A 72,089-nucleotide genomic window follows, 5' to 3' on the forward strand; every position below is an offset into this window, starting at 1 on the left:
ACATATTTGGAGATGTCATCAATAGTTTTTGAATCAAGATGAATCACAAGCGGTTTACTTACAGAGACAGGCACAGCTCAGAGACCCCTATTCGCAACAGGGCGACCAAGACCTGCCTCATAAGCAACCACATCCGCATAAGAAATGGTAGAACCCCCCACAACAACCCATGATGTACCCAAAGTCCCACCAAGGGAAACAGCAGCAATAGGGATCCTCCCATGAGCAGCATCCGAGTAAGAAACCACAACAGCAGGACACACCTAGATGGGAGTAACTAGAGTAGCATGAGCAGGAGATGCAGTAGGGATCCAAGCTGTAGCAGGAGGATGGAAAGCCTCCACAATAGCAGCGGCAGAATGATGAGCAGAAGAAGTAGTTTGAACAGTCGCTCAAGCAAGAGCAGGAGTGGGAGTGGGAGCCATCTCTCAATTTTCCAAAAAAATCATAATTGTTATTGGTTAAAACAAAAGAATTTAATCACTATCTATGACAAATACTAATAAGATGCTCACTTAAATAAATATTGATATCTTAGTGTACAAAAGAACAAAAACTTAGATCTCTCCTTTATTACAACGTTTAAATATTACAAATAACCTTTTTTTAAATATGAGATCATTGGTTTAAAATAATGTTTTTAGTTTCTTTCACAATTTTTTTTGAAGCGAGCATTAATATTTCATATCATGGTTTTTAAGAATTAATTAATAATTAATAAGTATTTTTTAATAGTGTAACATATTTTAGAGTAGTTATTTTATTATATAATGTAAATGATCAAATTCTAAATATAAAATTAGAAATAAATGTATAATATTTTTAAATAATAAAAATTAAATCATATATAATATAATTATAGTATAAACTATATTGTTTAATAGAATTAGATTAAATTATATTTATTTTATTAATAGAATTATATATCGATTTTATGAATTCATAATAAAAAGTAATAATCAAATAGTTAATTGTAGGATTTTTTTGATATTAAATTAAATTTATTGAAGAATATTTATTTTTTAACATTTTTTTATAATGTTTTTTTAAAATGGCTTATTATTTATAAAGAATATATAATTCAATTTTATATAAACAATTTTTAGATTTATATAATCTTATGATTTTTTATTTAAATTATTTATCAATTCCAAAAGCAGGTGGAGATCTACACGAAGACATAGTAATAGAAAGAGGTCGATATAAAAGGGGGGAGAATAAGAGAGAAAGAGGTATGGAAATTGCTCTAGAGATAGGGAAGGAGTGGGATATGTAGAGAAGAAAAGGAATAGATAAAGAGGGAGGGGTAGATAGAAATGGAAGAGACAAATATATGCATATGAGACATAAGAAAAGAATGAGAAAGGAAGATATAGAAAGATGAAGATAGAGATAGAGATAGAGATACGAACTGAGACAGAAAGGATTTGGGGGTGGAATATATATATATAGGTAGCAAGTAATTAATAGGGAATAGAGAGGGATGTAGAGATAGTGAGATCAAGATAAAGGAAGAGATTAGCGAAGAAATATGGAGATGCAAGGATTTAAAAGTATAGGATGAGAGTGATGAAGAGGGATGGATGGATAAAGAGTCAGAGATGTGCCTAGAAATGGAGTGGTGGAAGATATTGATAAGAGAGTGAGAGATGTGTCTAGAGATGGCGTAGCAAGATAAGATAAGATAAAATAAAATAAGATAATGATATTAATGTCCAACAAAAGACCAAAAAAAGGTCCAAGGGACTGGAAGATACAATAGGGTAGAAAAAGCAATCCAACAGGAGCACCAAACAATGTTCGAAAAAAGAACAAGCAACAAAACAAAGAGAGGAAACGAGAATGAACAAATGAGAGGAGGACTAGATATCCTTTGCCGATACAAAGAAATTCATCACTGAAGGATAAGACCCAGGGAGACCAGGGGCTCAAGCCCAAATCTGAGTAGCAAGAGATAAAGAGGGAGATTGAAGTGGTGGGAGGAAGATAGAGATAGGAGAGACAAAAAGAGATGTATTTCTCTATATAGATAGAGTAGCAAGGATCTATTTAGGTATGTGGTTGATGTATTTCTCCATATGTTCATGATTTTGGATGCCGTAATTCCGCAGAACATATAATGGTTCATGCCCACCCTAATATAAATCATCTCCATTAGAATATTATGATCTACAAATCACATTTTACCAAGATTCTTATTTAGGTTATACTTATGGTGAAAAGACAAATTATGAATTCCTATCATTTTATTCTATCATGAATTTTTTTTTTTTCCTACTCTCAATGTAATTATAAATCATGAAATAGAGTGAGTTTTTTAAAGAAATAAATAAACTTTATAAATTATTATACATTTTAAAAATTTATTTCATTGAAATGATGTTAAATATAATTTGATTAAAATATTAATAATTATAAATTATGATAATTTTAATAAAAAATTTACAACTTTGTTCTACATAAAATATAAATTTAACTTATTACTTAATATATTAAAATTTAAAATGAATATATGAATTATATAACCTCATTTAACTTACTATATTCACCTCATTTTTGCCCCAAAATTTTATGTAATTTTGTTTTAAAATCTTTTAATCGTTTGAAATAGTTTCTAAAATAACTAATTGAAGTGAGCATGCCACAGTGATACTCAATATCACCAAGAATCAATAGGGATTTTTCAACACCACTCAAAATAATGTTTCCCAACACTTACATGGGATAACTTAACACTTGTGAGGTAAACTACCTCAAACAAACTATAGTAATCACTATCCAACATGTCTCTTGACTCTATCTCTCTCCACTAAATTAAGTACTCTTGACTATCTAGAGATATGATTATCCCCTTTCTTCAATTCAAGAAATATTTTGTTGCTTATTAATTCATAAAATATGTACAAGAATAACTTATATATTGATACCTGTTTGAAGATCAATGTTTTTTTTTTTTTTTAACTATGTAAATCTTTACTTTTACTTTTAACTCAAACAACTATCAGCATATCCCTTGCACCTCCTTTTGGTGCAAGTCTAGACTTCAGCCAATTACCTGTTAAAAAAAAAATACAAACCTTTTGACACAGATTTCCAAGTTCATTAAGGCTTATAGATTTCTCAAGATCACTATAAAGAGCTTACTGTAACGATCAGAAGTATGCCAATAAATGCAGACAAGCATGTCCAAAGGGCTTCTTTAAATACAGCTTGTTTAAATGCATAATACAGCCAAGATGCAATACAACTTGTTTAAATGTACAATTCTCACTTTTAGAGAATTAGAATAAAACATAGAGTTCCAACTTAAATCACATTAATCATGAAGGAATGAAAGAATGTGAAATTGCATTGTTTATAGATTATTCAAAGTTCCAAAATTAAATTTGAAATCCAAGGAAGAACTGTAGATTTATTATACAAAATATACAATGATAAAAATTACTCTACTTGTTCTTGCAACATTACATATTTGAACAATTTGATTTGATAACTTCAAAATGAGCATCCTCAAAGTTCCAAAATTAAATTTGAAATCCAAATAACAAAGTTCACTGCTGATTAAAGATAATACACAATGAAAGGGAGGGAATTATGATTTTATTATACAAAATATACGATGATAAAAATTACTCGTTTTTGCAACATGACATACTAGAACAGTTGGATAAAATAACTTCAAAAAGAGCACCCCTGCTTTGCCTAGAAATATTGAAGTTTTTAATTTGATGATAATAAATCGGGGAACTATATTGGATATGCATAGAATATATGCATAAAGGCTTCTCTGCAGCTTTCAATTGCATGGCCTTTAGCCTATACATTCAAGTTGTTTGATAATACTCACTTTTGAGTAAGATCAGTAAAAATAGCAATGCTACAAATGAATCACTCTTCCACTAGGGATGAGCCAGCAAACCGGGTAAGATGCTATGATTAGCAAAACTTCAGAAGAAATGTACCTGATAACAGGCCAGAAGCTGATGAAGTACACAAAGCATTTCACTATAAAATTAGATATCAGCATTGCTTTAAAAAAGCCTTATATTAAAACTCGCTCAGAAATCAAACTTCATCTAGAAGGCGTGACAGTGGCCAGCTTTTGAGAATATCATTGACCTTGTCGTCAATGGTTTTACGAATGGTAGGTGCACACATCCCAGCAGCATAGCTATTAAGTTTTGTAGTCATACTGGACCTTGCAAACTCCTCTTCAGGCAACATACCAATGAGTTGGAGAAGTAACGAATTCTGCCTGAGCTCGAACTTCTATGGATGCAAAACATACACAAAAAAGATGTTAATAATCTTTACCCGTAGATGTCCTAGGATTGTTGATTCCTAGTGATGTTAATAGCAAAAATATTTTAAATTTGCAAGAAAATAAATAAAAAAATTGTGAATGGCATTAACCCCTTCATACTACATCAAACATATAGAGATGGCCACATTAACATCTATGCATTTCTATATGTAGAAAAGAGCCCCTTCACAGAAAATTGGGGCATTTTTCTGTTTGGCATACTTCTTTCAAAAGAAGCTCATGTCCAGGAAACAAAAGTTGAACAGATTCTAGTGCAACACATCTGCAGAAGAAGGCAAACAAGATGTATGCTACAAACATAAATTAGAATGTCCATAATAACTTGACAAACAAGAGACTAGAAATGGAACTCCGAACTGTAGGAAATAAGATTTTCCCCACCATTCAATATGAATAAATATCAGTGAGCTAACAAAATGGCATATTCAAAGCATATATCCTCAATTTCCCAAAAAGGAACTTTCATTCCCTGCTCAGAAACTTCCAAAATGATAAAAACACATAGTTACAGCATTGACGAATTATCTGCAATGAACAACTCTCCAGGACTCTGATGAAAACAAAGATTATCCTACAAGGTTTAATCTGGATCACCCAATTAAAATCAACCTTACAATGATTCAAGCAAAGTGAGAAAAATCATAATGCAGTTGTTAGTCTTACTGTGTTCTGGCTTCCACAAATAGCCAACTTGGGTGTAGAAAAGTATAAATAGGCTCATGTCTGACAGGATGACTAGCTCATTTCACAAGTAGATCAGTCAAAAAGATCTTGCCATAAGTTGGACTACTCAGCCAACCTTGACTCACAGCAATTGGCGTTGAGCAAAGTTTGTTTCTTAAGATTCGCTTTTCAGTTTACTAGATTCCATCACCCTCCCATTTTCTCTATACTCTAATATAGATAGAAGATTAAGTGAATGCATGATACAAGTCTTAGTCTCAATATGCATAGATAGCTTCCTTTTCCATATGGCCAATTTGTAAGAGATGGGATACAAGGTTCTAAAATTCTTTTCTAATTTGGCTTGGGTAAAAAGTTGAAAGCTAAGATTGTCCAGTTCCTGGAAGCAGATGCTGGTTGGTTGTCAGATGGTGTTTTCAAATTTGGGTTTTTCGTTGTTCCAGGTGCATCATATATAATTTGTATTCCCTTAGTGTGTGAATGCATCTGCAGAAAATATAAATCATCAAAAGGGCAAAAAGTGAAAACACAAATAACACCAGATTTCACAAGATGCCTTGATATCCAAATAACAATTATTAAAATTTGACAAATCTGTTATTCTTGATCTGAAATTAGAACAGGCTAGTTGTGATACAAGTTGAATATATCATAGTTCTGCAGTTCAGATGCATATATTCCATTGATCGCCAAAAGAAATCTGTGCTCCGATTCAGAACAGTCCCATTGATCCTTATTTTGGCCCAATTTCTTTATGGAAGTGCAAAATATTAAAAAACCAAAAGAAAGAAAATTGGCTCGAACAGCAACCCCATCTTGCTGCAAATTTCCTCCATCTAAACAAAATGAGATATGTAAGCGAGGAAGGGAAAATCAACCAGGAGAGATTGACTTAAATAATCAGTTACATTTATAACATCAATCAGCACTCCAACCAGGAAAATTGAGATAGATAATAACATTTGTGGTGAAAGAGTATTGGATTCTTCTTTACAGAAATAATAAATTAGAAATTAGAAACAACCGAAGCGATCGTATCAACGTGAGGACTAAGTTACAATTCAACTACTTATAAAAAATTCTATGGTGTTTCTGCGGACCTGAACAGACAAAAAACCAATGTTACATGCAACCAGGCACTTCATGATTTTTTTATAGATCAGTTCACAGTAAGTGGATAACTGTTGCAAGCTGATAAAATCTTGTGGAAACAACAACTACCATAACTTAATGACAAACCTGTGACATTAAGGAATTGAGCAAGGGATATTGTAGAAAAGTTTCAAATCCCAATGTCCTGAATTTTGACATAGAAAGGACAAATTCAATGAAGTGGGTATTTTATTAGAGATGAAATCATAAAAAATGAGGGACAAACTTGGCAGAAAAGAAGCACCTGGTCTCTTTCAAATGGGAACCGCACAAATCCCATATGACCAGGTGTGTACAGCTACCACCAGACCATCTGGGTTCAACCTTGGGATTGAGCAATTCACCAAGTGAAGTTTGCGAGAAAAACCACAGAGATGTATAACACTCACTTTTCCCCTCATCATTGTCACTGTATTCACCACACTCATTCATCAAAATGGTGCAGCTTAGGCTTTATCTCAACATAACAGAAAGCCTTCCTGGTCCACAATGGTTAAACGAAGTGCTGTAAAGATTTATGGATCTTGAACAAAAAGAGATAAACCGTAACTTATAGGAGTTCATATTTCACTATATATTGTGGGAGCTGGAAACAGAAATTTAATACAGGCATGCCTAGTTATGGTATGATAAGTCAATCTTCTGAATCTTCCAGTTTCTATAATATCAGTTCGTCACTCTGGAAGTTCCCAATAACATCAGAGCCATTTCCTCCTCAACCAGCAATTATGATGTTGCAGTTCACTTTAGAAATTAAATTAAAAAAATGCAAAAGATAAACAAATTGGAGGAAATATCAAATATTCACTAACTACTACTTCTTTGTCAGAAGTGTATCCATTCTCCTATCTGCTGGATTGAGTTGTGCCTTTTCATATAAATTTTCTTATCCCATCTGCTGGTGCTTCTGGCATGTGGAAAAAGTTACTTGGCTTAAGACAAAGTAACCAACAGCTTTTGGATTTTGATGTTCACAGTAAAAGCCTATTGGTTAATTGAAAAAAGGTTTAAGTAGATAAAACTAAAAGCTTACGTTGGCAATTTTTAGAAATGAACAAGAACATCAAAAAAAGGGAGAAACGATTTCTACCTGATGTTCAGGCTCGGCGGGATAAAAGGTTTCAAATTCTTGAATTTGCGTTGTTACTAAATTGTCCCTTATTTTAGTTTGTTCTCTTTCTTTGCTCGCTGCAGCCAACTTAGCCTCGGCATTCCCATTGGTAAAGATGACAGACCTGCTAAACACAATAACAAAATTCAATCTTGATTTGACTGGGAATTCAGCATTATGTCAGCGGGCAAAGGTCAATTACCTGTATTGATCACCCACATCGGGGCCTTGTCCAAAAACTTGAGTAGCATCATGATTGGACCAGAAAACGTTTAATAAATGCCCATATTTAATCAAATTTGGATCATATTCAACCTGCAATGAATATTTTAAGATGAATACTATCACAAGACCGGAATTTTCAAAATCTGCAAACTTAAAATAGGATTACTGAAAATTAGGGACTCAATAAGCTAAAAGAATCATAGAACATGAAATAGCAAAACCAAAGCTTGTGATCATTACAATCAAAGAACAAATAGAAGAGATTGTATTTATTATTAATATACAGAAACAACAACAAAAATTGCCTGCACAGCTCAATGTTTCTTTGGAATGTGCCAAAGGCATCTCAATATGAAAACACAGGCTAGACTACAAACAAAGCATGTTAAGTCAAAGAGGTTAAGCTCAATTGATTAAAGCATTGGGTTCTCATTGTGCAGACCCAAGTTCAAATCCCCAAAGTAACAACTAATGTGGAATTCTAAGCCACAAATTCTTGGCCTTCTGTTGTTGACTTCTAGCATGGATGAGACCTCTAGGGCGGATCTAAGGTTGACTCTTGTTCAACCATTGTTAGGGACTAGTGTACTTACTTGAAAGAGTTAATTAGTAGACAGACATAGAGATACTCATATAAGCCATATTTGCGTACTTTCCTCAATATAAAATAAAGCATGTAATGGAAAGTGTAAGTTGTCCTGTCCTCCTTTCCCCTAAGGCTGTATCAAACAGTAAGCCCATTTTTCATTTTCCATGGGCTTAGGGAAAAATGCATGGGGGGGGAAGCATTTAAATTGGGTGCCTGGATTATGGGGGCCTTATCTTATATCACAAACTATTTATTTTAAAAATATTAGCCTTGGCCAAGGATTGCGTGCAGGTGTATTTGGGAGCGATAGAAGAAAAAATTAAAATTAATTATGATGGGTGTGCCTTGGCCAAAGGATTGTGTGCAGGTGTGTTGAGGAGGGATCGCAGAAAAATTTGAAATAAATGAAGATAAGCATCAAGAGAAGCCATGTCTGTTAATCCATTAATTTTAATCAAATAGACTGGACACCCTGTTCCTAAGACACTAGACATTGGAGGATGGAAAACCCCTGGAATTTCATAGCTGGTTAATGGACAAAACCCATCGAACCAATCACAAGCAATTTCACATAGACTCACACCCCCCTCCCAACCCGCGAAGTAACCATCCCTGAGACGTCCCCGCACCGGGTACTTGAGTACCCACATACCCCCACCTCCGCCATTCCACAACCATGCCGCCGCTGGGTTGGGTACTTGAATTTCTATTTGAATTTTGATTTTTGGATGTTACTATTGGGTATGTAATATGTTACTATGTTGAATGTTCAATGGTTATAGTTAATGTTGCAATTTTGCTATATTTAAGTATTTTATATTGGTATGTTCTACTGAAACATCATTTCACAACTAGCATTTTAAGTTCTATATGTATACTATACAAAACCCTTCCCTGCCCCGTCCACCGCTCGCTGCCATCCCCCCCACTGTCCCGAAAATGACAGCTATTTTCCCCCCGTTCCAGAAACCCATCCCAGTGTCCCCCCATCCCCCAGAACTGGTGTTACACTGATTTCACAAGGATTTTAATTGGGCTCCACTAGTTTTCTGTTCAGGTAGCTCTTCCACTTGTCTGTCTGAGTTCGAGGCGGCTCTCGTAGCACCTGGGGTTTGAAATTCTGCGGTGTCCCCAGGAGTACCATTGGCTGTTGAATCATTATTCTTCATAGTATGCTGCTAAATGCTTGGTAAACTTAACTGTTAACCAGAAGTGCAATATCTGTTGTAGTAAAAGGAGTGATCAGTTATTCCGGATCGTTGTGTTGACCATGCATTTTGCAAGAGTTTATTATTCATTTCTACATATTTAAACATATTACCTCTTGCATTAGATCTTACTAAAATTAAGATATCATTGGTGTTCTGTGACTTAAATCAATAAAAATATGTAATCAGCCTAACTGGAGATATTACAGTGGTATAACAACCTTGATCCTACCAACCTGTGCATCAAGGGCTTACATGATTTAGGGTGAACGTGATGACAGATAAAGGAAGCAGCATTTAACAAAGGGAAAAAAGGCTCAAACAATGATCAACTTGGATGCCTGGCAAAGAGAAATGAGCCAAACCCTCAAATACATGATAACCGTGTGCTGCAGTTTGTTGAAGGTCAAAAAGATCCTGGAACTCCAGAATCACATATTGGAAGGAGAAGTGCATCAGGAATTAATCGGATGATTGGTTGTTCACCATTCACTTCCAATGGAAATTGCTATAAAGAAAAGAAGATCAACTGAAAGAACAGTCGTGATTGTTCCCATAAGGTTGAATTACTGATGATTTGCCCTGTGGGCTAAATACAAAGCACTAGAGCAGCAAATTCGAATTGATCTATCATTTTCTACATTCTTGATCTCAAGGAAATCAAAATTCCTCACTTTCAGTGACTGCAGAACCATAGCTTTATGCAACTCAATTTACAAATTTCTGTCCAAAGCCATGGATTGGCAGATTAAAGAAAACCATAGACAAATTCATATCAGCCGACTAAAGTAGCTTCACTCCAGTGAGGAATATTCCAGACAGCATTATTGTGGCCAATAAGATCATCCACACAATCAATCTAAACCATCTAAAAAGTATGAAGATAAAACTAGACATTGGCATGGCTGACAATCAGGTTTAACTGGTGCTTTCTGATTCTGATAATGAAAAGGTTTGGCGTGACAATCGCTGGCTTGAAATGATTTTTCAGTCATTGTCAGATTCTCATTTTTGGTCAACATTCTGTCATATGGTATTTTTGAAAGCTCAAATTGTACCAGGCATGGACATCTCTTATCTCCATTTCTCTTTTTGATCATGGCCAAGGCCTTGGATAGATTAATTGCTGCTTCTAATTATGTGGGCCTATGAACTGTTCTTGTTGTTGCACAAAATATTGACCCTATAACTCATTTATGGCAAGACCATAATGAAAGAAGCAAAAGAAATCAAGATGGTTACGGATAAATATGTGGAAGCCGCTGGTCAGATTATAATTAAGGAAAGATCCAAAATTCTGAATTTATTTTTTTAATACAAAAGTTTTGATCCAAAGAAAGATCACTGACCTGCTGGAATTTTCAGTGGACTCAATCCCATGCAAACACCTTGGTATGCCTATTGTCAAGGGGGCTGTTCAGACTAGTTTAAAGTCTCAGGCAGTGTTACAGGATTCGGCGAGTTTCGAGGTGAGCCAGGCACGGCGAGTCCGAGGCAAGCTAGGGAAAACTAGGCCAATGGTCTCTTGCCTCGGACTTGGCCGATTCCTAGGCAAGTCAGGCCTGACTCGCCAAGTCAGCTGACTAGGCTGACTCGCTGAGTCCCGTCAGGCAGACTCCGGCTGTCAGTCAACGTCTGCACAAGACCAAAAGGGTTGGTTTTTTTTTGGGTTTTTTTGGTATGTTGACAATGTAAAGCATAAGTTAGACCTAAAAAGGTCATTCTATCACTTGCAAACAAGAAGAATAGAGAAAGAAGAGTTGAGGGAAGAGTATTGGGTTTTTGGGAGATAAATTAGCAAATCGGTTGGCTCTCATCTATTAGTTGCTGATTGTTTGTGCCATTTTGTAGCTTGCATATACGCACTGAGAGGAGTTAGAAGAAGCATTTGGAGGAGGCTTCTTCAAACTTGGGTTACATTTCCATTTTTAAAGCAAATTTGAAAAGGTAAAGTACATTTTTTCTTGTTATTTTGCAAACTTTTTTTACATTCATGAATTTTTTTTTATTTGCATGTGTTTGGACTCTTTAGATTTGTTCCATTTTATGGTGACGGAAAACTTGAAAAGTAAGCAACCTTAGTGTTTGTAAATTGGATTCTCTATACTCTAAAAGCTTTTTTTATGGTATATTGCAACAGCAGCAACCTCATGTCTCAACCTGAGGGTAGTGGAACTAGGCCTAAAGCTTACCTTGATGCTGACCCTAGTGCAGTAGCAAGGGATAGGGCTTGGAAACATGCTATTCTTGGGCATAAGAAAGGAGTTATGACATGTTGGCATTGTATGATAACATATAATAGGGGAGGTATTAATAGATTGAAATATCACCTTGAACATATACCAAAGCGTGATATCAAAAAATGCAAGGAGGTGCCTCAAGATGTTATGTGTGATATGCAAGCTCTCTTTGAGGAAAATTTAGAGAAGAATTTTTAAAAAAGCAATAAGAAGAGATGGCACAATTAGCTGGAACTAGAAGTGTAGAGGGATCTTCAAGTTAGCATGGACATGGTCACCCCCCAATTCCACCTTCTAATACTGCATCTCAGAGTGCGAGCATTGGGCCTCGGAGCGTAAGCAAAGATCCTCACTTGATTCCATCTTTGTTCCACACACAACTCCAGGTGCACAGCCATCACTTGAGAGCATGGCTTGGAATAAGGAAAAGCATAAGCAAGCAAAGTTGGCACTTGGAGATTTCTTCTTCTACAACAACCTTCCATTTAATGCAGCAAGGTACTTATAATTTTAATTTCAATTTGTATGTCCCTTGCCTGCATAATAAGTAATAATTATATTGTTTATTTAATTTATTTTAACTTTTATGTCTCCTTATTGGCAAATTGCCATAGATGTTGCTAGTATTTGTGCTCTGGGATTCAAAGCCCCTAATGATGAGGAGTTAAAAGGTCTTATTTTGGCCCATCGCATTGCTGACGTAAAAGTTGAAATTGAGGAGCAGTGTAAAGTATGGGTCATGAAGGGTTGCACCATCATGACCGATGGTTGGACTAATAGAAGAAATAGAACACTACTGAATTTTCTTGTCTCCTCATCAAGTAATTCAATATTGTACTTAGAAAGTTAGAATTTAATAATTTAATAGCAAATTGATTGATCATTATGATTGACTCAATTTCTTTATTTTTTCTCAAGTTCCAAGGTGTTTTTGAAATCAATTTCGAGGAAGACCAAAAATGTTGAGTATCTTTCTAAGGTAATGGAGGAAGTGTTGAAGGAGGTGGGTGAGGAGAATAGTGTGCAAATTGTGACAGATAATGCAGCAAATTATGTTGGTGCTGGTAAACTTCTTATAGAGAGGCATCGTTACTTTTTTTGGACCCCTTGTGCTGCCCATTGACTTGACCTCATGTTGGAGGATCTAGGTAAAATTCCTTGGATAAAAAAATATGTAGAGCAAGCAAGAAATATTTCTAGTGCATAGAGTGCATATATAATCATGCTTGGGTCCTCAACCTTATGAGGCAACATACAGAATGAAGAATTGTCTCGTCCAGCAATCACTAGATTTGCAATAAAAAATCTCACATTGAAATCTTTTTTTAACGCAAAGACTGGTTTAAAAGGTATGTTTGTATGTGAGAAGTGGACAAATTCATCATATTCAAAGCTCAATGCAGTAGTTGAGGTGGTTGATCAAGTTTTTTATGAGAGTGGCTTTTTGAAGCCCACCCACCAAGGAGGTTGTGGAGGTAATTTTCCTTGTGCTCATTTCCATTATATTTCACTATTTTTGTTTAAGTTTGAAACACTTGTTTATGTTTATTGACATTCACATTGTTCATTTTTAAATGGAAAACTCAAAGCTTAATGTTTTGTTTTTCACAATGATTGCAGTTCATTGAGCCTCTTATTGTTATCCTGCAAATTGTTGATGGAGAGAAGCCCTCAATATGGGTTACATTTATGAGGGCATGGATAGTGCAAAAGAGGCCATTCAAGATTTATATGTAGGAAATCATGAAAAATATGGTCCCATGTGGGATGTCATTGATAAGCGATGGCACAATCTACTTCATAGGCCTATACATGCAGTTGCCCACTTTCTTAATCCAACATACCAATTCAGCCCAAATTTTAACGCTGATGAAGAGGTGTTCAGTGGCCTCTATGATGTTATAGAGAGAAAGTCACCTGATGCAACTATTGGAACAGTTATAGTCTGTGAAATAGAGATGTATATGAAAGCACTAGGAGACCTATTTTCACAAGACTTATGCAAGAAAAACCGGACAAAACTCATGCCTAGTAAAATATATGATTCCAAATTCTAAATTTTATTTTATTACCGCTTTGGAATCTAGAATCTAGATTGATGAAGTCAAATTTATAGAAATGGTTTAAAATTTTGTTGTTTCAGATGTATGGTGGGAGATGTTTGGCAGTAAGGTGTCAAATCTATAGAGGATTGCAGTTCGTATCTTGAGCCAGCCATCTAGTTCTTCAGGATCCAAACACAATTGAAGTATGTTCAAGCATATACACTCAAAGAGGTGCAACAGGTTGATAGCAAAAAAGTTGAATGATTTTGTTTTTGTTCACTACAACCTTCGCTTTTACCACAAACAAAATTCGAGTAGTGACACATCCCCCAGTGTATTAGAGAAGGTTGATATACAAGCAGGGTGGAACACAAAAATTGATGATCCTATCTTCAGTGATGAAGACTTGGAGTGGGTTGATCAAGAGGCAAAGGCAAAGGCACTGGTAGTGGAGGCTAGAGCACAAGGAGACTCAATGCAGGACCTTGAGGCCGAGAGTGATGGATCTAACTCTAATGATGAGGATTATGAGGATGAGGATGAGTATGAGGATGAGTTGGATGATCATGTCATTGAGGTTCAACCTCAGACACAGGGAGAGAGGATGGCTCTAGAGGCTTCCATGACCTATCTTAGGCGTGCTCATAGGAAGACATATGCCACTATGAGCCTTTCTTTTGATATATGTTTTTAACTTTTGATTCCATGGATTGCACATTCCATGGATATTGACATATTGTAGACATTTGACAGTTAACTGTTATACTATATTTCAGATTTATATTATGTTATTCAATTTAACTTTATGTAATTTCTTTCGAAAATTTGCATTTATACTTAGGCGATCTATGCAAAGTTGTATATGTGTGCAGAGTAGCTTCTATTTATCTCAATTATTGAGTATATGATGTTAATTGGCTAAATGATGCATAAAAAAAACTTAAAATCCTTAAAAATCTTTAAATTTCAAGGGTTTTTTTATTTGCCGAGTCCGGCCGCTAAGATAGAGTCCGAGCCGAGTCTGAGGCTAGTAACATTGGTCTTAGATCATTGAGAGCTCTAGCAACAATTCATCTCACGAGACTTATGCAAGAAAAACCGGACAGAACTCATGCCTAGTAAAATATATGATTCCAAATTCTAAATTTTATTTTATTACCGCTTTGGAATCTATAATCTAGATTGATAGAGTCAAATTTATAGAACTGGTTTAAAATTTTGTTGTTTCAGATGTATCGTGGGAGATGTTTGGCGGTAAGGTGTCAAATTTACAAAGGATTGCAGTTCATATCTTGAGCCAGCCATCTAGTGCTTCAGGATGCGAATGCAATTGGAGTATGTTCGAGCATATACACTCAAAGAGGTGCAACAGGTTGACAGCAAAAAAGTTGAATGATTTTATTTTTGTTCACTACACCCTTCGCTACCACCACAAACAAAATTTGGGTAGCAACACATCTCTCATTGTATTAGAGAAGGTTGATATACAAGCAAGGTGGAATACAGAAATTGATGATCCTGTCTTCAGTGATGAAGATTTGGAGTGGGTTGATCAAGAGGCAAAGGCAGAGGTGCTAGTAGTGGAGGCTAGAGCACGAGGAGACCCAGTGCAGGACCTTGAGGCCGAGAGTGATGGCTCTAACTCTAATGATGAGGATTATGAGGATGAGGATGAGGATGAGTATGAGGATGAGCAGGATGATCATGTCATTGAGGTTCAACCTCAGACACAGGGAGAGAGGATGGCTCTAGAGGCTTCCATGACCTATCTTAGGTGTACTCATAGGAAGACATAGGCCACTATGAGCCTTTCTTTTGATATATGTTTTGAACTTTTGATTCTATGGATTGCACATTCCATGGATATTGACATATTGTAGACATTTGACAGTTAATTGTTATACTATATTTCAGATTTATATTATGTTATTCAATTTAACTTTATGTAATTTCTTTCGAAAATTCGCATTTATACTTAGGTGATCTATGCAAAGTTGTATGTGTGAGCAAAGTAGCTTCTATTTATCTCAATTATTGTGTATATGATGTTAATTGGCTAAATGATGCATGAAAAAAACTTAAAATCCTTTAAAATCTTTGAATTTCATGGGTTTTTTTATTTGTCGAGTTCAGGGCCGCTAAGACAAAGTCCAAGCCCATTTTGGGCCTGATTGAATCTGAGCCAAGTCCGAGGTTGGTAACATTGGTCTCAAGTCATTGAGACCTCTAGCAACAATTCATCTACCTAGAAAGGTTGCTGACTCACTGTGGTGTGCATAATTTTGATGATCAAGGTGGTTCTATTGGCCATTCCAATTTATTCCATTTATTGCATGCATCTTACCAACAATGCCTAACAAGGAAAAACGTATCCCCACTAATTCATCCAAAAATTGTGAGATGACATGGACAACACAGGAGCTGGAACTAGGAATCTGTGTTTTTAGAGCGCAAGGGGGAAAATTAATTTATAAAAGGTGCTCTTGTCTAGATGTGCTTTGGTGAAAAATCATGCAATACAAATACTTGGGTAATGCAAAGCCGAGTGGAATTTTCACAATCACCAATTCACCATTTGGATCTCATGTGACCTTTTCACACCACCCCGTTGCAATTGGGGAACCGTCTTTTGCTTGGCAGCAGGGGTAGGTGTTTTAGGTAGCCTTAGTTTAGTAGCAGTGTTAGAATCTCCAAGTCAAGAGATGAGTTTGACCAACTTTAAATGGAGGCATGCCTACTTGAAAGTCAACTCCTACAAATGGTTGAGTTGAAGGCAAGTGGAGCCATTACCAAGACTTCAGTGCTTGGCCAAAGTTTAAAAGGATTAGAATCTGCTATGACAATAGCAAGATGATTTCAAGCCATTGTCCTTGCAGGAAAATGAAAGCAAGGGCAGCGACAACAACTTGAAAAAGAAAGACGAAATCAATCTAAGGGCAAAGTAAAAACAATGATGCAAATCTAAAATTAAAAAAATGTGAGATGTTCAGATATTTTTTCATCAAAATCTGAGCATAAATGAAGTGAAACTCGTGAAGAAAACTGAATTTGGGAAGCAGTATCCACAAAATTGCAGGGAAAACAAATGTTTAGGTGTGAAGAAACAAGAAAGCCTGGACATGGAGCGGTCAGAATCCAACCACCAGATGATTTCAAGCCATTGTCCTTGCAGGAAAATGAAAGCAAGGGCAGCGACAACAACTTGAAAAAGAAAGACGAAATCAATCTAAGGGCAAAGTAAAAACAATGATGCAAATCTAAAATTAAAAAAATGTGAGATGTTCAGATATTTTTTCATCAAAATCTGAGCATAAATGAAGTGAAACTCGTGAAGAAAACTGAATTTGGGAAGCAGTATCCACAAAATTGCAGGGAAAACAAATGTTTAGGTGTGAAGAAACAAGAAAGCCTGGACATGGAGCGGTCAGAATCCAACCACCTCATGTCCAAGCTTGGACATGAGCATGTTGGAATCCAACCACCTCCAACCACCTCCAACCACCTCATGTCCACATTTGTGAACGATAACCCACAAATTTCCACCCATATAACTTGGATAAACTCCAATTCCTTGGACAGAATAGCATTGAAGGATAAAGGTTTCAATGTGGAAACTAGGATTATCTCCCCAAATAAAGCCTGATTTAAGTATGAAAACATGGAGATCAGATCTATGATGGAAGATAATCCATGATCAAGAGTTGTAAGTTGAAATGAAACTGTTCCAAGTTGACCAAGAAGACAAATTTGAAATGAAATAGAAGCTGGAAGCAAAGAAGGAAAAATAAAGTGTAAGTCATCGATTGGAGACAAAGAAGTGCAAGTCCATGGAAAGGGCAAAGGAGGCTGCACATGGAGTGGTCAGAGTTCCATCCCATGTCCAAGGCTAGACAAGGAGATGATGGAACCCAGCCTCCCATGTCCATGTGTGGACAAAGGAACCCAGATTCTCACTGACCTGTTGTAGCCAAACATTTCAACTTTATCAATTGAGTTGCTCAAATTTGATCAAAACATGACTAATCCAGGTCGGCCTAGGCAAAAAGGTGGCATTGATTCACCATGGACGACTAGATAAAGAGCTAAGGTTCATTCCATTTCATCTCAAATGCAAGCAATTTGAACATTACACAGAGCATATCAATCCAAAATATACAGCAAATTTCACATCAGCGGTTCAAGTTTGGGAGAAGCAATAAGAATCGTTGAATATCGGACCCTAACAAAATCAAATTCAATCAAACCAAAGGTATGAAGCTTTTATTTTCAAGAAGATAAAAGATTAGGGATGCAAAGAGCAGATCTAGACAAAACAATGATGAAATCCAGGTATGTGATGTCTGACTTGAGCAAATAAATGTGAAGAGGCGTGGTGATGTAGTAGTGGAAATGAACAAGTATGAAATCCGAGCTAAGTATCAAACTTATACCCACAAAAAGAAAGGAGATATTATTTAGAGAAGTGTTATAGACAAGACCTTATTGTGTCTTGGACAGCTTGTGTCCAAGACACCTCGAATCTCCACCACCCTTCAAACCTCCAACTTAACCTTGAGATCAATTTACCCCTTCCCAAATTCAATATATAATATCTGATAAAGTTGGTTAATAAAAAAAGAATTGATTTATTTTAAATACAACTTTATTGGAGCTTTCAGATAAACTTAGTATCGCATATTCTTCCCATTTTATGAGCTTAATGAATGCTTTTGTTTTGTTTTGCAAGGAAAAGTAGAAGTGGTTTGAGGACAAATGGCAACATCAAGGATGAAAGGTGGCTTCCACTTTTGTTTTGTTTTGCAAGGAAAAGTAGAAGTGGTTTGAGGACAAATGGCAGGATCAAGGATGAAAGGTGGCTTCCACTTCAAAAATTTAAGACAAGCCTAAGGAGAATGAATGAAAGAATGAAGGATTTTACTAACGTCCACGAGGCCAAAGAACCAAGAGGGTGATCAATTAACAAGCAAAGGAAAACCATCATCAACTTGGACTCCAAAGGAAATCCAAGTTGAATTGGAAAAATTCAACATCATGGAGCATCTATGTCACTTCTAGAGATCAAGGCCAAGGAATTAAAGTTTCAGGTACAAGCAAGTTCAAGGCATTTCAATCAGAAGATTTCTAAATGAAAGAAGATAGAGAAATATTATGAAGATGATGCAATTTGGGAAGATGAGCCATCACCATCCATCCAAAGCTAGAAAATGTTGAATATCAAGAGATATCAATGAAGTGTAAGAGATAAGTATGCTAAGGTGGCGCTCCTTCATCTTCAACCAATTAGAAAGCTCCAATTGCACGTGTCCAAAGTCATCCAACCAGATCATGCAGAGTGTACATGTGGAGTCCACTTAATGCTTCTGCCTAGCCTATTTTTTGATTGGTCAATCAAAGCAATGTAATTTTTTTACTCACCCACAAGGTGGTACTTCATTCTAATTGGATAAGCATTTAATGCTTGTAGCTAATAGTTGTAGCAGGGCTATGTTGGCCTAATTTTGGCCCTTGATCTTGAGTTAATTTGGACCCTTCATTGTACTTGAAAAACTCTAAAAGGCAAGGCCTTCTCATTTTTGAAGGAGAGATTTGGAGATATTGTTGCAATAATACTACCAAAGTAATTTCAAATTTATTACTGAACTTCATGGTATATTACTTCTGTTTTTTGGAGTGTTGCATACTTTCTACATTTCCTAACTTAGAGTAGGATTTCATTTAAGTTGAGTAGAAGTAGATGAATGGTAGGTATTATTGGTGGTGATTAATTGTGAAACTAGTGTCCATAACATTTGATTTTTATTGATTGCAAGTATCAGTGCATGCTTAGTCTGGGCCTTATTGTAAGCGTTTAGCTTTAATTGGAAATATTCATTTGGATTGTGCCATCATTAGGTATTTGAATAAATATTGACAGTATGAAAATCATCCACGCATCCTTGTAAGAAAACACACCCTCCTTAGCATAGTTGATTTGGCAAAGCAAGGACTGGTTTAGAGTTTCAAATCATCTTCAATGATCTCTTCCACTGTTAGAGTTAGATTAGTTTCCTCAACCCCTTATCTGTTTGCACTTTGTTTTATTTGAAGTAATTCAAGAGCCTACATTGCCAAAACATTCAAATTTGCAAAGTTGATATCCATTGAATGAACAATGTAAGTCCCCAAGTGAGTACCAGCAAATCACTTCATATAACCAAATTAAGTCCACAACTGAATTGACTTTTAAGTCTACAGATCACCTGCTTCTATCCTGCTCTTTATCCTCTCATTTTTGGGACTGGCTTCAAAGAAAATTGGAATGGTTTGGCCCACACAAAAATGATCTGAGAGAATTCTTCTCAAGTTGTCCTTTGATGCATAAATATGCCTTCTAAAGAAAAATTTAGTCTGTCAGACCCTCTTTGCTGATCTGGAATGGAAGTTAGCTTCCTGAACCCCTTATCTGTTTGCAGTTTGTTTTGTTAGAAGTAATTGAAGAGCTCACAATGCCATATCTTTCACATTTGCAAAATGATGTCCATTGAATGAACAACCTGAGTCCCCAAGTGATTATCTCATTTGATCACACAATCCATATGCATTGTTTAGAATGTGAGCTTCCTTGTTCAAGAGAGAGTTGAAGATTTGGTGTTTCAGTTGGAATACTAAGTATTCAATTTTATATGTAGAAGTGGCCATAAATCTTGCATCACAAATCTCATGTTTAGAAATTCATGTGGGATTATGACCACATTACCAACCATTTGTCTTGTCTTGGCAAATTAACAATGGTTACTCAACTACTTTCTTCAATGATTCCTAGAATTGATTGAAACCTTTGTCAAAAAACAACGACCTTCATGCAAAGATTGACATCTTATGGCATGTGAGGGCGAGCCAGGCATCGGATTACATGGTACCCTGGGAGAACCAAGTTAGAAATTGGATTGACTTTGATTCTCTCTCTATATGTTACATAGCTAAAACGTTTCTCAAAGGCACAATGAGCACAAGACACCTTGTTCTGAAATAATGCAGACAAATTGTGTGATGTGGCTGTTGGGATCTTATGCTGCTAAACTCAGCTCTCAAATTCAAATGTTGTGCGAAAATTTCTCTGGGCCGTGAAAACTATGCTGGAAAAAATATTGTCCTTCTGAAGACTGGTGCCTTCACGTGGACAGCACTAAATAAGCGCATTATCATGGGAGATCAATGGCACTGAAAGCCTGAGCTGGTGCACAATGTGCAAACAAGTGTACAAAACTACAGATCACCTGCTTATATCCTGCTCTTTCTCCTCTACTTGTTGGCACTGGCTTTGAAATGATAAAATTTGGTCTGCTAGGCCCTCTTCACTAGTCTGAAATGTTTGGAAGGAGTGCAATAACCAGATATTCAATGATTAAAAACAAAACATGGATAAAGTTAAGATGCTGATGGAAAGCAAAATCATTGAATGGCAGGATTTGCACTCTATGAACCAGAAAAGCCCAATATTCCTCTCTGGGATGGTGTCACTAATGAACTGTTGGTCAGGCCCCAAATTTTCCCTCAACTTCAGGTTCTCTTCTAACTTGAAGGAGAAAAGAAAAGCAGCCCATTATCCAAGAAGGTCTGATGCTCGATTCATCACTTGAGACACTGTTGACAACCTGGTGTGTGCCAAGTCTATTCTTCTTCCTGGCAGAACCAATGACAGAACAGAACTTGAGGCCTTTTTGGAAGAAGTAAGATTTTGCATAGACAAAAACATTTCACTAGTGGTTAGTGAAGTGATTTGGGAATGTTTGGAAGGAGAACAATAACTGGATGTTCAAAGATAAGGAGATGAACATCGATGAAATAGAAATGGTGATGGAAAGCAATATCATTGAATGGTTGAACTCACTCTAACACCAAAATTAGCCTGATTTTTCTCATGAAGTGTTAGTCGGGCCTCAAATTACCGCCAGCTTTAACTTTTTTTCTAACACAAAGGAGATATGGAGAACGGGTCATTGGGAAAACATGGATGGTGCATCCCATGGCAATCCAAGAAAGTCTGGTGCTGGAAGCATCATTCAAGGCTTTATTGGCAACCTGGTGTAGGCCAAGTCCATTCTTCTTCTGACAGAAGCAATCACTTTGTGGAACTTGAGGCCTTTCTGGAAAGATTAAGGCTATGCATAGACAAATGTCAAATTCATTTCACAGGTGTATATTGAAAGTGATCCATTGATATGCATAAACTCCATCAGACAAGGAATATCAAGTAATTGGCTGCTTGAGCCCAAAGTGAGGAAGAATAGGGAAATTCTACAAAGTTTGTCTGATTACTCATTGAATCATGTTTACAGAGAAACGAAACATGTGGCATACTTACTAGAAAACAGAGTAGACCAGAATCCCCAGTCTTGGACAGTAATTGTTTTGATTTGTGGAAACATTTGAAAGGTCTTTTGAAGGTAGACTTGGAGTGTCCAGGCTTTGATTAGTGAACGGATACCTTTATTACCTAATGTAAAAGGGGGCATGGTATAAGGCATCTTGTGCTCTCTGATGAGCTTTGTGATTCTTCATCATTTTTATTGGAAAAGAGCTACCCACTTAGTAGCACTTGTTTACCAAAAAGAAGATAGAACTTTTAGAAAATTGGATATAATGTAATTTTACACAGAATTTTTTTCAGCAAATTCAGCCAATGCACAAAATCAGCCAGTAATTTCCTTCATTTTCAATTAGTCACAAGGTTCTTCAGCCAGGTATTTTAGGAAAAAAAATATGATATTTGGCAAAAGAAAAAATCGGCAAAATCACCCATTGGGCAAAATCAGGAAAAAAAAATGTGTTTTAACTGTTCGAGTTGTAAAGTCTTTATGGACTTACCTTGTTGGCTATTGAAGCCGAGACAGTAAACAAAAATTGAATAGCAACTACGACAAAATTATTGAAAAAAAAAAAAAAAAAGTGGATTGAAAGAGCAAAGTTTCTTTTATTTTCAAACACTTAACAAAATGTTTTGAACTAATCTCTCAGTAAACCGAAAATAACAGGCAGTTAAAGAATTTCAAAATATATGGAATTGACAAATTCAACAAGTAATGTTTTCGTTTTGAGAAGCCCCAACGTCTTTAATTACTGAGAGTTTATAAGATTGCAAATATTAATAACAACGCAGTTACAAAAAGACGCGTTTCAATTTTGCATATAAACAAAAGAAAGTACCAATTTCCTTTGCTAGTCTTCCGACGGATCTTTTCCAAAATTGTATCCAATACACGGTAAACGTAAAAGTCTCCGACAAAATAAACTAATAACTGAAAGCAAGTTATTTTTTCTTTCGTTTCCAGGACTCGACAAATCCATGCAGATACCTCTTTCAAAATTCTGAAAACCAACACATTAATAGCGCACAACGTGACCCCAGAAGCATACCATCACCATAATGCTAACTCTGGAAGTCTTTGAAAAGACTTAATATTTGAAGAACCCACAGTATTAGAAATTGACGACGAAAGGGACAGAAACTGTTAAAAACACTCATCAAAAAATAAATAAATAAATCACGTATAACCAAAATCGGCAAGTAATTCTTTTGAGTTTCGGGAGCTTAAATATATTCAGACAGATCTCTAAAAAATCTTGACAGCGAAATGGTAAGAAAAACACGTCTAACCTGAGAATATTGTACATCACAAGTCTTTCAAAAAGCTTAACGACAGAAAAAAAATCATCAAATAGACAAAATTAGGCCTACGAATTTTCCGTTTTCCATTAATTGACCCTGATCTCCCTTCACTGACCTGGACAGCTTCAGCATGATCTCCTAAAAATCTGTACTCAGGATTAAGCTTGGTTCCTCCGCTGTAACCAGCAGTGGTTCGAATCACACCAGGCACGCATCCAAAGGCGGCCTCTCCTCTCCAGAAGCTACCAAGAGCAAATACTGCAATCTTATACTGTTGATCCTTCGTCTCCGTAGCCTTATTTCCCAGATTTCCTCCTCCTTCAAACAGCCTTATACCTAGGGCTTCCTTAACCACGCATGGCGATAACAATAACCCTAAGAACATCAGATTCATCCGTAAAAACGTCATTTTCAGAGATATGTTCTGTATTCCTCCTGATAAATCCGATCGTTTCTCAATCATCTGAAGATAAACTCTACACAAATCGATGTTATTACAGTGGCCATTTCAAAACTCGTTTACCGAGGTTAAAGCCAAAAAAGGTACTGAACATGTAATGTAGTCGAACCCATCGAACAAGCTTCGAGCCCCTCGCTTGTCAGTATTACGACAGCATTCCCGAATTTCCCCGGAATGTAAATAATAAATAACACAAATTATGACATGGGCACTTAAATGAAACATGTGGTTCTTGAAAATACTTATGAAATGAAATGACGTTCACGAGACCATAAGGGGCCAACATAATACCCTTATTCAGTGATGTCGCTTAGCAATGTGCTAGCAGGAGAGGACAAACAACAAATAGGAGTTTTTTTTTTTAAAATTATTTTCCCTTGTGTGGGAGTTCTCTCCTCCATGGTGGAAACATTAGTGAATGAATGAATAGATTTTAATAATATTTATAAGATCAAGGGATTAGGGGATTAGATAAAAATAATTAGTTTGTATGTTGAATTATCTATGTGCCATTTTTTTTTTCATGTGAATTCAAAGTAAGAAATGCATCATTTTGTTTAATATTGCTTTTTTTTAAAGTTCATTTGAATTTTTCGGTTTTTTCCTTCCATACTTCTTTAGGTATTGTCCATCTGTTAGTTTCACAATTCAAATGATGAGAGCCAATTGTGTGATTAAAATTTTGAAATTTCTTTTGATTGTGGATCTTAGATAGTCTTTATCATCATATTCTTATGTAGGATTAAATTCTTTGGCATAATGTGTTTTTTTCTTACCTAGTGGTTTTGTCCATATGTCGCAAAGTCAGAACTAGTGAAGAAATGTTTGAATGTTTCGGTAGTGACATTAGTGTGAAGCAAGAATGTCCTTTGTCCCCCACTTTATATGGTTTATACATTGATAAGTTAATGCATAGTTAAACAAAATAAATAAAGAAGGTGTGCAACTAGTAGGTGTCCTAGGGGAAATCTACAAGACTCCAACAAATTGGTTAGTAGCACCAATTTATCAATATGCTAAAGTAACAAATCCATTTAACCCTACAAACAACAAAATAAGAAGCATTTTTATCAGAAATAAAACACTCAAAATAAATGCATGCAAATTGATAAATACTTCAAGCTTTTGTTGCTTCTCCTAGCTTTGTTGAGATGTACCATTCAACTATGATTTTGGAAATGCCTTGACTCAAAGATCCAAGAAATGATAAAAATGATATGATTCTGATAGTAAAATGGGAGAGGTTCGATACAAGAATCAGTGATAATCATGTAAGGAAAGAAGGTTGTTTATATAGATTTTCAGAAATCCACAAATGGTTGAGATCAATTCTAGGAAATCATGATTGACAGACCAAGATGAAAGAGACTATAGAAATAATTACAAAGTTTCCAATTTTAAGGCGAAGATATTTTAAATTTTTTGAGAGATAAAGTTTCCAACAATCGAAAAAGGAAAGTTTGGGATATTTTCTGATTTTATATTTTCAAATAATTGATTTTTCACTTTATGAGAATTTTCTAATTTTTAGAATTCATAATTACTCATAAATTTGATTTTTTAGTTTTTTTAAAAGATCTAATTGAATTAAATATTCAATTAAATTAGAATGATGAAATTAGTTGAAAGTTAATAAAATTAAATAGAAAATAATTAGAAATTGATAGAAACTAAGAAGAAAATATTCAATTAAATTAAAATTGAGAGAAACTAAGAAGAAAATAATTAAAAATAAAATTTAACGAAGATAAAATCTAATTAATTGGTAAAGATTAAATAGTTAAAAGTTGATTAATTGCATAAACTTAATTATTTAATTAATATTAGAGAATAAATAAATAATGCCAAGATTAATTTTTTAGAGGGAACGAAATGATTATAATAATTCAATAGCCTTTAATTAATAGTAGAATAATTAGATTTGAACTTTTATATCTATCCATTTTTTGTTGTCTAGATTTGCCCCTCTTTGATATAATGTGATTATAAACATTGTAGCAAAGAATTTCATATTAGGTCATATCCAACTTGCCCTGGCAATAGCAGGTGGACTTTATACCCCCTTAAAAGATTGTTTGTGCAAGAAAGGCATGAATGATCTCTCGATAGAAGATGAGAAATGTCAGATGAAATGATGAAAGAGAAGAATAGTAAGTAAGAAATGAAGGCTTGGTAGATGATGATGATTGTTTGATTGATAGAGATTGTTAATAAGAATCTTGGTTGATTTTAGGAAGGACGCATCCTATATAAGACTAGCAATAGTGTATAGTTTCAAGGAAGATATACCATGTATAAGACAAGTGATAACATCTAGTTTCAGGAAAGATATGTCCAAAATAAGACATGATTATTAATTGATTGATTGGTTGATTAAATGATTTACAAATCTTGACAAATTGATGGATTAATTAATTTGATTGATAGAAGAAATGTTAGTGAGAAGCATGAATGAGCTAGAAGAATGAATTAAGAGATATGAATTAGAAGAATTGAACTTGTGCTATCAACTTGGATGATGTATTGATTCGTTATCAAATAATTATAATATATTTTTATCATCGTGCTTTATTGAAAAGAAAAAGGTGCAGGTGCACCTAGATAGTGACCGTATAGATATTGTTACTATCTTTGATTAACAAATAAAAATGGAAAAGTTGTGATTCAATATCATTATAGATTATCTCATATCATGGGTTTGTGTGGATGTCGAATGTGTGATAGTTCTTATTACACTCACCCTACATCATCCTTGTTCTAAAATTATATTTAAACACTCCATAAACAACAAACAAAGAAAACACAATGATGAACCATCATAGCCTCTCTCACCAATCAATAGTATCCTTGAGGAGCATAGGAACATAATCATGAAAGATAAATTAATAATGGATTTACATAACTTACTTTCTCAACAATATTATTGATCATTGATTAGATTGATTTGATTGATTGATATGTCTCGTGAATCTATTGTTGATGTATGAAGCTCATTGTTTGATTTGGTTTGATGTTTGATTGCCACATTTTTTCGCTTATCATGATGCAAAGATATTTTATTGCATACATGTTGACGTATTTTGATTTTTTTGGAATTGATTAGGAGCGTGTATGATATTTTTGATCATTTTTGTAGGTCTTTTTGAAATTTTTTTTTTTTTTTTAGGACGTTTTGAAAATTTTAAGGATTTTGAATTTTTTTTATGACATTTTAATTTTTTTTAGAATTTTTTCAAGTCATTTAAGCGAGATTACGCATAGTATGGTGAACTAGTACAAGTCATGGATAATCATGAAGGATCAATAAAATTATGCTCATTGTAGTGTGTGCAACAACATTTTCTAGTGAGTACAAAATTGATCATTTAGGTTAATTGATGGTGGAGTAGGTTTTCAAGACTTGGTGCCTATTTGCCAGGTTTTCACCAAGTTACCTACCCAATAGCGCATGTTTACCATGTTTTCAGCAATGGGCAATTTTTTTTCTCTTTAGTGTTTTCTTTTTCTTTTTCAATTTTGTTGTTGTTGCCAATGTGCCTATTTGGAAGGTTTTCACCAAGGTAACTTTTTTTTTTTTTCTCCAAAATCTTTAAAGATATGTACACTTGACCTTATGATATTAGGTATAGAACGTATTCAGGTGCATGGTGTTGATGTAGCTAGAGATTTGGTCTCCATCTTCACTAGCCAGTTGAAAGGCTCCACTTCCTATATATCTAATAATTACATAAGATCCTAACCAATTGGCTTCAAAAATTATAGGATTATCTCAGTCTACAAGGTTTATATTTTTATTTTTTAAGATCCAAGTCACCTACCTTAAATGTCCTTGGTCTAACTCTCTTGTTGTAACTTCTACGAAGGTGATTTTGATAGCCTTGCAAGTGGTTTAGTGAATTTTGACACTTCTCATCTCACAACTCAAGTTCTAACAATCTAGCTACCCTATAATCTTTGACTATAAAAAAAAAAAAAAAAAGTGTTATCCTAAGTAAGGGAAGCTTAGCTTCAAGAGGTAGACCTTCTTATATTCCATATATAAGAGAAAAGGGTGTAGCTCCTATGGGAGTATTTATACTAGCTCTGCAGCCTATAGTGCAAGACTAAGTCATAAATGTCAATCTCGACCAACTTCATTGACAACTTTCTTTAAGATTTTCAAGATTGTTTTGTTTGTTGCCTCAACTTGGCCATTTCCTTGAGGGTAGTACAATGATGAGAAGTTTTGTGTGATTTTGAACTTCTCACAAAGATCTTTAAGTATCTTTGTTTTGGAATGGTGATCCATGGTTAGTAAGTATTTTGTGGAATTCCACATTGACGTATGATATAATTGAGGATAAACTTGGATATTTGTGTATCTATAATGTGTATCAAGGGAATGACCTCCACCCACTTTGTAAAATATTTTGTGGTTGTGATTATGTGCTTGTGACCATTAGAGGAAGTGGATTTGATATTGACTACTAGGTCAAATCCCCACCTTGAAAAGGGTCGTGGTGAAATAAGGGGTTGAAGCTTTCGAGCTGGTGCATGAATGAGATATGCATGTCTTTGACATTGTCAACATCTTTGTACATACTCATGTGCATATTTCTCTAGAGTTAGACAATTATATCTATCTTGGGATTTTTTTAACTAGGTTATTACTCACTACAACATTTGGGATCAAATTGCAATGACAATTTACGATGGTGGTGTAATTTGTGGTGATTTTCTTCTTTTTTTTGCAATTATCCCCAACGTCGTCGCAATACTGGTGATGAAATTATAATTGTGATGCCTATGTGTGTATAAACAAAAAAAATGACATAAATCATTCCCCATTTGTTTTGATTGTGGACAGTTGCATGCAAAAGAGGGTGGAGCACTTCGAACAAGGGTGGAGAGCTTTGAACATTTTCATGCCCTTGTGATTGGTGCATTTTTTTTGCTATGATCTATGCACTTCATTTTCCTGCCCTTGCTCTGTGATTTCATTGTTGTGATCTCTGCATTTCATTGTTGTGCCCTTACCCTGGAATTTCATTGTCGTGCCCTTGCTCTATGATTTCATTGTTGTGATCTCTGCATTTTGTTGTCATGTCCTTGCTCCATGATTTCATTGTCATGCCCTTTCTCTACAATTTCATTGTCGTACCCTTGCTCTGCGATTTTCTTCGAGGATTATGTAAATGTTCATTTATTTTCCTTCTAAATATGTATCTCTTTATATTTCCTTCTACACATGTATATCTTAGAGATCTTTTTAAATGTGCTTATTACATCTTAGCACAACAGAAAAATTGATCCAGCTGCATATATATTCCATAATCCAAATAATAAAACAAAAAAACTCACTAAACCCATGCTAAGTGACTTACCTCAAGATCCTATACAAAAATAATGCAAACCAGGAAAAATGGGCAGAGTTCACAAGAAATTTCACAAAAACATATCATAACAAATATTTTTAGAAAGAAACTAGCCATAACCCAGTTAAATGGGTCTAGTTGTTGATTAGTTGGGTTGATTACAAATTCATGTAGAACTATCATCATATTAGATACAATAAAACAAACAATCAATTGTTCCCAGCTAGTAGGATCAAATACAGTTCCCCAAGGTGATAAAATTGCATATGCAAGGAATTGAAGAATAACTTTAGTGAAGAGTTGAGTGTGAGGAGTTGAAGAAATGAGTTATGCTTCTGTGTAAATGCTATAATCACAAGTCTCATTCCCTTATAGAAGCCTCTACAACAATGACATTACCTCTAAACCATGCAAAGGATGTTGAAGCGGTTCCCAACCTTGAAACACTCTTATAAGAATTTGATACTTGGGATCATCGTACGGAGATTGTGCCAATACTTGAAATACTCTTATAAGAAAATACAAATGAAATACATGACAAATTTCACAACTTATATTCCTCCTAATATTTGGGTTGTAAATTCTCAAAGACACTTATAAGTGATTCCAATGTCATAGTTCCTACTGCAACACTTTCCTGGATTCTATCCAATGGCTCCCATAATATCCTTTATGTTGTATAGTTGTTGTTTTTGTCGTGCAATCTCTTTCTAAAGCCGCTCCTTCCCCTTCGCTCTCATGCCTTAAATTTTGATTATCAAACTTCTGAACATCTGCCTCTACCTTATATAAAATCAACTTCACATTGTGTTCTAACTATGGCATAGGTGTTTGATCATCGATAGCTTTCATTTCAACATTCAAGTTTTGAAGATTGGTCAACACCCTCACTTGTGAACCTCTCATGTCAAGCACTTTTTGTACTATTTCAACATCATGTTCTTGCTTTTTAGCTAGCAATTCTTTAGGTGCATTTTCTTGTAAAACATTAATATTGTTGAACAATTATAAACTCTTAGAAAGTGCATTATTGTTTTCATGTATGTATGTATGTATGTATATGTATGTATGTATGCATAGATGTATGTATATATGTATGTGGATATATATTTATGTATGTGTGTATACACACACACACACACACACACACACACATTTCTATGTGTTTATATATAGAGAGAGAGATCTTGTGGATTATGGATTATAAACAAAAAAGAAAAGAAAACACGACATTAATCATTCCCCATTTGTTTTGATTGATTATGGAGAGTTGCGTACAAAAGAGGGTGGAGAGCTTCGAACAAGGGTGGAGAGCTCTGAATGTTGGTGGAGATCAGTGGAGATCTAAGATTTTGTTGTCATTTCCTTGTGATCATTGTATTTCATTGTTGTGTTGTACCCTTTGTTGATATTTAGGTCAATTTGTCTCCCAGTGACTCAACACTTAGTCAAATGGTTGCATTGCTACCAAGCTCTACAATTGCTACTGAGCTTATCATTCATCCTGTAGTGTTAACCAAGTGTTTCAATTGCTCCCAATCCAAGTAGTCAAAATGTAGTGTCTTTTGAGCACCCGAGTCAATTTATAGTGTTTTCCAAGCCACATAGTGTTTACCAAGCTTCAAAGATTATACATAGTATAAACCGAGCGTAGCAAAGGCTACCGAGCTATTCAACAGAAGTGAAGAAGATCATAGTGTTAACCGAGCTCTAGTATGCAAACCAAGTTCTACTGCATCTATCGATCACATAGTGTTAACAATGTGAATCCAACGTTGATTGAGTCATGTAGTGTCAACCAAGTGATTCAACAGCTACTGAGTTTCTTAATGTTCACTGAGTCACACAGTGCTAACTGAGTTCAAGCTATTTGGAAGTGATCAGTATGGACCGAGCTTCGAGTTCAACTGAGTGCCAAAGTTTGTAGAGCATTGGCAATGTTTGTCATGTATTGGAACATCACCAAATTTTTCTTTAGAACCTAAGTTACAATAGTTGGGTTGACTTTGTGAATTATGATGAATTCGGTATTGTAGCCAACTCCATAAGGTAATGAATTGGATTGGTATATATGTAATACATTGTTTCATATCCAAATATGAGTATGTATCAATAAGAAGTGGATAAGTGTGAATTGAAGAAGGCTACAAGTAGTATAAGGGACAACAAAGATTTATCTATCATAGTTAGGTGATCATTGTAATACAAAGAATCTCATTCAGCAAATCAGAGTTACAGATAAGAGACTAGCCACTAATTCATCCTAATAGGTGCATAAGTCAAATCCTTTAACATGGTAGACTTAACAGTCTTTTGCTAAATCTCTTAATCAAGTGCATACTTCATTGAATGTTTGTAAATCCTTTAACGAGGTGAACCTTACAGTCCTTATTGCTCCTAATAGAGTAGATCACTAGAAGTGGTCAATTGTAAGCCTTAACAAGTTAACTTTATAATGCAATACTAAAACTTGTGGATATCATCCCCACCCCAATTTTACTTCTAATTGGAAGGTTTCTAGGTCACCATATCTTGTGTAAAAGTGTTATGAATGTTTTATTGCTTTCATTCTTTCATGCATGCAATTAGATCATAATATTATATTAAGGATTAATTTGTGAAGTAAGATAAAGTTTTATTGTTTCCTGATTCACTCCTCCCCTCTTAGTAACCTTGCCTACCCTATATTTTCAAAATTTGGTATCAGAGCTATAGGTTCTCACATTATAAGTTTAACAACTTGAGATAAGATTAGAGGCAATGGAGGTATATAGGCTAGATAACACTATTGAGAATGAAAATTTGGATCTCGAATTGGCCATTGGACAACTAAAGAAAGCAAAGGAGCATCTCATTGAAAAGAAGGAAAGATCTTGCAATACAAATGGATGACAATCTCCACACTGAAAGAACAATTGAAGACTTAGGCCAAGAAAGAAATTCAGATGAAGTTGATGAAGCAATCAAAGATCTATTAGAAATGAAATCCAATCTTCAAGAAGAAGTCAGAAAGTTGAAAAGAGAAAAAAAAAAAATATAATTAGTTAGAATGTGTGAGGTCATGGAATAGAAAGAAAAAGCCAAAGAAGAGATAGAAGAAAAGGACAATGAAATTCAACATCAATCCCTTTAGCAAATAGACTTTATTTATCAACTCAATGATGAAAATCAAGAGCTTATCAATCTAAGGATAGAGAATCAAAGACTACAGAATGATCTTAGCATTAAAAAGAAAATCAATGAAAGAATGATGAAATCTCTAGAAAGCATGGATCAATTGAATAAGCAAACTCAGTATAGACACAAAGGCAAAGCAGGACTGGGATATATAGAAGCAAGTGAATCATTTCAGCAAGGAGCTCAAAAGAACAAAAGGCCTACTTATAATCATTGTGGTAAGATAGGTCATACATCAAAAAAATGTTGAAGCAATGGTAAAGCAAAATTCAATGGAAAGTGTTACAGTTGCAACAATAATGGTCATAGAGAAAGTGAATGCACAAAGAAACCTAAGTTTGAAGGAAAGTGTCACAATTGCAAGAAACAAGGACACAAATCTTCAGAGTGCAAAACCAAGAAGTGGAACCTAGCAAAACAAATTGTGAAAGCAATATTCGGATGGGATTACCACACATGGTGTAGATGTCACTGTTGTGGTGAGTTTGGGCACATTGGAGAAAACTATGTGAAATATCATATGAGAAAAAGAGATACTACAAAAAGATGTTTTATTTGTACAGAACTTGGACGTCTTGCCAAGAACTATATGAACACAAGAAGAATTGAAGATGAAAAGAAAGCCAAATTTGACGATATCATAAAACAAATGAGGCAACAATAGATATCGAAATCTCTAGAGAATGCAAGCCAAAATCATGAAGTGAATGACACCCAAGTCAATGAGTTGGGTGGCACAATCATTTCAACTTAGTTCCCTATGGAGATGACTGGAATTGTGATTTAGAAGAAGTCATCTAACATCACTTCAAACTAGCAAGCAAAATGATCCAATCAACATTCAAGATGCACAAGGATCACTGAGTGATGATGGAAATTTAAGACCTTATCGAACTAGGTTGGGTTGCAAGACCTTACCGAGCACGGTTGGGATACACTAGAACATTGGATGTAGATAACTAGTGATGGTGACTCTACCAAGCTATGAATGTCTCACGAGCATTAAAAGCTAACCCAAGTGGAGGACAGATTGTCACCAAGTGTGTATGCATATGAAGCATTAATGGTGATCAAAAAAGAGGAAAATTTTTTAAAAGGAAGAAATTGAATGCATTATTTCACTGTGAATTTCCAGAGCTATTTGTAAAGAGAGCATTTAGAGTCCCTGAACAATTTGAGCATTTTTTGTTGAATATTTCTCACATTTTTAGAAACCCTACTGAGCATGGCATCATCAAGTAGCAAAGTCAAGAAAGGTTTTGAAATGTTAATCTGAGGAGTCGACTGCAAGGCACCTACATTCTAGTTGAGTTTGGTGATTGCAGAGGACTCGACCCAGCTAGTGCTCAATCTCAAATTTCACCCCAAGGTATTACTCATCCATGATATTCATTCATTTTACCATTATTCTATTCAGGAACTCGGTACCCTAGAGATGAATGAGGCATTGAAAGAATTATGTATGGATGGTGTAGTGAAACCCAAGCATCAACATTTGGAGACTAAGGGTTTGACACATTTTCACATATGCCAAGGGACTTTCAAGTCAAATGGATCAGACTTATTCTAAGTGGTGTTCATAATGGTAAATTATGGTTGGAGATATCCATTTAGATTACAAAGAAAATGATTTACAGAATGACTAGACTACCAATGCTAAACAAAGCAAAGATGACCAAAACCTTAAGTCGAGTTGAACTAGTCAAGTAGACTCTTACTGAGTGGGATGGAAGAGGCATGAAGCTTAATAGCATGACAAACATGGAGTTGAAGCTTAATATACATGTGATTGCTAACAAAATTATAGGTCTAGTCAGTTGAACAACATGTCATGTGAAGCTATTGATCTTGTATACGTGGTGGTGACCTTGCCGAGTTGTTGTTGAACCAATTCAACAAGAACATGGAGAGCATCAAAGTATCAAATAAAAACCCATGTAAGTTTGCTTCCCTTTTGACATGTCTATTCTTCTTTGTTTAAATTTTTTTCCCTTCCAAAGGTTCTATAGTATGGAGGAAGGATGTTCCAGTTTTATATCAAATCAATGAATATATAGCGAAAATGGGTGAGAATTTTTACAACATCATGGATAATTATTTTGAAACATTCAAAGAAAAGATGCAAAATAGGTTTAAGATACTATTGTCACAAAAGTTTGCACCCTTGTCCAAAGTTTTTACCAAAGGACAACCTTGTGAAACATGGAAACAACCTCCAAGTTGTGGGACTTGAACTATGAGGTTGAGTCTCTAGAGAAGGTTGGCTTCCTTTACTATCAGGGTGCACCTAACTACACTTGGAGAGGAAAAGGGAGAAGGAATGCATGAAATCAAATCTACCTACTCTAACCTAAGGGGTGATGCACCAAAATAGAGTGTTTGACCTTATCTCTACCCATAAATGCACAATTAACCAATTATAACCTCAAAGAATACGAATTCAGACTTTGCTTAATTCAACAATCACAAGTAGATCAAACAACAAAAGAATGTTATAGGAAGAGTCTTCATTTAATATCATTCAAATGTCAAAAGTAGATACAATCATGCAAATTGTAGAATATAGACAAAAACATTAACTAGAGGCAAAGAGAACTTGCATAGTTTGTTAATGGCTAAAAGAGACTCAACAGAGGATTACAATGGCTTAGAGGCATGGCGAATTGCACTAGTATGCATAGAGGCAAGCTAGAGAATTAGAGAAAGATTAACCCTTACAAAGACTGCAAAATCTGCCTTTATAGCTCAAGCATAACTAAGATATTTCCAACTGAAGTGACTCTACAAATACTGCCATTAAGTGCTTAGGGAACAATCAAGGTGATCTAAAAAGATCTGATCTGGTACACTTACAAAGGTGTGAAAACCCTGACTAGAGAAAACCCTGAAGTGAAAAAACAACACCAATCAATGCTAAAACTACTCAAAATGGATAATCAAATAGTGGGAAGAGTGTCCTCCATGCCATCAAAACTTAGCATTAACTCTAGAGTGGTTGAAATCAATCAAAAAGATCAGATTGTGCAAGAAAGCCCAATCTTTCATCATTTCTGGCTCGTGAATCAGCAAAGTCAACAGGTCAACCTAGTTACACAACCAGAAACCTCCATGTGGACCAACCATATTATTTGCTTTTGCCACCTCATGGAGTCTTCACACATTGACCATATCATGTTTAACTAACTGCATCACCTTCAAACTTAACCATGACAGTTTACAATACTGTCAACCTTAATTGCAATGTCAACTTAACCTGGGCCCGCCAGGACACTTGGCAAGACCTCACTATGTCACCATGACTAAAGATCAAGCGACTTTCCTTAGCAATAAAGAAAGAGCCATTGATCTTCCTCCATCTAAAGGCCCCAAAGATATACCCGGCCTGTCAGTGCACCAACCAATAGAAACATGGTTCTTTTTCCAACCTATCTGACACCTCGTCCACATCACACCACAACCCACAAAAAGGAATGGATCCACCATATTGCATGTCACTCATTGCTTTGTCGCTATGACTAAATATCAAGCAACTTCCCTTAGCGACAAAGCTACCACAATTGATCTATTTGCATCAAATGGTAGAAGGCATAAACTAAGAACATGTGGCCCATGACCTAGACGTGTCAAAGGCTTAGCCAATGAAAATTCCACCGTACACCAACTCAATCTAACTCGCCAAAGAAACTCAAACCCACGTAGACATGTGGTACAATGTCACTTTATCGCATGAAATAAAGGACATGCAACTCTGCATAGTGACAAGGTGGCCACCCTTGATGATCCTTGATCTAACGGCAATGAAGTTGCATAAAGGAACTGGCCCACACACCTTGCACAATCATACCTTGGCCAATGAGAGACCAACAAAATCCTGACGTGCATTGACAACTACTTAGTTGTTCTGACAAGAAAGGGGGGTCCATTGAGTTTAAAGTCAAATTGTCGCTATGTCGCATGAAATAACTCCCTCACATCTTTGCATAGCAACATAATGATGATTGTCGATTGATGGAAGATTTGACGATGGGTATAGTTGTGGGATTGTGGAATATTAAAGTGTGTAGTCACTTAGGAAATAAATCATAATCATGAAGTATTTTTGCGCCATTTTATTTAGATTTTTAAATATGTGAACGTTACTATGTTAAATTCAAATATGACAATTTTGGCGTGAAGGCAAAAATGACCAATAGATACCCAAGAATCTTGTGGAAGACTATGAGCAAGATATATGTTTCATGGTTGACTGTGACAAAGTTTATATTAAAGCAGTCATACCTAGAGTGGCATGGGTTAAACCTCTAGAGTATGAGGTTAACATTGATGACACTAAGGATATCATTAAAGCTCTACTGAATGAGCCTGTGGATCCTAAAGCCACCTATTTTAGAACATATGATGAAGCAAAGGCAAGAATTGAGCTTGAGATCAAGTTACCTCAAGCAATGAACAAAGGAAGGAAGAGGATAGAAAAGTTTGAAAAATACAAAGCAAGCAAGTTCTCCTCTCATACTGACAGAAGGAAAAGAAGATCATGATGAAGAGGATGAAGCAAAAGAATCTGGATTTGAGAAGGAAGAGCCTCCCAATAAGAAGGGGAAGGTCATTATAACGAGACTTGCCAAATCCTCCCCTATTGTGTTTACAAGAAGGGAAGCCAAGTCCAAAAGGAAGTTGAAGTTAGGTAAAGATGAAGTTGAACATATTATCTTCAAAAGATCTATACCTACACTCCAAGAAAGATTGAAGAGGATAGAAGAAGGAATTGGCATGACATGTTTTAAGTTTCTCAAGTATGAGACAAGGAATGATGAAGATAAAAGGAAGATTGAGTACACTCTTGTGACTAAATTGGGCAAATGGAAGTACTCACCAAATGAGCTTTCACAAAAAATTCCTAATGAACTTATGAAGGCAATAAAATCTAGATGGGAAAATGCAAAGAAGACTGTCAAGGACATCTTTGAACAAACTTTGAAGCAACTCATGCCGAGTCTCAGCGAGAAGGAAGTGAAGGAATCCTTGAAGCAAAATGAGAAGAAGTTCACTCTCAAGTTAAACACATGTATGATATTGCTCAAGGATATTGAATCTGTGGTGAAGACAACTACTATTACATGGAAAAACATCTATTAGCTGCACAAACCCAGTCACTTTGTTGTGCATGTTGATGATAAAGATGGTGAAGATGAGGAAGAAGAAGTAGAAAGAAAAGATGATGTTAATCTTGATTATGACAAGGAAGAACCAAAAGTTGTTGGAGGAAGCCTTCCAAAGATACAAAGCATTGATGAAACATATGCAGAGAAAATTGCAACAACAGTCATGGCTTCATTTCCTCACTCTTCGAGCAAAGCCCTAGTGCAATTAGGCTTAGGGAAAGCTTCTAGAGAGTTGGTTGTGGATACCACTACTACACCAAGCACTCAACCAAGCTCTGGATCTATTTTGTTGAGTGTTACATTGACTGAAGTGTTGAGCACTTCATCTGTCGAGCAACAAGTTCCTCCATCATCAAGCTTGATGAGCAACATCAAGGTATTCTTGTTATTAGTGCCAATTCTACACTGATTGATATTCCATCTATTTCTACAATTATTTTTATTCCATGTGTATCCATAGCTAGTGCAATGACAATTGAGAATCAGTCTCAATCGAGCATTGAAGTTTTAACTAAGGGTAAATAAATTATTTCTACCATTCTAAAAGAAAAGGGTAAAGAAGAGGAAGAAATTGATGTGGATGAGGACATTGTTATTCCAAATTGGGATATCTTTATCCTCAATTCTGATCAAATGGATACCTTGGTAGAACTATTAAAGAAGAGAGCTAAGCAACAAAAGCTTAGAGAAGAGAAGAAGAAGAATCAAGTCCTCGAGGACATAAAGAGCACATTTGTTGATGCTCTGAGTATTGAGGTTGATAGTACACAACCTATTCTTGATTAGCTAACTGAAATTGTCCACAAATTCAATGAAGATTTGAATGGACAAGAAAAATTGTTGCAAAGAGCTAAAAGAAAATTTGAGAACAGAGTATTGGAGCAAGTTGCACTAAAAATTGCAATCAATCAAGTAGAGTTATTTACTATTCTTTTTTTACTAGAAACATTTGTAAGTAATGTTATTTCAGTATTTATCAATTTGAGTGACACTTCTATCTTCACAAAGGAGATCAAGGACAAATTGTCCAAGATAATAAAGATATGAAGGCAAGTGCACACTAGCTATCACTTGACCCAAGTTATAGTTTTGCACACTTCACAAATATCAGATTTTTGACAACTCTATAGGTAGAATTATTGAAGAAAGAAGCTAGAATTAGGGCCACACTTATAGAAATTCAGGGCATGATTTTTCCAAACATGGATGCATTACAGAAACAAATTACACATAAAAAGACTCTCATCCATGACAATAGCTTCTCCATAGCTGACCATATGATGGAATTATCAATAGAAGTTTAGATTGCCTTGCATGCAAGTAAGGTATTACAAGAGAATTGGGACAAGAGTATGGTACTAATTTTGAAGGTACATTTTGATTTCTTGTCACATTTTGGTATTAAAATATAGATATTATACACCTTTGGCATTTATATCAAAAAGGGGGAGAAGATATTGTATATTATATTATCTCATAAAGAGGGAGATGACATTGACAAAGGGAGAAAATGTTACTATACTCTAGATGTATGTATATAGGAGAGATATATGTATGGGGGAGTAGTATAGTATTGTGTAGATACTTGTACAGATAAGCATAAAATATCTTTACAAAAGCAATTTTGTAAAATTAGAAAAACAAAGTATGCTATCGAGCTACATTAAAAAGAAGTCAAAACCAAGTTGAAGACTTAAAATGATGATAAAGGAAGTTTTTTGACATATAGTTTTCAAATGTTCAAATTTTTGGTTTGATAAGTGTTTTTTGTCACTAATGCCAAAGGGGGAGATTATTGACATTTAGGTCAATTTTTCTATAAGTGGCTCAACACTTAGTTAAATGGTTCCATTGCTACTGAGCTTATCATTCATCATATAGTGTTAACCAAGTGTTTCAATTTCTCTCAAGCCAAGTAGCCAAAATGCAATGTCTATCGAGCACTTGAGTTAGTTACAATGTTTTTCAAGCCACACAATGTTTACCAAGCTTCAAAGACTATATAGAATGCAAACTAAGCATAGTAGAGGCTACCGAGCAATTCAGTAGAAGTGAAGAAGATCATAGTGTTAATCGAGCTTTGGTATGTTAACCAAGTTCTACTGCATCTATCGAGCTCATAGTGTTAACAATGTGAATCTAGTTTTGACTGAGTCATGTAGTGTCAACCGAGCGATTCAACAACAAAGATTTATCTATCATAGCAAGGTGATTTGTACACTCAGAGGAATCTCATTCAGCAAACCAATTTGTAGATCAAAGATCAGCTACTGCTTCATCCTAATAGGTGGATTAGTCAAATCTTTTAACAAGGTAGACCTAACAATCTTATATATAAATCTCTTTACCGAGTGCATACTTCATTGTATGTTTGTAAATCCTTTAACAAGGTGGACCTCACAGTCCTTATTGCTCCCAATAGGGAAAATCACCAGAAGTGGTCAATTGTAAGCCTTAACAGGTTAACTTTATACTGCAGTACTAAATCTTGTGGGTATCATCCCCATCCCAGTTTTGCTTTCTAATTGGAAGGTTTTCGCATCACCATATCTTGTGTAAAAATGTTATGAATGTTTTATTACTTTCATTCTTTCATGCATGCAATTAGATCAGAATATTAAATGAAGGATTAATTAGTGAAGTAAGATAAAGTTTTATTAGTTCCTGATTCACCCCTCCCCTCTTAATAACCTGGTCTACCTTATATTTCTAATACCCTTGTTATATATGTACCCTTGCTCTGTGATTTTCTTCAAGGAGAGAAGAGGTACCTATGCAAATGTTTTTTCCCCCCCCTTCTAAACACGAATCTCTTGTTCATATATAATAGCTTTGGTCATATTCAAGGATAACTGATTATGATGATTTTATGCATATGTGCATGTATGTATGTATATTAGTTCATATGTGAACTACTTTACATGCATACATATACAGTTGCATAGTACTTGTGCTAAATTAAATTAATCATTCATGTCTTGAATTCATACTAGCAATTATCCTTGCATTTAACTGAAACTATTCATACCAAATGAAGTATGTAGAAATATGTACTTATAGACATATTATATTATCTCTTGGTGATTGAGTAAAGATCTCGTGCATAATATCGTCCAAGTAATGATAATATGCATTCACATTAAGTCATGAAAAGTGTATGAAACACATGAATACCTTTGGCCTATGATTATTAGATATGAATCCATATAAGTTGTCTGCAAAATAACATTACAATAATTTTATTCAAATCTCATCTCAGGCTTATATCTTCTAAGTGGGTAGGGATTCTGAGTGAGTAGGGATATTATAATTTTGATAGTGGAGATATTAGTTGGTCTTCAATAATGACACACAAGCCTGAAGTATATCTCTATGGCTCCATTGTAGTGTTGTAATGCCCCGCCCGGAGATCCTTGGAAACAAGGATTCAAATCAAGCCAAGATATTTTTTTTTACAAGTATGAATGCACAAGACAACATCATACAGGGATCACAAAGATCGCAACAGAAGACTTCAACACAATCTCGGCAACCAACGAATCTCCGAATGCCACTACCCAACTGACACACCCAAACAAAAGCCAACAACCACCACAACAAGATGAGGGCACAAGAAAAGACCACTCATCAACGAAACACCAAGCTGGGGTAAAATGCAGAATCCTGAAATTTGGCTAAGCCTGAAATCCTAAAGCCCTGAAAATTGGCTAAGGAAGCCCTGAAATTTCCTAGAATCCATAACTTATCTCTGAGAGGTCTGAAACCTATCTCAAACAATTTGTCGCATATATTAAAATATATCTTAAGTATAAGGAATTAAATATACGTCAACTTAAACAATATATTTTAAACCCCTAGGAAATTTGTTTTGAGCCAAGAAGGTGTAAAAACCAAAAGGGTGCCCAAAACCAACTTCCGAACTTTCATCCGCCAAGCCTAGATAGCCCCTATTTCTCGCGTGAGATCTTTCACCGCTTCGCGTGAGAAAGTGCGCACTTCGCACGAGGACTACTGAGCTTCGCGCGAGGATTCACACTCTCGCGCGAGGATTCCTATGCGCCGCACAAAGATTTACATTCTCGTGCAGGAAGTGTATTCTTTCGCGCGAGGAAGAAACAATCTCGCGCGAGGAAGAAATAGTCTCGCGCGAGGAAGAAACAGTCTCGCGCTAGGAAAATACAATCTCACGCGAGGAAACAAATCAATGCGACACAAAACACAAACAAAAAGCTAAACAAACAAGGAAACCTACCAGGGAGTACCGGATCCACATACATCGAGGAATGAACACTCGAGAGCACTAACAACAAGGAAAGAGGAACATCTAACCATCTAAAACATAAAAGCAAAGCACATACTGAAATAAACATCGCAATGAACAAAATACATTTCAAAACTAAACAACCAAATAAATGCACGGTTCCTCCCAACCGTCAATAGCATCATAAGACCATCGTGGGTCCTAGCCATCCCCCGCGTGTAACATCCCAAGCCACCGACCAAATCGTCGATACTGTCGTAATAGGGACGTCACTACTAAAACATGCAACAATATAAGCACAAGGAGATCTAAGATGCTAGTGATAACGCATAAGATAATCCTACAGTAGATAACATCACCTATCACATGCTAAACAATAGTAAGCAACATATATACTACTAAAGCAAATCACATCATCTAATCATATGCTAAACATCATAATAAGGGAATGCGCCAAATAAAATAACATCATCTAAACATGATATACAAGCATCCCAATGAAAGCATAAATCACAAGAAAGCATACTCCAGAACCCGAAGTACCAAGTGAAAACATCCAGCAACGGTCGCACTAGGACAAAGATCGTCTCTGTACACCGATCCCTAGCAGTGGTGAAGGTAGCTACGCCTCCCAACCACATGGCACCCATAGGTCCACACCCGCCGTGCTGATGGAGATAATGATCCAACCACAAACACACATAAAGCACAACATCCAAGGCTAACACTCACGCCAGACAGTATGATGGCTGCAACCAAGAACCTAAGACAATGCAAGGAGTAAAGGTCCTGGTTAGACACTCAAAAGGCTACTAAGTAGGGACTAACATCATGGAGAGTCGCTTGGCATCGAAAAGCCCAAGCTCAGATCTGTGTAGCTCAAATCCCTCAACGGAAGGCCAATACACCGTGTAGCTCAACTCCCTCAACGGAAGGCCAATACACAAAAGTACCATTTTATTATCTTAAGTTTTATTACCAGTCACACATTTTCTTTAATTATCACTTAGTTAAAACTTCCTCTACCAACCCTATGGGACTAAGGTCACCAGGCTGCGAGATAGAAGCCCCCTCCATATGCTACCCTACCCTACCCATGCTCATCCTACGACAAGTGCCCGTGGGCATGCATACTCCCATCCCAACCCCAATGATCATAACTTTCGGCAAATCCACGGAAGATTGGGCCTCGCAAGTCACCCAACAAATGTACGCACACGTACTCGTGTGTGGCGCACCACTATCACAAAGATCATAACACAAGGACAGGAATGAGAACAAAATGCGAAGAAAACACCCAACTGAAAGCAACACGGGAAGGACGAATTCTACACGAATCCCAAAGCCAATAAAATCATACATCATGAAATCACTCAACCGGCCTCAATCCGAGAGTATGGATTCTACACGAATCCCAATGATGTAACAAGACCAAACATCATGAACTCACTCAATCGGCCTCAATCCGAGAGTATGGATTCTACACGAATCCCAATGATGTAACAAGACCAAACATCATGAACTCACTCAATCGGCCTCAATCCGAGAGTATGGATTCTACACGAATCCTAGCGTTCACGAAACAAAAGCAAAGGTCTAAAAGAAACAATGACACCAGGTATAAAATCACTCAACCGAACACAACGTCGAGAGTACGGATGCAACACACATCCCAATGCAACATAAAAGTGCAAAAGTGGTCTGACTGATATCCAAATGAATCATCAAGGTCCACGACCCACATTATGCCAAGAAAACCCGAGAAAACAGGGCGGCACGCAAAACGAGGTAAAAACCTCAAAAATTTGGAAAACTTTGAAATTAAAACCCATTTGGCCTTTGGGTTCAAAAACTCCAAAAATCCAAAAATAAATGAAATTGGACACCGTATGCAAAAACGGCCAGCATAACGGCGTAAAATCCCAAACCCTCATCCCAAAAAACAGGGAAATGTTCATACCCGCCCAACCGGGTAGAACTAACATACAGAAACGGAGGGGAACACTAGTTCTCAGCCTCCAAACAAACGGCTACTAAAAACAGAAGCTGAAATGGAGCAGAAACAATAAAACAGGAAAGCCCTACCTCACAGCCAAAAGGGCAAAATGGAAAACTGAACCAGAAAATAAAACGCCCGCAGAAGTGGCTGAAAATCGCGGTAATCCAAGATTTCCCCGAGCTAGATCCAACGAGGTCAAGCTCGCGACAATACCACGCCTGTAGCTCCCACAACGAACAAAATAGTAAATCCTCATGAAGAGGATTTTGGGTTTTACTCTCCAACTTTCCAATTTGAAAGTGAGAAGTGAGGAATTAAATTCCTCTTTGGATACTTATTCACTTTTCAGGTGAATAATCGATCAGGGCAAATAACCAGCCAATCCAGCTAAACCCTGAATCGACCCAAACGAACACAGGCTATTCCTATAAATAGGAATTCATCTATGGAAAAGTTGCCATAAATTAAAATAAATCAATTAAAAAGCCCGAAAACCCAAAAACACATAAATCTCTTAAACAACTTTCGCGACAATGCGAACCTCAAAAATGCACAGACACGCTTACTGGTCTAATCACATAATGCAAATGAGTTCGGATTTAATAATCACTGAAAGGTTTCAATTAAACATTTAATTAAGGATACGTCGACCATACAAGGACGACATTGGTAAAATATGAATGGCTGAATCACTAACTCCATGTGCCACTGCCAGGGATATAAATCCTGCACACTAAACAACACGATCAAGTGCAATTGCATATAATAACATAGCCGAAGCAATAAATGCATTAAATCGCCTAATTTAAGCATTTATTTAATTATATTAAAATAATCTATTTACATCACTCACTTTCGCATAAAGCATAACAACGCAGGAATGAAGTAAATAACCATAGCATTAAATCCATCACATAACATAATCAGAGGTATGTCCAAATACCAGATAACCAGATAACATCATAAAACACACTGTCATCTCAAAATGGCATCATCATGCAATATGATTAACTGAACAGCATAGTAGTCTAAAATCCATGATACTGGAAACAAAGTGTAGCATCTGACCCTCGGGTCCTCTCAAATGTAAACATAACATGAGTAACAAATATCTCTCTAATCAGAAATATAACAAGGTAAATGTCCGCAACACATAACCAAATAATCCAACAAGAACAATCCATTCTAATTATTAATGCATTTAATAAGGCACTTAAAACACATAAGCGAACACAGTCATAAACATGACTAACCATTGCTACAGGAACCCAGTCCAGTGTAGCATGGTAAAAGAACATAGTGCAATCTCTACACACATCTCAAGGTAATCACGGAACAACCTCATGATACCACATCGATCCTGGTAACCACTGGCACAAACCTCAGTGAACCAAAAATCACATAATAATCTCAAAGATCAGACAAAAGCATAATCAACGCAACTGATAAAGAAACATAAATCCAAACACCTCAATGGTGCAAACCACTCAGGGTCACAATCATGATCCATCACAACAAAAGATCAGCAAGGGTGCATCCATCAGGACGACTTACAAAAGTCAAATGGGAGAGGCACTACAAGTGTCATCTTACTAGTAAAGTAGTATTAATTCCAAATAGTCCACAAGTTTGAACATCTCTTGTGCTATGAGCATTCTGTATGAGTTTAATTTATTATTTGGATAAATCTCTAGAACTACTATGTAGTTTGATAAAATGATAATGATAGACAGAGTGTGGTAATTGAAAGGTCAAATTTGGATTACTCAATTTCTCAATTTCTTGAGTTCATCTCTGACAAAATTCTGATTATGTATAAGAGGATTATATGTTTCTTCATTTTCTCCAATATCTATGTTCATTCTAAATATGTAATCTTGCTTTCTTTTATCACATTCTTTGACAACAATTTATCTTTTGATTGTTGTTAGGGCCTAAGCTTCAAAATCAATGGAAGTTAATTTGCATGGTAGTAGAATTTCTTGAATTTATCGACATAGTGCTAAGTGGATTTTGAAAAAATTGTATTTCAATTCTTTGTTGGGGACATAATTGTATTTCATTCCTTAAGTTTGGATGCAATAATGAGAGTTTTAGCTCAAGCCATGAGAAAGCATTTGAGTTGTGAACATAAAATTGGGAACATTTGAGCTAGAAACAACATCTAATCTTTTGTAAGTCTCTCTCCTCTAAACACCCAATACACAGAACCATTATCATCGTGAGTAGAATCACTCTCCTCAGATGAATTCAATCAAAACTATTCATATCAAACTAAGTATGTAGAAATATGTACTTATAGATTATTATCTCTTGGTGATTGAGTAAAGATCAAATACAGTTTTCCAAGGTGATAAAATTGCATATGTAGATGTATGTATGTATGCATGCATGCATGTATGTATATATGTATGTGTATATGTATGTATGTATGTATATATGTATCTCTGCATCTCTGCATTTCGTTATTGTGCTCTTGTGATCTCTGCATCTCATTATCGTGCCCTTGTGATCTCTGTATATGTATGTATATACACAAATATACATATTTATATGTATATATGTGTATCTATACATATAGACAGACACATGTGTGTGTCTATGTATGCATGTATGTATATAAATAGAGAGATCTTTTTATATATACACATACATATACATAGAGAGAAAATCCTCTATATATACATACATACATATGTAGACACACACAGATGTGTGTGTATGTATATATACACATACATATACATAAAGATAAGCTTCTATAATCACCTGCTGGAGGAAATATAAAGAGATACATGTTCAGAAGGAAAAGAAAAGAACATTTACATAGGTACCTCTTCTCCCCTTGAAGAAAATCACAGAGTAAGAACATAGAGATCACAAGGGCATGTCAATGAAATGCAGAGATCACAAGAGCATGACAATGAAATGCAGCAATCATAAGGTCATGACAACAAAATCCTAGATCTCCATTGATCTCCACCAAGGGCATGATAATGAAATGCAGAGATCATAAGGGAATGACAATGAAATGCAACAATCACAAGGGCATGATAATCAAATCTCCACCAACATTCAAAGCTCTTCATCCTCGTTTAGAGCTCTCACCCCTCTTTCATGTGCAACTCTCCACAATAAAAACAAATGAGGAATGATTTATGTCATGTTTTATTTTTATTATATATAATCAACTTCACATTGTGTTGTAACTTTGGCATAGGTGTTTGATCTTCAATAGCTTTCATTTCAACATTTTAGCATTCAAGTTTCCTCTTCATTATATGTTTGGTTTATTAATGATTTCCTCCAATTCGATTATAGTGCATCTCAACTAGCTGCTCCAATGATGCAATCACCTATCTATCTCCATATCATGCAACCACTTGTTGTTTTATAGTCTCTAGATAGATACTGAGAGTTCCAAAGCCATAAACCTGAATACCATCATGTGTGCATCCCACTTTAGCGAAAAATTGGATGTCATGTTCTTGTGCATGTATTTCAATCACTTCCTTCAAACTCAACTGAGGTGCACCCATGGAATTATTCAGGTGAATCCCACTACCCATGGAAGCTAAGGCTTGATGTTGAGAATATATTTATATTGAAGTGCCTCAAATTGGCACTACTTTGTCACCTTAAGATAGCTTACATTCTCTCTATCCCTTAGTTGTTCCACAGTCATACCCTCTACAACTTGATTTATCATTTCAAGGGCTACATTTAGCTGACTTCTTATCCTCTCATTAGCAAGAAGCTTGGGGTAAAATAGTCCTTTCCACCCTAAAAACCACTTTGTTACTTCATTGAAATTAGGACTTGAACAAAGCCAATTATACAAAACCTATTGCCACTTTGGTAAAAATTGTTTCCTCCAACATTGCAACCATATGATAAATGGGAATAACACATGTCCAAGCCATAATCTAGTTAAATTGGTCTAGTTGTTGATTAGCTAGGTTGATTACAATTTTTTGTAGAACTGTCATTAGATTATGTATGATAAAATGAACAATCAGTTGTTCCTAGCTAGCAGGATCAAATACAATTTTTCAAGGTGATAAAATTGCATATATAGATGCATAACTTGCATGCAAGGCATGAAGCACATTCCCCGATTTATAAAAAATGGTTGGATATAAAGGCTCCATATGCTAGCCCAAAAATGGAAGAAAAGGATGTAAACATGAATGTATTGAAGTTAATTTGGGCATCACTTTATGATCCAAAATGTTATGAAGTACTAAAGTTGGTAGTAACTTCTCCCATGTCTCCAGATAACGTAGCATAGGTTTAGGGTCCCTTGGCTCCCAGGAATTTGTAGCATAGGTTTAGGGTAGTAACTCCTTACACTCAACTCTTCACTGAAGTTATTCTTATTGCCACAATGACATTACCTCTAAACCATGCAAAGGATGTTGAAGTGGTTCTCAACCTTGAAACACTCTTATAAGCAATAACAAAGCAAATGCATATGCAATACATGACAAATTGCACAACTTGTAGTCTATATATATAGAGAGATCTTTTTAAAGGTGCTTATTACATATTATCATAGCAAAAAAATTGATCCAGTTGCATACATATTCTAGAATCCAAAAAATAAGACAATAAAACTCACTCAACCCATACTAAGTGACTTATCTCAAGATCCTGCACAAAAATAATGCAGACCAGGAAAAATGGGTAAAGTTCGCAAGAAATTCTACAAAAATATCATAGTATATATTTTTAGAAAGAAACAAGCCATAACCTAGTTAAATTGGTCTAGTTGTTGATTAGCTAGGTTGATTACAAATTTCTATAGAACTGTCATCACATTAGGTATAATAAAATGAACAATCAGTTGTTCCCAGCTAGGAAGATCAAATACAATTTTCCAAGGTGATAAAATTGCATATGCAAATGCATTACTTGCATGCCAGGCATGAAGCGCATTCCCCAACTTATAATGAATGGTTGGATATAAAGGTTCCATATGTTGGCCCAACAATGAAAGCCAAGGATGTAACCATGCATGTATTGGCATAGTCTCCCTGTGAGGATTCCAAGTATCCATTGCTGCTATTAACTTGGGCATCACTATATGATCCATAATGTTATGAAGTACTGAATCTGGTAGTAATTTCTTCCAAGTATCTATTGCTACTATTAATTTATGTATATGTATGTATGTATGTAAAATGTTATAAATAAGAAGCATAAGAGACTATACTACTTCCTACATCATTACATACACCTCAAAATATGGAAGTAAACATGTAAATAATGATGACATGAAATCAAAAAGAGTTTAAACTATTCAAAAAAACACTAATGCAAACCTCCTAAAATCACTAAGTGTTGATGATGTTAATGTTGGAATGTGGTTGCTCACAAATCCTGCAGCATAACCATGAATTGAAGATTGCTTATGGAAATGAGGAGATGGTTTTTCTTTTATAGGAAATGAGATGAAAGAGACAGTTGAGATTCAAAATGAGATGAAGGGATAGGATTCCTCAGGATCAATGAGGTGTCCATGAGGTGAAGGCCAAGTGGACTCTATGTCGATTAGGGTTTTGACCATTCAAAAGGGGAAAGATGCTCACACATGTGTGAGAAACCTTTGATGTGATGGGTAAATGACATGTGTAATAGGTTGGAAGCTCAAGGTTTTTCCACACATGTGTGAGAAAATTTGGTTCACATGTGAATGGGGAGAAATGTGTAAGTGTATAAGAGTCACATGTCACATGTGACTAGGGTTTGCTAATCCTTTGATTAGGATTGTGCAAATGATTAAGGATGTGATTAGATGGGAAACTAAGATTATTTAGTGGGTAAGTGGATTGACCTAGGTTGGAATGATGAGTTAGGTTAGGAAAGAGAGGTTAGGTGAAGGTTAAAGTTAGAAGCCATGTGCTCAAATAGAATTAAATATAATATTTAATTCCAAGTGGAAATAAAATGGATTAATTAAGTAAAACAAGAGATTTACTTAATTAAAATGAAGGATTAAGATGCAAATGGGATGAGGGGGAATAGGCTAGGATTAAATAAATGTAAATTTATTTAAATCAAGGATAGGGGATAAAGATGAATGTAATTAAATAAATATAAATTTATTTAATTAAATGTAGGATAGGACTAAAATTAAATAAATAATAAATATTTATTTAATTGGTGAAGATAAGGGCATTTGTGCTCAATTGGACAATTTTAGGTTTCTACATTTTGCCCCTCTTTGATATAGCATTAGTGATGTTATATCAAAGAAAAATAAAATATAGTGGATGGAAGGATTAGACTAGTAGCATAATGCCCTAGTCATGGAAGGATGAGGAAGGATGACGAGGGTGGAATAGTATGCCCCCTCAAGTGGACATGTATATTAGCAAAACACAAATGTTCTCTTGAAATGGATAAGAGTATGGAAGGGAATGGAGAATGATAAGATCGATAAAGTTATGTTGCAATGGTGTGAACAACCTAAGTTTGATATTGTGTTCAACACTATGCACCAAGGTATGAGGAACCAAGATGATAATGTGTCAAGTACATGATAAAAAGGGGTCTAATACAACCATATGCCTTATGAAACCATGATTCCTTGGGACAATAGGATGAAAAGACCATTATACATGCAAAAAATATTAATACATACAAGTGATAAGAAATCATGCACAATAAACCAAAAGAAAACCAAAAAATTTCTCCTAGTCAAGTTGAAAACCAATTAATGGATTGATTGATGAAGGTTGATTGAGGATGACAAAGTTAATGATAAGAAAACTTCACATCCAAGGATTGGGAAGGAAATATCTCACGATGATGTCCAAATATGGTCAATGGATTATCAGTTGATTGGGTCAAGTTGATGAATTGATTAAGGATCGACATGCTAGATTGCAAAATTGAATTGATTGGATTAGTATTGAGTGCAATTGATTTTTGTTTTTTTTTCATTTTTTTTAAATTTTTAATTTTATGGAGGTTTTGATGAATAGATTGAATTGAAATGAAATTAGAAGAATGAACATGAATGAGATTGGAAGAATAGTTTTTTATAGGATGAAAATTGATTGGAGTAGAGTATAAATGGATTTGATGTGAAAGGACTAGAAGAAGGGAAAATCGATTGAATTAGAGGATAAGTGAATTTGAATAAATTAGAGGATAAATGAATTTGATTGAATTTATTGGAAGAATTGGATTGAATTTGATATGAAAGAATGCAGGATATAGTAGATTGAGACCAATGACAAGGGAGAACCAAGGCATAGTAAATGGATGAGAAGTGTGGGGAGATTTTAATGGATGGGGTGATATATGGATGAAATGAAAGGTGAAAGAATATGGGAGATTAAAGGATATGGTATTGGAAAATGGGGAGCCAAAGACCATGTTTCAAAGGAGTTGAAATGCCCCATGCCAAGGATAGGAAAATGGAAGGAAATATGGTGGGAAAGGGTGCATGGTATGGAAATATGGCATAGGGATACATGGAGGAAATTAAGGCATGTGTATTTCCAAGCATGCATGGGAGGGAAGGTATGGATGAAATGTGGGATGTGAAATGGATAGGATAACCAAGACCAAGGACATATGAAAGAAGGATGGAAGTATGTAGGATTACGGATGGAGAATGGAAGAAATGAATCTAACAAGGGCGAGGGATAGAAGATATGGATAGGATTTCAAGATCAAAGATGTGAAAATATGATTGAAAATATATGCAAATATGTAAGATATTTAAGGCAATGGAGCATGGATGGAGCTTGCCTCCAATGTAGAGTAAAAGTGGAAGAGGACAAGTGAATGGATTGATAAGTGGAATTGGAAGACACTTGATACAAAGGGAGGAATCAAGCATCTAGATACATGGATGATATCCCTTGATATTTATTTCTATTTCTTTGTTATTTGCAAGGAATTTTTACTATTTTCGTATAGATGTTGGTAGGATAGTGAAAAGTGTATATGCTACTTTAGTATGCAAATGAACACTAATCTAATGAAATAAAAGCATTAGCATTAAACTAAATTAATATAACCTCAAGATAGACAAAGGGAAACCCTCAAATGAGAATATGAGCCATTAATGGGCTCTCTCAATGAGATTTTTCTCTTGTTGAGTGGCTTTGTCTAAATAGATAGGATGTATGCTCAAGCTTATGCTTCAAAGTGGGCTTCAAATGGAGTTGAAATTTGGGTGTGGTTACATGCAAAAGTATGGATTTGGCTTCAAAATGGCATTATAACTTTACATGATGGATTGTGATTAAAATGGCTTGGGAGGGGATTCAATTTATAGGCTAAGGGCTTGAGGGATGGAGGGTCAAGATGCAAGGAGAGATGAAAGCTTAAGGAGGGCTAGGATGCACTCAAAAGGGAGCACATGGATTGTGCTTGTTTAGCACCAATAGGGAGGTGACACTTGTCACAAGGTGAGTCAATGGAGGAAAGGGCAAGGATGAGTCAAAAAAGGAGGCTCAAGGCCTTAAAGACCCTCATAAATGGCTTGTAAGAGCAATGAATGGGCTTGTAAGAGTCTTAATGGCTTTGTAAGAGCAATGAAGGCTTAGTGGTTGGGATATTTTGGAGGGAGTTGAGATTGTTGACTTTGCTTGGCTTAGGAAAGTCTTAAACTTGTTTAGGGAATGTGACAACATTAGGGGGTGGATTAGGCTTGGTTTTAGGATTAGATTAAGGATGTTAGAGATGTGCAAGTGGATGGCATTAATGAGGGTGGGTGAGTTAGTAGCTAAGCTTGGTTAGTATGGGTGGATGGGGTGGATTAGGCTAAATAGAGGATTTAGGATAAGTTAGGGGCTATTAGATTTGAGGGATTTATTTATCAAATAGATTTATTTAATAAATGGGGATTTTGGAATTAGATAGGAGAATAGGATTAATTGGTAAATAATAGGTTATTTGATTTATCAATTAGGACTATAGATGATTAATTAAATTAATCAGCTAGGGGATGGCAAAAGGATTAATTAAATAAAAATTTAATTAATGATGCCTTTAGAGATAGCTAAATAAGATTACCGAAGTGGTGTAGTCAGATTTAGGTGTCTACAAAAAGAAGGATGAAATGGGTTGGGAAATGGAGGAAAATGACTTTTGAAAAAGTTTGGATTAAGGGGGTGGAGTGGGTTGTGGAAGACATGTTTGATGGATTCTAGGTTGGAAGACTTGTAAATGCATGGATGAAGGAGGTGCAAAGATCGTCATTGGCACACGCCTTGAAGGGTGATGGATAGGAGGAAATTTCAGAGGATATGTGGGAGAAAGTTTGAATCTTGGGATATAAGGTTCCAAAATGGATGAAGGAGATGATGTATTTAGGATGGTGTTATTTTGGGGAATAAGGACCTAAAATGGAGTTGGAAGATGGAATATTTGAGAATTTATGGATGAAGGAAACCTTTGGATTAACAAAATTGGATGCCATTTTGAGCTTTTTATTGATAATAATTGTTGCATTAAGTAGCTTTAGAATCCACATGATTTTTGAATTTTGATTTTTCAGTCTTTGTGGCCTTCTGATGTTTTCTTTCTTTTGGATCGTATGTTTCTTTTCTTGAACATGTCTTTTAGAGGGGCATGTTGATCCTTAAATTTTTGTAGATTTTTGGCTTGATTCACTTTATCTTTGGCATCCAATTTGATTCCATTGGTCATGGTATGGGTGCATGAGGATAAATGTTATGGAGAGCTTATGAGTGAAATCATGGCTAGTGAACATTGGAAGGAATTCAATGATGTGTGTCATTGTTGATCTTTATTACAAGCATGAGGGGATGAAGTGGAAGAATTGGATATGATGGATGGATGTATGTAAGGACCCAAAATGGATGGAAGGGGTGAAGGGTTTGGCTTTTGGACATAAGGACCCAAAATGGATGGAAATGGGGAAGGCAAGGGACTATGGATATAAGTGCCAAAAATGGACTTAGAATATGGATGATGGGAACGTTTAGGTTTGGATGGAGTAGAAGGTGTACCAACATCCCGAGACATTATTTCTTCAATGGGATACTTATCATTTTCAATACAAGATGTAAGTCCATATATAGGGGGTTCATGAATGGATTGGATTGGTTTGATGGAATCTAGTGGAGGATTTAGATCATGAGGGGAGTTATGAGGGATAGTGGGATCTTGAGATGGATTGGGATCATGAAAAGAAAATGAAGGGGCACTTTGATCTTGACTTATAAGAGGACTATCTGGTGGAAGGATTGGATCATGAGATGTAATAGAATCATATAATGGAGTGGAGGGAATGGAACCATGAGATGGAGTAACTTGATACTGAAATGGAGGAGTATCAGTGGATGAAGTGGAAGGAACATCTTCACGAAGTGGAGGATCAATGGAGGTTAACTCTTGAGATGGAGGGGAATCTGTGATGGGTGAGTTGCCTTGATCTTGATTAAGAAGGGGATCATAAGATGGATTAAGAGGGATAAATGGATTTTTGAGGGATAAGGGAATTATGGGATGGGGAATTTCTTAGATCTAGAGGAGAAGAGGAATCCTTAATGGCATGCATTAGAACAATTTCTTGACATGGCATTGGGAGTATGATTTTGGGTGATTAGATCACTTTATTTTTAGCTTGGTACTTAGACAAGATTTCTACTAATGATTGTGGGACAAAGACATTACAAGGTGGGGGTGATGTTGATTTAGGAGGATTAGAATTGTGTGGTGATTGGGCATTAGGTAGGGGATTGGAATGATGGTTTTGGACATTAAGCTCAAAGTATGGGGAATTACATGGAGGATTTGGGTTGGATGAGACATGAGGATCATGGACTTGAAAGCATGGGGGAAGAGGACAAAGAGATCTTCGCAAAACAGAAAAATAATAAAACTCACTCAATAGGTAGCATGGCCATAGATGCGATGGAAATGCCTATTGGTAAGTAGATTCTTCTTTTTCTCTCTCATTTTTCATGTGTTTATTTCACTTGAACTATTATTTCTTAGGGGGGATTTTGTAATATTGGATACATTTTATGCAAAACGTGATGAGGACATTCTTGGATGTACCCATGTGATGAATTGCTCGTGAGCAATGAAGATGGACTTCCTATGAGAGTAGCAGGAGGCAATGAGGACATTCTAGATACTTTAAAGATTGATCCTTTCTTAAATATTTTGGATGTTAATGGGGAATTTAGATGTTAGGGGGTAGGGGTGGGGCCAAATGAGCTTCCACCTTCACGTGGTTGGCCCTAATTAGTAGAGAATATTAAACTATTCTTGAAACCAAGTAAAGGTCAACATTAACCTATGGTTGCATGAAAAGTAACTGTGTGAATCTATTGGTTTCAAGAAATGTAGAAGGATGCCATAGTTCAATATACAATCTCAATTCATATGCATACGACATTAGGTGGAGCTGAAAAATGCAATAGGTTTGCATTTTTGTTGGAGGTCTTTAATTAGGTGTTTTAAGTTATAGACCATCACGAACATTGTTCATGACAATCTATTATTTTTTAAAACTTAATAGACCTATTAAATAAATGTAATCGTGCTACATTTTTTCAACTCTACCTATTTTCCATGCATATAGAATGCAGTTACATGTGCATTCTTGATTCAGAGTGGCAGAATCTTATTTTGGATGTGACAAAATAATGACATGCACCAGAAGATGGGAAAATAATGTCACTTTTGCAGGTCTAGAACCTTTTTTGTACTTTAAAGATTGATCCTTTCTTAAACATTTTAGATTTAGGGAATTTAGATGTTGGGGGGGGGGGGGGGGGGGGGAAATGAGCCTCCACCTTCACATGGTTGGCCCTGATTAGTAGAGAATATTAAACTATTCTTGAAACCAAGTGAGGCTCAACATTAACCTATGATTGCATGACAACTAAGTGTGTGAATCTCTTGGTTTCAGCCAATGTAGAAGGACACCATAGTTCACTATACAATTTTAATTCTTATTCATACGACATCAAGTGGAGCTGAAAAAACCCAATAGGTTTGCATAAACCTATTAAATAAATGTAAACGTGGAGGATTTTTTCAGCTCCACCTATTGTCCATGTGTACAAAATGCAACTGCATGTGCATTCTTGATTTAGAGTGGCAAAATCTTATTTTGGATATGATAGAAAAATGACATGCACCAAAAGATGTGAAAATGATGTCACTTTTGCATGTCTGGAACCTTTTTTGTGTTTTAAAGACTAATCCTTTCTTAAAGATTTTAGATGTTAACAAGGAATTTAGATGGTGGGGGAGGGGGGGGAATGAGCTTCCACCTTCACGTGGTTGGCCCTGATTCTTGATTAGTAGAGAATATTAAACTATTCTCAAAACCAAATGAATCTCAATATTAACCTATGATTGCATGACAACTAACTGTGTGAATCTATTGGTTTCATGTAATGTAGAAGGACACCATAGTTCAATGCACTATTGTAATTCAAATAGCTTTAAAGTTTTGAGAAGAGAACCCTATACACAATTATACGTGAATGATAATAGATTGATTTTATAGCAAAAACATGCATCCACATAGATGCTATAACTAGAAAGGATACACTAATATCAATTGGCACTTGTACGATAAATGGTTACAAATAGCCATTTACATACATTTGTGAGACATGTCAAATCCTTATCCCTTGTATTAGATTAGTTTTTAAAAGTTATGAAATCCTTCTAAACTAAGATACTCTAGGAGTGTTAGCTTTTTTAAAGAAACGTGGCAATTCATCCAATTTCACCTTGATAACCTATTTTGGAAACCAATGGTGGTATGGTGATTGTCCATTTGGAATGTCCTTCCCTATGTCCCTCAAGTGATTGTGCATTCTTATAAGACCATATTTTTCCTCCTCAATAGCACATCTATTGAAAATATTTCCCCAAGTGTTCATGAAACTTAGCATCCCATGCTGCAATGGTTGCACTTGTTCTTTCTATAATGCAGAAACATGTGTTGGAAATATAAGGTAGGCAAGGTTACTAAGAAGGGATGAGTGAATCAGGAACCAATAAAACTTTATCTTACTTCACCAATTAATCCTTCATATAATATTTTGATGCATCAAAGAATGAAAAAAAAAACATTCATAACACTTTGACACAAGATATGGTGACCTAGAAACCTTCCAATTAGAAAGTAAAACTGGGGTGGAGATGATACCCACAAGCTTTAGTACTATAGTACAAATTTAACCCGTTCAGGCTTACAATTGACCACTTCTAGTGATCTTCCCTATTAGGAGCAATAAGGATTGTGAGGTCCACCTTGTTAAAGGGTTTACAAACATACAATGTGTTGGAAATATCATGATAGGCTAAGTTACTAAGAGGGGAGGGGTGAATTAGTAACTTATCAAACTTTATCCTTAATTAGAAATTAATCCTTCATGTATATTCTGATCTAATTGCATGCATGAGAATCTAAAAACATTAAAGCATTCATAACACTTTAACACACAAGAGTTGATGACCTAGAAACCTTCCAAATAGAAAGTAAAACTAGGGTGAGGATGATACCCACAATGATCACAAAGTTGGCCTATTAAGGCTTACAATGATTGCTTCTTATGATCTACCTTGTTAGGAGCAATAAGGACTGCTAGGTCCACTTTGCAAAAGGATTTACAAATATACAATGAAGTATGCACTAGGTAAAGAGATTTATATATAAGACTGCAAGGTCTACCATGTTAAAAGATTTGACTAATCCACTTCTTAGGATGAAGCAGTAGCTGATCTTTGATCTACAACCTGGTTTGCTGAATGAGATTCCTCTGAGGGTACAAATCACCTTACTGTAATAGATAAATCTTTGTTGCTCCTTATACTACTGTAGCCTTTGTAATTTATTCTTCTGCTATTCTCTGATGGTTACTTTTTTAATACTTTGGATGTGATACAATATATTACATATATACCAATCCAATTACACAATTACAAAGTCAGCCACAATACAATTTTACACAAATACTACAAAGTTAGCCAAAGTGTAGAAATTCGGGTTCTGAAGACTGACTTGGTGAAGTTCTGATACTCGGCATCTATTGTCAATGCTTGGTGTTAGATTGTGGTGACTGATCAGGAAAGTACTGTACATACTTCATAAATAGTGGAAGTAGCCGACATGGTAGCCAACATGGTAGCCGACATATTATGGCCGACATATGGCCGACATGTTATAACCCTAAAGCGATTTAATACTTGTATAAAAAGGGCTTAGGGTTGGGTATTTTTGATGTGTGGTGATACGAAATTGGTTCTTGCGGCGATATTGAGCTGTAAGGGATTACGGATTGTAATAAGGTTGTAATCACTGGATTGTAATAAGATCGGACTTGCTGTTTGGTGGACGTAGCCCAGGGATTGGGTGAACCACGTTAAATCTTGGTGCCTTCTGTTCATTTCTGTGTGTTCTATTATTTTTTGTTATTGGTTATATTTGCATGTAGTTTTTTATTTCTATCCGTGGTTTATCCTAACAAGTGGTATCAGAGCCTAGTTGTTTCTCAGTTATCCTCTGCAGGAAAGTCTCACGGTTAAGTGAGAGTCTCACGGTTGAGTGGGAGCAATGGCAGATGAGGGTAAGTTGAGGGTTGACAGGTTTAATGGGCAAAACTTCCAGTTATGGAAGATGCAAATGGAAGACTATTTATATCAGAAGGATTTATGGAAGCCGTTGGAAGGAAAAGCCAAGAATCAGGGAACTATGTCAGAGGCTGAATGGGATCTTTTGGACAGAAAGGCACTCGGAAGCATTCGGTTATGCTTGGCACCATCGGTGGCATTTAATATTACAAAAGCAAAGACGACAGAAGATTTGATGAAAACCCTAGCGACACTGTATGAAAAGCCCTCTGCTTCAAATAAGGTATTTCTCATGAAGCGTTTATTTAATATGAAAATGGCAGAAGGTGGATCTGTTGCAGATCATTTAAATGAGTTTAATACTATTACTAGTCAATTATCTTCTGTGGGTATCAATTTTGATGAAGAAATTAGGGCTCTCTTGATTTTGTGTTCTTTGCCTGAAAGCTGGAATGGCTTGGTAATGGCGGTGAGTAATTCTGTTCCTGGATCAAGTACCCTAAAATATGATGATGTGATCGGTGTTATTTTAAGTGAGGAAACTCGTAGAAAATCCTCAGGTGGATCTACATCAGGAAGTGCTTTAAATGCACAAAGCAGGGGCAGAACGACTGAAAGAGGAAGTAACTCTGGAAATCGTGGAAAATCAAGAGGAAAGTCAAAGGGGAGGAGGTCTCAATCGAGAGAACCAAATGATTGCTAGTACTGTGGGAAACCAGGGCACAAAAAGAAAGATTGCTCGACTCAAAAGAAAAATGAAGGAGATAAATCAGATGGAGACAAAGAGGCAAATGTGGTAAGTAACAAATCCGAAGAGGATGCTTTGATTCTATCTTTAGAGAGTGTTGATGATTCATGGGTTTTAGATTCTAGTGCTTCTTTTCATGCTACACCTCATAGAGGTTATTTCATCGATTATGTCCAAGGGGATTTTGGGCTTGTTTATTTGGGGGATAATGAACCCTGTCAGATTGTTGGAAAGGGAAAAATTAAGATTAAGTTGCAGAATGGGAATCATTGGCTACTACATGAGGTAAGACATGTTCCAAAGCTGAGTAGGAATTTAATTTCAGCAGGGCAACTCGGTGATGAGGGTTGTGTAATTACTTTTAATGATAAAAATTGGAAGGTTTCAAAAGGTTCCCTTGTAGTAGCAAAAGGTGTGAAAGTAGGCACCTTATATCTTTGTACAGGTCATATTGTTCCTTCTACTTTGATTGTTTCAGAGAAAAATGAATATTCAGGAACAATTACTGCAGTTGAGCAGGGAGAACAAATAGCTGCTGTAGATTCTGATACAGCGCTGTGGCACAATAGACTTGGGCACATGAGTGAGAAAGGTATGAAAGTACTTCATTCAAGGAAAGTTTTACCAGGTCTAAAATGTGTGAATATGGATTTCTGTGAAAGTTGTGTGTATGGAAAACAAAAGAGAGTGAGTTTTGTAAAGACGGGGAAGGAAAACAAAAAGGAGAAATTAGAGCTTGTGCATACAGATGTATGGGGACCGGCTCAGGTATCTTCCCTTGGTGGCTCTCATTATTATGTTACATTCATTGATGACGCAACTAGAAAAGTATGGGTTTATTTCCTTAGACAGAAATCTGATGTATTTCAAACTTTTAAGAAATGGAAATGCTTGGTTGAAAATGAGACTGGTAAGAAATTAAAATGTCTCAGATCTGATAATGGTGGTGAGTATTGCAGTCATGAATTTGAAGATTATTGCTCCACTAATGGTATTCATAGACAAAAAATTGTTCCAAGGACTCCACAAGAAAATGGAGTGGCTGAACGCATGAACAGGACTATAATGGAGCGCGCAAGGAGCATGAGGTTGCATGCTGGGTTGCCCTTACACATGTGGGCGGAGGCTGTTAATACTGTAGTATATTTGATTAATAGAGGTCCCTCTACTCCTTTGGGCTGTGGTATTCCAGAGGAAGCATGGACTGGTAAGAAGGTGAGTTATTCTTTTCTCAAGACCTTCGGTTGTGAAGCTTTTGCTCATATAGACTCTGAAAATAGAACCAAGCTAGAAGCTAAATCAAAGAAATGTGTCTGTGTTGGATATGGCATTAATGAATTTGGCTATAGGCTTTGGGATTTTGAAAATCATAAAATTATAAGAAGTCAGGATGTCATATTCAATGAAAAAGTGTTGTACAAAGATCTGTTGCAGCAACATGAGAAGAAAGAAGATGATTATGTAGTGCTGGATGATACTCCAAAAGCTAATGTTCCAGCCATTCCTCATGATGTGCAACAACTGCAACAACAAATACCACACACACCAGTGAATGTTAGACGGTCAACAAGGCCAATTAGACCTCCACAAAGGTTTTCTCCCTCTTTGTATTCTATTTTACTTATTGATGCTGGTGAACCTGAAAGTTATGATGAAGCTGTGCAGGTGGATACTAAGATTCAGTGGGAGTCTGCAATGAAAGATGAAATGGACTCTTTGCTGAAAAATAAGACATGGGCTTTGTGCAAGTTGCCTGCAGGTAAAAAGGCTTTATAGAATAAATGGGTTTACAGGTTGAAAGAAGAGGAAGGAGGTAAGAAAAGATTTAAGGCCAGGTTATTTGTAAAAGGATTTGCACAGAAAAAGGGAATTGATTTTGATGAGATATTTTCTCCTGTTGTTAAAATGACTTCTATTCGTACTATTTTAAGTCTTGTGGCTACTGAAGATTTGCATTTAGAGCAGATGGATGTTAAAATAGCCTTTCTTTATGGTGATTTGGATGAAGAAATATATATGGCTCAGCCACAGGGTTTTGAGGTCAAAGGTAAGGAGAACTTAGTGTGCAAATTGAAGAAAAATTTATATGGCCTGAAGCAAGCACCTCGGCAATGGTATCTGAAATTTGACAGTTTTATGCATGAGCATGGATATAACAGGTGTCATTCAGATTACTATGTTTATTTTAAGAGGTTGGATGATGATAGCTACATTATTTTATGTCTATATGTTGATGATATGCTTATAGCTGGGTCTAACATGCATCATATTAAGGGGCTAAAATGCCAGTTAGCACAAGCATTTGCTATGAAGGATTTGGGGGCAGAAAAACAAATCCTTGGTATGAAGATTTGCAGAGATAGAAAGAATAGAACATTGACGCTATCTCAAGCTGATTATGTTGAGAAGGTGTTGCAACGTTTCTCTATGGAGAATGCTAAAGTTGTCAGCACACCTTTACCTGGTCATTTGAAATTGACTAAGGAGATGTGTCCCAAGACACAGGAAGAGGCGGATAAGATGTCCAAGGTACCCTATGCTTCAGTTGTAGGAAGTTTGATGTATGCTATGGTATGCACTAGGCCAGATATTGCACATGCAGTGGGAGTCGTTAGCAGGTATATGAGTCATCCAGGTCTTGAGCATTGGAATGCTGTCAAGTGGATTCTCAGATATTTGAGAGGAACATCCAATAAGTGTTTACACTTTGGGGGATCTACTACTGATTTACAGGGCTATGTTGACTCAGATTTGGCTGGGGATATTGATACCAAGCGGAGTACTACAGGTTATGTCTTTACTGTTGGTGGGGCAGCCGTGAGCTGGGTTTCTAGGCTACAGAAGATTAATGCTCTCTCCACTACAGAGGCAGAGTATGTTGCTGCTACAGAGGCAGCCAAAGAGATGATATGGCTTCAGTTCTTCTTGGAAGAATTGGGACATCCTTAGAAGGATAATTATTTGTTCACAGATAGTTAGAGTGCCATTCATCTTGCTAAGAATTCAGCTCTGCATTCTAAGACCAAACACATACAGTTGCGGTACCATTTCATTCGGTCAGTTTTGGAGGATGGACAGTTAAAGATGGAGAAGATACATACCAATGAAAATCCAACAGATATGTTGACAAAGGTTGTCACAAGGGAGAAGCTGAACTCCTCTTCAGCTTCAGTTGGTCTTTTAGACTAAATGTGAATAAAAGAACAACAGAGTCCAGGGTGGTTTGATCCAGTGGGAGCCCCATGCGGTAGTTGTATTGCTACAGGATCAGTCTCCAAGTGGGAGATTGTTGTTTAGTGTGGAGCCTGATCAGTCCCCAAGTGGGAGATTGTTAGATTGTGGTGACTGATCAGGAAAGTACTATACATACTTCATAAATAGTGCCCCAAATTTTTTTTTTTTTGGAAGTAGCCGACATGGTAGCCAACATGGTAGCCGACATATTATGGCCGACATATGGCCGACATGTTATAACCCTAAAGCGGTTTAATACTTTTATAAAAAGGGCTTAGGGTTGGGTATTTTTGATGTGTGGTGATACGAAATTGGTTCTTGCGGCGGTATTGAGCTGTAAGGGATTACGGATTGTAATAAGGTTGTAATCACTGGATTGTAATAAGATCGGACTTGCTGTTTGGTGGACGTAGCCCAGGGATTGGGTGAACCACGTTAAATCTTGGTGCCTTCTGTTCATTTCTATGTGTTCTATTATTTTCTGTTATTGGTTATATTTGCATGTAGTTTTTTATTTCTGTCCGTGGTTTATCCTAACACTTGGCATCGTCATGCACTTAGTAGATGTAGAAGCTCGATCCATACTGATCACTTCCAAGTATTCTTGAACGTGGTCTGCACTAGTGACTTGGTGAATACTATGAAACTCGACATATAAACTAAATCACTTAATTCACACTGCATAATTACTTCGAGCTCAGTATAAACTAAGTCTCTTGGTTAACACTGAGTAGCTTAGTTAACACTAGACTCGCATCACATCAACTGCGAACTTGGTAAGCATTGTACAACTCAGTTTGCACTGGTAAACTCAACATATAGTGAGATGCTTGATTTACAATGCTGATCATCACCCGTAACTGCTCGGTGCAAACTAAAATCTATCCAAAAGGACTCGGTAGCAACTATAGAACTTGGTAACAACTAAAATGCTTGGTTAACATTGTTAATTGTACAATAAGCTTGGTATGAACTTACAATTTGAATAAGTGTGTCACTAATAATAAACATGACTAGAACGCCAACAATCTCCCCCCTTGGCATTAGTGACAAAAACACTTATCAGTCAAAACTAAATTCAAGTATGTTCAAAAACATATTTATCCATCACCTTATGTCTCCAACTCAGTAGAGTATACTATTTTTGAGATTTTTCAAAATTGGTTTTGTAAGAGATATATTTTTGTACATGGTAATGCTCCCCCATACATAATATACTATACATACAATATACATTTTCTCTACAGTTTTCTTTCAATTTTCACCCCCTTTCTCCTTATATCTTCTCACATCTTCTCATATCTTCTTATAGCTTCTCCCTCTTTTTGACATTAATGCCAATGATTTATGCTATATGTATTTACATGGTAATGCCAAAATATGACAAGAATTCTAAGTGTACCTTCAAGATAAGTACCAAAGTCTTGTCCCAATTCTATTGTAAGACCCTGCATGTGTATAATGAAACTTGCACTTCGGTTGACAATTCAATCACGTGGTCTGCAATGGAGAAGTTATTGTCATGGATGAGCATTTTTTAATGTGCAATGTGCTTTTGCAATGCATCCATGTTAGGGAGAATCATATTCTAAATATCTATTAATGTTGATTTGATTCTTGCTTCTTCTCTGAGCAATTTTTCTTGCATATCTGTCAGAAATATGATCTTATTGAAGTGAGTAGAGCTAGAATTTGGGTCAAGCTACAATTTTTGTGCACTTGCCTTCAGATCTTCATCAATTTTAGATAATTTATCTCTTATTTCTTTTGTGAAAAGTGATGTATCACATAGTTTACCAAAAAGTAAAGATACATTAATGCAAGAGGTCTCTAGAGAGCCTAAAATAGTAGATAGCTCTACTTAATGAATGACAATTTGTTGAGCAATAAGCTCTAAAAATTTATTCTCAAACTTTTTCTTGACTTTTTGCTATAATTTATCTTATCCATCCAATTCTTCATTATATTTCTAGACTACCTCTGCCAATTGATACAAAATTGGTTGAGAAGTGTCAACCTCTACACCTAGAGCCTCTGCTAGAATGTTCTTACCATCCTCAATGACCTTAAACTCTTTGTTTCTTTCTTCTCCTAGCCTTTGCTTCTTGGCTTTCTTTTGAAGAAGTTCACCAAAAGTTTGCATATGATCTGGATTAAGATATGAGATGTACCATTTAGGAATGATAATCTCCTCATCAAGATCTATATCCTCTTCCTTTTCTTTGCCTTTACTCAAAAAATTTGTGCTCGGTTGAAGCTTGGTCTCAACTGTACTTGCACTTATTGCTTGCATACTAGGAATGGAAATAATTGTGGAAATGGTAGGACTTGCTGCAAAAATGGATGCTGCACTCATTGAAATACTAGTAGAAATACCTATTGTATCCAAAATTGATGTAGAGGATAGAACTTGCTACTTGGTAGATTAAGTGCTAGGCACTACTATCAATGAAGTATTGAGCTAGACTGGTATAGAGATTGATTGAGTGCTTGTGTTTGCTGTGCTAGTCACAATCAATCTTGCTAAAGCTGTCTTTGGGCTTGATGTTATCAATGTTTTTCTTGGAGAATGAGGAAGTGAGGCTATGACCACTATAGCAATATTAACTGGGTCAATTTCCTCAACATCTTGTGTATCTTTCTTGGTAGCTTCCTACCCCTGTTCCTCTTAATAATCTACATTATCAAAATGAGTCACCTCTTCCTCTTCATCTTTCTCCTCCTGATTATCATCATCATCCTTATCACTTATACTAACAACAAAATCACTTGGTTTGTGAAGAAGATAGACATTCTTCCATGCGTTTGTAGCATTCTTCACAACATGCTCAATTTCTTTTAATAGAATAAGACAAGTGTTGAATCTTAAAGTATACTTTTCTTCAAAGATTCATTCGCCTCCTTGTCATCCAAATTTGGCATAAGTTTCCTTAAGGTTTGCTTATATATATCTTTTTTTAGTTTGCATTTCATTCTCCCATCTTGGTTTAATCTTTTCCATCAAAGCATTAGGAATCTGCTAAGTAAGCTGAACAAGTGAGTATTTCCACTCACCCATCTTGGATATCAATATATCTTCTATCTGCTTCTACTCATCAGTAGTCTTGTTCTCATATTTCTATGCTTTGAAGTTTGTGATGCTAGAAACTGATTCCAACTCTTTCATTCTCTTTTCAAAAGTAGGTGGAGATCTCTTGAAAATTATGTCTCCTCCTTCCTTATTTGCTTTCTTCCTGGAGGATCTCCTTGTGAACATTACAGTGGATGTCTTAGCAAGTTTGGTAATTATTACCTTACCCTTCTTCTTCAGTGGCTCCTCTTTTTCTAACTTTTCTTCATCCTCTACTTCTTCATCCTCACCTTTTCCTTTAGTTAACAGAAGAGTAGAACTAGTTTTCAATTTGGCAATCCTCTTCTCGACCTTGTTAACTACCTAAGGAAGTTTGATCTCCAGTTCTATCTTGGCCTTTACCTCATCATAGGTGCCAAAGTAAGCATCCTTGGAATCAACTAGCTCATTTATTAATGCCTCAATTATGTCCTTAGTTTCATAAATATTTACCTCATATCCTAGAAGTTTTACCCATGTAATTCTTGGCCTAACTGCCTGAATATACACCTTGTCACTATATACCATGAAGCAAACATCATCTTTATAATCTTCAACTAGTTTCCTTGGAATCTAGAATCTGTTATTCATCTTCATCTTAAATGCATCAAAATAGTTGTCCATAATACTTGTATAATTCTCTCCCATCTTAGTAATATATTCATTAATCTGATAAAGGACTGGCACATCTTTTCTCCAAACAACAATACTTTTTGATGGAAATAATTTCTTAACATAGAAAAATAAACATGTCAAGAGTGAACCAGAATTACATGAATTTTTCTTTGAAGTCTTGATGCTCTCCATTTTTTTGTTGAACTCGTTCAACAATAACTCAACAAGCTCAAGAGAAAGGTTATTCTTGACTACCTTATAAGCCAAGTCCATAGTTGCACATGACACATTGTTTAACCTGTTAGAGTTGTATATCTCTTCTATGATGATATGAATATCAAACTTCAATTCCATGTCAGTCACACTACTTATTTTCATTCCCCTTCCATCCCACTCGGCTATGGTTTTCTTTTCCATTTCAACCTGACCTAGGGTTTTAGGCATTTTAGCTTTTGTTAACATGGGGAGATCAGTGATCCTGTGGATCATCTTCTTTGTTATTAGAATTGGTTGCTCCAACCACAACTGACCATTATGCACACAACTGAGGATGTATCTTATCTGCTTAATTTGAAAATCTTGTGGCATATTTGGAATATGTGTTAAACCTTTAGTTTCCAAATGTTGGTGTTACAATTTCATACACCATTAACACATAGTTTCTCTAGGGTTTCATCCATTTCCAAAGAACCAATATCTTGAATTGCATATTTGAAATGAGAATGAATGTTTTTGATTAAGAGTACCTTTGGTGGAATTTGAGATTGCACTCCACTCGGATCTAGGGTTTCCGCAACTATAGGAGTATGCTTGAAATCTAGTGCCTTCCATTCCATACCACAAACCAACATGTCTGAACCTCTTTGTGCTTTTCCATTGGTGGATGCCATCTTTACTCGATATGGTTTGAGAGAACTCAAAAGCTTTTGTTAATAATTTTCTCAAATTGCTTGATTTCTTGGAAGATCGCATAGCACAAATAGCTCTCAAAAATTCACAATGAGAAATGACTTTGATTTCACCCTTTTAATCAAATTTTTCCATAAATACTTGGTATGAATGTTAGATCAAATTGAAAGACTATCATCCACTTCTTTTACATTGAATACTTGGTAGAGTCTTCCATGGCTTGGTAGCCACATAAAATTTAGTTACTCCCGACCTCACTCGGTAAGAATTTGTAACCCAACCTCACTCAGTAAGGAAGGTAACTTGAAGTAACTAGTACCTCTTACTCGGTGATCCCTTTGCATCTTGAATGCTGATATGGATCTTTAGTCCTATCATCTAGAACTAATATTAGATGTCTTCTCCAACAACGTAGTTCTAGTTCTTCTTTGAGAAATCAAGTGGAAATGGTGGAGTCACCCAATTCTTGAGTGACTTGAGCATCATTGCTGAGAATTGCATTCTCAGTAGACTTTGGAACCCATTGATGTCTCATTTGCTTTCTGGTGTTATTAGCTTTTACCTTCTTTTCATCTTCAATTCTTCCAATATTCATACAGTTCTTGTTAAAATGACCAAGTTCTATACAAATGAAACATCTTCTAGTAGTATCCCTTTTCCTCAAGTGATTTTTTTCACAATTCATTTCAATGTGTCAAAATTCTCCATAGTAATGAAATCTGCATCAAGTGTTATAGTCCTAACCAAATATAGCTTTTATATTCTACTTTGCTAGATTTAATATCTTAGTTTTGCATTTTGATGACTTGTGTCCATGCTTCTTACATTTGTGACATTTTCCTTCAAATCTTGGTTTTTTTTTGCATTCATTAGCTCTATGACCATGCTGATTACAATTGTAGCATTTTCCATTAAATTTTACTTTCCCATTGCTCCAACATTTGTTTGATATATGACCTATCTTACCATAGTGACTGCAAGTAGGTTTTTGATTCCTTTGAGCTCCTTGCTTGGATGATTCACCTTCTTCTGTATATCCATTTCCTGCTTTCCCTTTTTGTCGATAATGACTTTTCTCATTCAATTGATTCATGTCTGCTTGGGATTTCATCATTCTTTCATTGGTTTGCCTTTCAATGTTTAGATCATTCTGCAGTCTTTCTTTCTTTGATCTTAGATTCATGATTTCTTCATTTGCATTGGTGAGTTGATCAATGAAGTCTGCTTGTTGAAGGGATAGGTGCTAAATTTCATTGTTCTTTCCTTATATCTCTTCTCTTATCTTGTTTTTCTCTTCCATGACTTTACACAATCTTACTAACCAAATTTCTTGCTCTCTTCTTAATTTTCTTACTTCTTCTTGAAGAATAATATTATTTTCAAATAGTTCTTTGATTGCCTCATCAACTTCATCTGAATTGCTTGAATGGATGTCTTCAATTCTTTCTTCAATGTAGAGTGGATCATTCATCTAGATTGCAAGATCTTTTCTTCTTTTCAAGGATTGAGAGATTGCTCTTTTTCTTTCTTGAGTTGTCCAATAGCCAATTCCAAATCTAGCCTCTCATTGTCAATAGCCTTGACAAGTCTGAATATCTCCATTGTCTTTGATCTTTGCTCAAGCTATTAAACTTTTCTCTAAGAACCACTAAGCTTTGATACCAATTGTTGGAAATATTATGACAGGCTAAGTTACTCAGAGGGGGGGGGGGGGGGGGGGGGGGAATTAGTAACTTATAAAACTTTATCCTTAATTAGCAATTAATCCTTCATGTATATTCTTATCTAATTGCATGCATGAGAATATGAAAACATTAAAACATTCATAACACTTTAACACACAATATTTGATGACCCAGAAACCTTCCAAATAGAAAGTAAAACTGGGGTGGGGATGATACGCACAATAATCACAATGATCACAAAGTTGGCCTATTAAGGCTTACAATGATCACTTTTGATGATCTACTCTGTTAGGAGCAATAATGACTGCTAGGTCCACCTTGCAAAAGGATTTACAAACATACAATGAAGTATGCACTCGGTAAAGAGATTTATATATAAGACTATTAGGTCTACCTTGTTAAAGGATTTGACTAATCCACCTATTAGGATGAAGTAGTAGCTGATCTCTAATTTGCAACTTGGTTTGCTGAATGAGATTCCTCTGAGTGTACAAATCACCTTGCTATGATAGATAAATCTTTGCTACTCCTTATACTATAGTAACCTTTCTAATTTATTCTTCTGCTCTTCTTTGATGATTACATTTTTGATACTTTGGATGTGATACAATATATTACATATATACCAATCCAATTACACAATTACAAAGTTGGCCGTAATACAAGTTTACACAAATATTAGGAAGTCAACCAAAGTGGAGAAATTTGGGTTTTGAAGATTGACTCGGTGAAGTTCTAATAATCGGCATCCACTGTCAATGCTCGACATTGTCATGCACTCGGTAGACATAAAAGCTTGGTCCATATTGATCACTTCCAAGTAGTCTTGAACTCAGTCTACACTGGTGACTTGGTGAATATTGTGAAACTCAACATATATGATGAATCACTTAATTCACACTGCATAGCTTGATCAATGTTATTACTTCAAGCTCAGTATAAACTGGGTCACTTGGTTAACACAAAGTAGCTCAATTAACACTAGACACATCGCATCATCTATGAACTCGGTATGCATTGCACAACTCAATTTGTACTGGTAAACTCGGCATACACTGAGATGCTCGGTTTACACTACTGATCATCACCATAGTAGTAACTACTTGGTGCAAGCTGAAATTTGTCCAAAGGAATCAGTAGCAATTGTAGAACTCGATAACAAATGAAATGCTTGGTTAACACTGTTAACTGTACAATAAACTTGGTATGAACTTACAATTTGAATAAGTGTATGTTACTAATAGAAAACATGACTAGAATTTTAACACAATGAAGTATGCACTCAGTTAGGGGATTTAGCAAAGACTGTTAAGTCTACCCTATTAAAGGATTTGAGTGATGCACCTATTAAGATGAATTAGTGGCTAATCTTTGATCTACAACTCTGATTTGCTGGTTGAAACTCCTTGTATTGCAATGATCACCTGATTGTGATAGATAAAACTCTACTGATCCTTATACATCTTGTAGCCTTCCTTAATTCATACTTCTACTCATTATATTCTCTTCACTTACATACTTGGATATAATACAATGTATTAGATATATACCAATCCAAATCATAACTTACTAGAGTCGGCTACAATACCAATTTCATCATAATCCACAAAGTTGGCCCAACTGTTGTAACTCAGGTTTTGAAGACAAACTCGGTGATGTTTTGATACATGGAAAACACTATCAATGCTTGGAAATCTTTAACACTCGGTTGAACTTGAAGCTCAGTCCATACTAATCACTTCCAAGTAGCTTGAAATTGATCAACACTATGCGACTCAGTGAACTCTAAGAAACTTGGTAGTAACTAGATCACTAGGTTGACATTGCATGACTCAGTCAACACTAGATCCACTTCATTAACCTTGTAAACTTGGTAGACACTATAGAGCTTGATTAACACTACGATCTTCTTCACTTCCACTGACTAGTTTGATAGCCTCTACTATGCTCGATTTGCACTAAACTTTGTCTCTAAAGCTCGGTAAACATTGTGTAGCTCGAAAAACATTGCAAACTGACTCAAGTACTCAGTAGACATTGTATTTTGACTACTTAGCTTGGGAACAATAGAATCACTTGGTTAACACTACAAACCGAATGATAAGATCAGTAGCAACTCCAAAGCTCAGTAGTAATGTAACCTAAGTGTTTAGTCACTAATAGACGAATTGACCTTAATGTCAACAATCTCCCCCTTTGGCATTCATGACAAAAACACTTATAAAAAAAAAATATGTTCATTCAAAACTATAAGTCAAAACTTCCTTTGCCATCATTTTGTGTCTTCAACTTAGTTTTTACTCTCATTTGCTGTGGCTTGGTAACATACTCTATTTTTTTTAATTTTTCAAAATTGCTTTTATAAAGATATTTTTTGCTTATTCATACTACATTATACTACCCCTCATACATATATCTCCCTTATATACATACAAATGGAGTATAGTATACTTCTCCTCCTTTACATATTACTTCTCCCCATTCTCATTCATATTCACTTCTCCCCCTTTCTCCATTCTTATTGATATAATAGTATACTTCTTCCCCTTTTCGACATAAATGCCAAAGGTGTATAATAACTATGTGATAATACCAAAATGTGATAGGAATTCAGAATGTACCATCAGCATAAGTACCATTTTCTTGTCCCAATTTTCTTGTAGCACCTTGCTTTCATGTAATGCAATCTAAACTTCTGCTTATAATTCCATCATGTGATCAGCTGTGGAGAACTTGTTATCATGAATGAGTGTCTTTGCATGTGCAATGTGTTTCTATAATGCATCCATGTTTAGAAGAATCATGCCTTAGATTTTTGCAAGTGTGGCCCTAATCCTGGCTTCTTCCTTCAATAATTTTGCTTGCAAATTTCTCAGATATCTAATCTTTGAATAATGTGCAAAACTATGGCTTGGGTCAAGTGACAACTAGTGTGCACTTGCCTTCATGTCTTCATCTATCTTGGAAAATTTATCCTTTATCTCCTTTGTAAAGATAGATGTGTCATTTAACTTGACAAATAATGATACAACATTATTAATAGTTGTTTATAGTGTATCAAGAATAGTAGCTAACTGTACTTGATCTATTGTAATTCTTTGTGCAACTTGTTCTAACACTCTATTCTCAAATTTCCTTTCTGCTCTTTGAAGTAGCTTCTCCTATCCATTCAAGTCTTCACTGAATTTGTGGAAATTTTCTACTAACTGATGAAGAATAGATTGAGTACTATCAACCTCAATATTTAGAGCATCAACAAATAATCCCTTTATGTCTTCAAAAATTTGATTTTCTTTATTTTTCTCTTCTCTAAGCTTTTGCTGCTTAGCTCTCTTCTTCAGTAGTTCTCCCATGGTACTCATTTGATTAGGGGCAAAGGTATAGATATTCCAATTTGGAATAATTATATCCATATCCATATCGATAGCTTCAACTTCTTTGCCCTTTTCCTTCAAAATAGTGGAAACAATTTGTTTTCCCTTGTCTAGGACTTTAGTACTTGGTTGAGAGTCTTTCTCAATAGTCATTGTACTTTCTATGGATACATTTGGAATGGAAAT

The 72,089-nt window shown here is 35.8% G+C and overlaps 1 protein-coding gene across 4 annotated transcripts; it reads right to left on the reverse strand.

Moving 5' to 3' along the window:
* Positions 1-3,583: 3,583 nt before the first annotated feature.
* MSRA5 (Peptide methionine sulfoxide reductase family protein) lies at positions 3,584-23,805 on the reverse strand. Of its 4 annotated transcripts, none has more exons than XM_089828806.1 (4): positions 23,343-23,805; positions 7,474-7,586; positions 7,251-7,395; positions 3,584-4,266 (listed from the first exon to the last, which is right to left on the reverse strand). In XM_089828806.1, the coding sequence occupies exons 1-4, from the start codon at positions 23,688-23,690 to the stop codon at positions 4,066-4,068; spliced, it is 807 nt and encodes a 268-aa protein (XP_089684932.1). In that variant the 5' UTR covers positions 23,691-23,805; the 3' UTR covers positions 3,584-4,065. The 4 variants fall into 4 exon arrangements, with proteins under 4 accessions (XP_089684932.1, XP_089684929.1, XP_089684931.1 ...); XM_089828803.1 differs by having other exon boundaries at positions 3,584-4,269; XM_089828805.1 differs by having other exon boundaries at positions 7,251-7,398.
* Between the last annotated feature and the right edge of the window lie 48,284 nt (positions 23,806-72,089).

This window comes from Cupressus sempervirens, chromosome 5, assembly GCF_028749045.1.
Source record: "Cupressus sempervirens isolate cs-2001-9-10 chromosome 5, ASM2874904v1, whole genome shotgun sequence".
NCBI classification, from domain to species: domain Eukaryota; kingdom Viridiplantae; phylum Streptophyta; class Pinopsida; order Cupressales; family Cupressaceae; genus Cupressus; species Cupressus sempervirens.

Excerpts from the sequence above, each read along its gene's own strand:
- MSRA5 (XM_089828802.1), bottom strand. The coding sequence starts at position 23,690 with ATGATTGAGAAACGATCGGATTTATCAGGAGGAATACAGAACATATCT. Across the intron at positions 7,399-7,473 it reads GATGTGGGTGATCAATACAG|CAGGTCTGTCATCTTTACCA; the intron begins GTAATTGACCTT and ends TATTGTGTTTAG. Across the intron at positions 4,270-7,250 it reads CCGCCGAGCCTGAACATCAG|AAGTTCGAGCTCAGGCAGAA; the intron begins GTAGAAATCGTT and ends TTGCATCCATAG.